This window comes from Adiantum capillus-veneris, chromosome 6 (genome assembly GCF_014529385.1).
Source record: "Adiantum capillus-veneris isolate H3 chromosome 6, ASM1452938v2, whole genome shotgun sequence".
In the NCBI taxonomy this organism is placed as follows: domain Eukaryota; kingdom Viridiplantae; phylum Streptophyta; class Polypodiopsida; order Polypodiales; family Pteridaceae; genus Adiantum; species Adiantum capillus-veneris.
This window is the reverse complement of record NC_140936.1, coordinates 24,020,967-24,093,055: the sequence shown is the minus strand read 5'-3', so window position 1 is coordinate 24,093,055 and position 72,089 is coordinate 24,020,967. Positions and strand designations below refer to the sequence as shown.

General features: G+C 44.1%; 1 protein-coding gene across 1 annotated transcript; it reads left to right on the top strand.

Annotated features, from left to right (window-relative positions):
* Window positions 1-15,579: 15,579 nt before the first annotated feature.
* Window positions 15,580-45,662, top strand: LOC147455264 (1-acyl-sn-glycerol-3-phosphate acyltransferase). Its single transcript, XM_086514087.1, has 3 exons — window positions 15,580-16,009; window positions 16,157-16,174; window positions 45,246-45,662. Exons 1-3 carry the CDS (start codon window positions 15,622-15,624, stop codon window positions 45,410-45,412), a joined length of 573 nt encoding a protein of 190 aa, XP_086370213.1. The 5' UTR covers window positions 15,580-15,621; the 3' UTR covers window positions 45,413-45,662.
* The last annotated feature ends 26,427 nt before the right edge of the window (window positions 45,663-72,089 follow it).

Here is a 72,089-nt window from a genome sequence, read left to right as displayed (position 1 = left end):
ACTCTAACAGCTGCAATCCTTGCAGCAAGACCTGCAACATCCTCAACATCTCCTACATCCTCAGAACCAGGACGTACATCAATGCCCTGCACAATGTTCCAGACACCCTTTGACACAAGAACATGTTGCATCATATAAGCCCACATAGGGTAGTTGTCCCCATCCAACTTGTCCTCAGCAGCAAACATCTTGAACACATCTAGTTGTTGTTGTCAGCCATGGTAAATGTTGCACCTGATGTGAAAACTGCCCGAAAATAGGAGAAATGGAGCGGGAACAACCTATGCTATATAGCACAAACCGTAGAAGACTATAAGGCACCTGTTATGCAGAAAATGGCACTGATAGAATTCTGCACAAAATGACGAAATAGCCTGTGCAGTACTACCTATAGTGGAAACGGAGGCCGAAATGAGCCCAAATCAAAATTCTTAGCAGACCAAGCTCTTTGAGCTATCCCAAAATATTTGTCGACCTGTGAGCGCTCGCCAAAGCTCACTGAAATCGGAGAAAGTGAGAAGGCGTGTGCTGGAGCAGCTGGTGACTAAGCCCGGTAGGACGTGACCTGCTCTGATACCAATTGTTGGGATTAGGGTTGCAGAGAAACGCAGACAGCTTGGAGAAGACGAAGGAAGCTCAAGGCACACAATAGAGAGTGTGTTACTTAGTGTGCAATGGAAAGATAGATAGCCCTAGAGTGATGGGCGTATATACAATGCTCGGGGGAAAAAACCTCCTAAAGAGGGAAAAAATGCCCCGGCGGTCCTAGTGTGTTCACACACATCACTACCACATGTATATGGTAACAATTGGCCCATGCCAGGCTTAGCCAATGAAATTTAAGCAACATAAGTAATAGCCTTCTGACATGTGTCCCCCTTTCCCCTTTTGTGAGAGGTTTAGGTAATTAATCAATGCGACTAAACTCTCATTGGACCCCTTTGTCTCCTGGCCAATAGGAATCAGGCAAGCCATAGGGCTGCTGAATGCTCATTGGACCCCTTGGGAGACTGTCCAATAGTCTTCTGGAGAGCTTAATTCTTATTGGTTCTTTTATTAAGTGTTTTTATTAATTAAACTAGATTTACTCTAGTCTAATTCTCATTGGTCCACCTCCATGGCCAGCCAATAGGATTTGAGTACACCTTGTGGGCATATGGCCTAGGGAGCTGACATGTGTCCCTCATTCCCTTTGTGTAAAGGAGGCTTGTGTGTGTGTGTGTGTGTGTGTGTGTGTGTGTGTGTGTGTGTGTGTGTGAGCTTCTCTCTCATCCCCTACTTACAAGGCTCGCCCCCTCCTTTGTAGGATTCATGAAGACTTTTGTACACACACACACAAAACATCCAATTTTCCTAAGCTTAACCATTGGACACAACCTTTGATTTTTGGAACCTTAGCATTTTGGAAGTCTCAATGGGCTGAACCTTAGGGTCTTTAAAGCCTATTGTTGCAGCTTGCTCTTTTGCAGATGGCCCCCCCTTTTGGATCCCTATTTTCCCTCCTTTGGATCCCTACTGTGGCCGATCTGCCAGCTTAACCAATAGCAGGGGACTTCCCCATATTAAATGATCAGTTTAACATGAGAAAATCATTTAGGAGAATTAGATATTAGTTATTAAGACATATCTACACCCACAACTCGAATTGGTTAATTATAGAGAGTAGTGGAGTGGGTCTAACATAGCAAAATTGCCGAGGGATAGCTCCTTTCAGACTTTTTATGGCTCAATAATGGTAAAGCCGTAGGCAAGTCTAGATAGACCCCATTATTAAGACCAAAGCTCTCGAGGTGTGCACCATATCCCATAATAGGCTACTTAAGGACCTCTCTTCTTAAGCAAGAAAAGAGAAACCAAATGCTCTAATACAATGTAATGGAAATGGCCTATGAACTTTGAATTAGGAAATTAGAAAAATCACTTTTGTGAGATTACTTTGTGAGCATAGCGGGTGAACTTAATTAATGGTAGCAACATAAACATGGTATTTAGTTAACTTGGCATGAACAATACTTTTGCAAGAGAGAGAGAGAGAGAGAGAGTTTAGAGAACTTGACAACAGTTGAGGACCGGATTTATGTGGAGCCGATCCCCCCTCCAATAGGAATTTGTATTATAGTTTCTCCCATCAAGAGAGACTTGGTATAATACAATCTTTGTGTTCCTTGTGACCTAGGTGATGCAATGAAGATGGAAAGCTTCATGCATCGAGCATAACATAAACTTTGTAGAAAGCATTAACTATGCCAAGCCTCAGTCCCAAGGCCTCAAATACCTTCGAAGGTGGAGAGAGCTAGCGGGGAATGAGGGTAGGGAAGAGGAAGAAGAAACATTCCATAGGAGAAAGAAATAGTTCCTCACTTATCATCACTCTTCTTGCTAGCATACATAATAGCATAGTAATGAAGATGGAGAAGATGGCAAGCTTAAGCATTGAAGCATGGCTCTTGGTTGGATTTGCATTCCATAGCCAAGAGTGTTGAGCTTTCACTTCTCAACAAGCTTGGAGAAGGAGATGGAGTTCCTCCACTTTCACCAAGTGAGAATGTGTGAAAAATGAGTGTGTGAGAGCGTGTATACCCCCAAGCACACCCCTTCCTTGTATCTCAAGCTTGAAGCTCATTGGACACCTCTAAGCCTAGCCAATCACATGCATAATGCATTTCAAGAAACATGGGTAGCATTAGGACAAGTGTCCTCCTTACCTCTTTGAGAGAGAGAACTTGAAAATATCTAGATATTTGTTGAATTGAACGAAAAGCTCATTGGACCCCACTTTAGCCAAGCCAATAGGATTCAAGCACACTATGTGGCTAAGCATAGGGAGAGCTTGACACTTGTCCATGTGTCCCTTGAAAAAGGGGGTGACCTTTGGGTGATTGGAAGGTTAAGTCAAAGATTCCCCTAACTTTGGGGCTTTCCCCCTCCTTTGTAGGGTCTCTTTTTGACTCAAGCACCTTACCCCCCATGCATGGGAAGCTTCTTAAGACCTTTCTTATCAAGCATGACAAGCACCTCAAGCACCTTAGTCAGCAAGCATGAAAAACACCTCAAGCACCTTACTCATCAAGCATGACAAGCACCTCAAGCACCTTAGTCACCAAGGATGACAAGCACCTCAAGCACCTTAGTCAGCAAGAACGAAAAACACCTCAAGCTTGGGTCAAGATCCCACCTCAAGCTCAACCCTAGCTTGCCTAAGGTCTAAGGACTTTTAACACTAACCTTTGGAGGTCTTTAATGAGGCTAACCCTAAGGTCTTTTAAGCTCCATGAGATGCACATTGCTCTTTGATAGACTACCTCCTTTTGGACCCCTATTAAGATGTAACCATCTCTCCTCTTGGTCCCCTGCTGAGATAAGTCTAGAAGCACTTATTGCACATTGCTCTTTCGTAGACCTTTTGAACCCGTATTGAGATGCAACCATCTCTCCTCTTGGTCCGCTACTAAGATAAGTCTAGAAGCACTTATTACACATTACTCTTTGGTAGACAATCTCCTTTTGGACCCCTATTGAGATGTAACAATCTCTCCTTTTGGTCCCCTATTGAGATAGGTCTAGAAGCACATGTTTTTATTCTAGCTCTTGTTCCCGTTTATTCTCCCACATTAAATGATCAGTTTAATATGAGAAAATCATTTGGGTTAGGTAGATATTAGATTTTATGACAGTCAGTCTACCTCTTTACCTTGATTATCTAATATCGGTTTTGAGAATCCTGCAAGGAGAGTAGGCCACTTGGCAATACCTCATTGGAGGAGATGACGCATGGTGGTAAATAAAAAAAAGGGCATGCGTGCGGCGCGCTGCTTTGCTAAAAATATGCAGAAAAGCAGGTGCAGCCACCACCTTAGAAAAGCAGCATTGCTTCTTCAGGCTTTCTACTGCATGATGTTTCCTGACCGCCACGGCTTTGACTGTGGAAATGACAGCCTCTTTGGTTGATTGATCCCCAGATAAAACTCTGGGAGCCAATGCGGAGAAACTCTTTATGTGGCAGGGATTTTCTGTCCAGCCGTGTCCATGTGCAATGCTGGTAGCCCACAGGAAACACCCAGAGTAAGGGCTCAACACACTTTCACAGAAAGTGGAAGGAGCTTCGTAGATAATGCCCTGCAGATACAGAAGAGATGTAAGTCGATCCCTATTTAACGGTGTGTGTGTGTGTGGTTGGGGGAGAGCTTCTTACCTCTGCCATTGCCTTAATCTTCAAGGCTATATCGTTTGTAAGCAATGCTAATTGCCCGCTGAAAACAGTGCTATTGAACAGCAGAGCACAATTGAGCACATCATCGCCATTAGTTGGAGAGCACATACTCTCATAGCTTCCACCATAAGTTGACGGAGCAGAAAGAGGGGAAACAGGTGGTGTCGCTGCCACAGGCAGATTTTCGGATGAACTTTGCATGTGGATCAGGATGAGGGCTTCACCATGCACGATTCAATCCAATTCAAAGCCTTGCATTGAGACCTCCCCATGCCTCTCCTGAAATCCAGATCACTAATAACTGCAACCAGCTCCCAGTCTTCAATTCCAGAAATGTAAGGAATGGGCCTTTGGAGCTTACTTATCTTTGGTATGATAAGCCGAAGAGAGAGAGAGAGAGAGAGAGAGAGAGAGAGAGAGATAGAGAGAGAGAGAGTGCTGAGTGAGGGTTCTGTTCAAAGGACGCTTGCTACCCCAATCTCTTTCGAGGGTTTTGACTTAGAGAAGGCCTGCTACTCCAATTTCTTCTGATGGTTTACAACCAGCGCTAGCCCATGTTTGGAAAAGGGTTGACATCAAGTGCTTGAGAAGCTTACTGTTCGGAGCGACATCTCTTGGAATGCACTGAATGAAGGATATGCACAAGAGGACCAGGGCTAGGAAGATGTGGTGTTTCCAGCAGATGTGAAGCGAGAGCTATCTCCATACGCGATGGCCTACGTGTATATCTTAAATCCATGTTGCTCTATGCAAGATGCTGATATGGACACATGAATTCACGATGATATTGTTTACTCAGATGCATACCGTAGCCGGGAAGAGAGAGATAATCAAGACCGCAAAGCTCTGAACTGTTTTCTACTGCAGCTTGAAAGCCTCCAGCTCCGGATGCAATCACCTACACGTGTAGCTTGTAGGCATCTTGCATGATGACCGCAAAGCTTTGGACTGTTTTCTGCTGCAGCTTGAAAGCATCCAGCTCCGGATGCAATCACCCACACGTGCAGCTTGAACGCATCTCGCATCATGCAAGATGTTGGTATGGGCAAAAGATTTTACGATGATCTTGCTAGTCAGAGCACACCGCAGCCGGGGAGAGAGAGTATATCAACAATGGTTGAACTAGCTTCCTCCCCAGAATCTTGTCTCTTCGAGTGCATTGATTGTGGAATATGCCCAACTGGGGTAGGGCCAGGAACCTCTGGACTGTTTTCAGCATATGCGAAGAGAGGGCCTCAAGCTCCGGATGCAATCACCTACACGTGTGGGTTGAAGGCATCTCGCATCATGCTCCTGTCAATGCCCAACAAGTCTTTGAGGAGCTTACTATGCGGGATGTCGTCATGTGGAATGTTGGATATGCCAAATGGGGTCCTAGCACTGGGCTGTTTTCAGCAGATGCAAAGAGAAGGCATCTCTCCTAAATGCAATCACCTACGCTTGTATCTTCAAGGCATGTGGCATTATGCAGATGCTGATATGGGCAAAAGAATTCACGATGATATTGTTAGCCAAAGGTTGTCGGAAAATAATGAGGTACTTGGCACTGTCCTGGCATGTATACCAAATGGGGTGCACTTCAAAAAGCACAAAAAGTGCTTGAGGAGCTTACTGTTCGGAGTGGCATCTCTTGGAATGCATAAGAGGACCTGTGGACTATTTTCAGCAGATGTAAAGCGAGAGCTATTTCCAAATGCAATCGCCTACGTGTATATCTAAAATGTTAAGTATGGAGCCTGATTTACCCTTGTAATTTTTTGTGGTAAAAGCGCACATTTGTAAGGCCCCCATTATGAGGAGAAGCCATCGTGCGTGAAGGAAAATCACTCACCGGAAACCAAATTTTTCACGGACAAGAATCAGGGGCAACTTTAAAGGCCCGCCCCCGAGACTTTTTTTTTGCCGGAATATTCTTTTTCGCCGGAATATTATGGCCGGACGGCGGCCGAAAAGTGGTCGAAAAACGACCGGTCGGTTGGCCGATGGCCGGTGGTCGGAAGTCAATGGCCAGTGGCCGGTGGCCGAATTCAAAAGCGGACTTGTCTTCTCAAGGGCGGCCACACATGGGCGGATTGGAGGGTCCGATTTGGACTTATTCGCACAAGGGCGGCTACACATGGCTATCTCTCATAAGAGAGGGCAGCCCTTTTGGCCTATAAAAGAAGGCCATTTCTACACACATTTCATAGTGTGAAGTTGATGCAACAAGGTGAGTGTGAGGTGGTGAGAGTGAAGCAAGGCGGGAGCTCCATTAAGGGTATAATCCCTTTGTAAACTACTTCTTGTTTTGAAGTACTAAAGCCATTGAGTGGCTACTTTCCCGTGGACGTAGCCCACATTGGGTGAACCACATATATCGTGTATACTCTCTCTCTCTCTCTCTCTCTACTCTATAATCTCGAGTATATTAAACTGTCTCTCTCCATTAAGTAATCTACTCAATTATCTATTTAGCTACGTCTTATTTTCTAACATTAAAGCCATGTAGCTCTACGCAAGATGTTGATATGGACACAGAAATTCATGATGATATTGTTACTCAGATGCTATTGAAAAGAGATTCCATGTTGACACTCCCTTGGTCGATGTGTACGCCAAATGTGGTGCACTTGAGAAAGCACAATTAGTGCTCGAGGAGCTTTTCGTTTGGAACAGCATCTCTTGGAATGCACTGATTGCGGGATACACACAACAGGAGTAGGACTAGAAAGCTCTACGATGTTTTCAGCAGATGCATAGTGAGAGCCTTTGTCCAGATGCAATCACCTACGTATTCATCTTGAAGGCATGTGGCTCTACGTAAGATGCTGATATGGGCACAAAAATTTACAATTTCTTTGTTTGTCTGAGGCTTTTGAAAATAGAGGTCGTGGTTGGCACTTCCTTGGTCGATATGTATGTCAAATGTGGTACGCTTCAGAAAGCATAAAAAAGTGCTTGAGGAGCTTCTTGTCCGGAATGTCATCTCTTGGAACGCACTGATTACGGGATATGCGCAACAGGAGCAGGGACAAAAAGCTCTAGGCTGTTTTCAACGGATGCAAAGCGAGTGTATCTCTCGCCATTCAGTCAACTAATGCAGGGGAGCCCTGGAATGGCTTGCTTGGTCAACTTTCTTTTGATATACTTCGAGGCATTCTTCTCCAAGCTGTAGCAACATCTTGTCTCTCTCTCCGTGGCTTTCTCCACCTTCATCCCATATGTATTGTCAACGAGGCTATCAAAAACCTTAAATATATTGACATGCTAGCAAGTAGTAAGCAGAAGGGAGGAGGGCCTTGCTGGAGTCGTAACATCATACTTGTTGCATACGCATGCCTATCAGATCACCCCGCTACACTAGCATTGGGCTAAAACAACATTCAACACGAGGAAGCAAAAGAGAAAACCTACATCTCATGTAATAGAGAGCCACACTTACACTTCAGAGAGCACCAGAACTTCTTGAAAAGCTTCCTAGCTTTGGTCTGTTTTCAACAGATTCAAAGTGATGGCCTCCCTCATGATTGCAAGATTTGCTCCAAAAGGGCAACGCCAGAAAGCTCTAGGCTATTTTCAACAGATGCGAAGCAAGGAATCTTGGAGAAAGATGTCATGCTTGGCCGTATTTTGATCAATATGTATGTCAAATGGGGTGCCCCAAAGACTACGAATTTGTGTATGTGTGCATGGGACCCTACCGACGAACGATACGACGGACTCAACATCAATCGACATGTTCGCAGAAGTCGCAAAATGGATGATGATGGTAGAATGTATACTCGTGGGAAGGTGGAGGAACAATGCAAGGAAGGTCTAAAAGCAGCTTCATCCAAGATTGTGCGTTGATCCGTACGACCAATAACAAAGGTACACTTATATTCTGTATTTTGGTTTCCTTTGTGTGATCTCAAAAGTACTTAGATTAAATCATATACACATTTAAGCAATAAATTTACATCATTTTTATTCAAAAGATTGTAGATGAAGGTGACAAAGGCTGAAGAATTTTTGATGTCCAACAAAGGAATATATAGACAATACGTCACGGCAAGGCAACGTGGAATAATACACGTCTTCATAAAACATCGGTAGTGAGTTCTTCCTTGTAAAGCTGTAGTATTTTTACAATAAGAAAGTCCCTCCAATGCTGGAGGAGAAGCATAAGTCCTCCTTCAACACTGAAGGGGATAAAAGTGGCGGGGGAAGGGCACGTTCCCTACGATATTATTATAAATGTGAAGAATGGTGCAAACTCCACACCATACATATGTATGGTTTTTTCTTTCTTTTATGGGCACGAGCATCGTAAATGCACAAAATGCATCTCGTTTTGTTTTTATTATCATGTGAAACTGTTTACATTCATACATCTTTTCATGCAAAATCTCATTTGTGATGCGCGGTCATAGAGCTTTTGGCGAAAGCTTCGAGGAGAGATACTATGGAGCCATCAGCATAAACCGGCGGTAAAATCCACACCACTATCGCTATTTTGCTTCTCACCATCTGCACAGTGAGTCAATCAAGGCAAACTAGTTCCTTCCCCTACCTCTATATTGCACCCTCATGCACTCTGAGCGTTGTCTCCACATGTATGACTCTCTCCCTCCCCCTTGGTTCAATTACACCGGGTTGATTCACTTACGAACGCTATCTAGTGTAGGCCCTTCAATGGCTACTGCATGCGCAACTAATGCTCTCTGACTACTTGTGCTCATCACCCCCTAGTTTCATCTCTCGACAGCTAGAAGTTCTGGTGCAACCGATGCTCTCTGGCCCACCTACTTTCGTCCGGCGACTAATGCTCGCCGGCCTCACGACCAGAGGGTGCAACTAATACTCGTCCCCCCCCCCCCACACACACACACACATACACACACACACACACAAAGAGAGAGAGAGAGAGAGAGAGAGAGAGAGAGAGAGAGAGAGAGAGAGAGAGAGAGAGAGAGAGAGAGAGAGAGAGAGAGAGAGACGACGCCTTAAGGATTGCCTCTGCCCTCCAACTTACAATTCACGCTATAGTGTTAACTGCCACTGCATGTGTGTGTGTGTGTGTGTGTGTGTGTGTGTGTGTGTGTGTGAGAGAGAGAGAGAGAGAGAGAGAGAGAGAGAGAGAGAGAGAGAGAGAGAGAGAGAGAGAGAGAGATAGATAGATAGATTTTATTATCGTCCTCGGAGGTCAAATATGACCTATGGGACCAAAGTTACATGTGATGTAGTATGTGCATGGCTGATGAGTGACTCTCTATGCTCCAAAATTGTAGTGATGAGAGTCGCAATGGAGAGCCCACACTTTGGCTGGGAGAGGGAGTGTGTAGGTCTAAGTTATGGCTGAAAATGTGAGAGAAGCAAGTTCGGATGTGATCAAAAGCTGAGCACTCTAGTAGTGTGTGGTACTCACACTCTCGAACTTGCAGTGAGCATAATGTGCACAATCGATTTGACTCTTCTCCATTGCCCCAACGCCCTATCTCGCATCGAAGGAAATGGGAGCTAAGCCGAATTGCTGCGATAGTGCGTATCGTGGACAAGGGAATAGGCTCAAGCATGTAAGTGTGAGTACGGTTTCCTCTCTCAGCGAAGAACATGGTTTTGTAGTTGGGGGCAATATAGGTGGTGTAATGTATGAAGCGTGACCCACCGGATTTCTCCCAAGCCGTAATACATTGGCGTTGTAGAAAAGATTCATTCACTTGAGAGTCAATTGAAGCATCATGTAGCAAGTGTAATGCATCCCATCTCCCAAACCACTTCTTTATGTCTTGCATCCATCCCGTGCTCAAGATCTTGCTTTTATGCGTCTTTTGAACTTTTTTGCTTGCTTCCCATGCAATTGTAGGAAGTCGATGTGAGGGGTTTTGACGCATCTTTATCATGTACTCCACAACCCTTTCCATGCCCATAACCTCAATTGGAAGAGATCCCGACTCAAGAAGTAGGAGCATATATGGTGTTTGTGTCTTAACTTGGAGAAAGTTTGTAAGAACACGCTTTTGGACATTCTCAAACTCTTTCCAAGTAGACTTTGAGATGCTCCCGCCCCACACTTCAACTCCATAAAGAAGAACCGGTGTCACCAATGCATCAAAAAGATACTTCTTGAGAACCCAACACTTGATGTTTCCCACATTACACATGTTCTCAAATGCATAATATGCTCTCTTTCCCGCTTCCAACCGACGCATAGCACATTCATGCCACTTGTGATTGGATGGAACCTCAAGGCCAAGGTACTTAAAGCTCTCAACAACTTCAAGTGTCTCGTTGTTGTACACAATGCATGGCTTCTCCTTATGGTTGGTTTTCACAAGCATAACCTTTGTTTTGGATTCATTTACAATCAGCCCACTATGCAAGCAAAAGTTCTCAAGGACAACCATAAGCTTTTGTGCATCTTCTAAAGTGTGTGCTAGAAGCACTACATCATCCGCATACAACAAAAGCATGATTACCGCATTGCAAATAGTGACCTCTTCAATGCCTTCTTCTTGCACAAAGTCAAGTACCATTTGTTCCAATTGATCGATGCATAGACCAAAGAGAGTTGGTGACAATGGACATCCTTGTTTAACCCCAATAGTGCTTACAAAAATTTCTGAAATTTCTCTTCCCATGGGCAATTGACAAATCACCTTCTCATAGATTCGAGAAACCGCAAGCATAAACTCACTTGGCACTTGGAGTTCTTCCATCCTTCTCCACAAATTGTTACGTGGAATCATATCAAAGGCTTTCTTAAAGTCCACAAAACAACAATACAATCGCTTGCCTTTCAACCGACTTTCCTCCATGAAAACACAAAGAGTGACAAGATGATCAATGGTGCTATGGCATCGACGAAAACCCGCTTGTCCCTTTGCACGCTTGTCATTCTCTTCAGCCCAATCACTCAATTTCATCTCCATTATGCACCCAAACAACTTTGCCATAAGAGACCCAATCATTATAGTCCGGTAGTTGCTTACATTCTTTACATCCCCTCATTTATGCAAAGGCTTAACCCAATTAGTAATCCAATCATAAGGCATACCATGTTGAAGTGCAAGGTTGAACATATCACACATCCACTCATGGGTAAAATCTCCTGTCCATTTGATCATCTCTGGCTTGATACCTTGAAGATCTCCCGCTTTGCGAGTGGCCAACTTTTCAAGCCCACCGCATACATCCTCAATAGTAAAAAAAGACGGCATACATGGGAGTGAACCATAAAATGGCATTTTTTTAGTATTTTCTTGCTCATATAATTGCCTACAATGTGTGTACATATCCACTAGACTCAAGTTACCAAAATTCTCAACCCACTTGCCTCTCAAGTTTCTCCAAAATCTTCCATATGCATGTGCCTTTTCTTGGACTTGAAATTCTTGTTGCTTTACTTCCCATCTTCTTCTCTTCTTTTGAATCAATGCCTTGTATGTATGCAAATGACTTTGATAGTTGTCTTTGTCCATAGTTGCATCAAGCTTTATCAAGGACTTTCGAGCATCTTGACATTCTTTATCAAACCACCTTTTGCGTGATCTATCTTTGTTGATACCATGGAGATGCTTTATGGCAAAGCATTCTTCCGCACAAGAACAAATAGCTTTCTTGAAAGCTTCCCATTTAGTTTCCAATGGTGCATCACATTGAAGCTTTGTCATCCATAATTTTTGCTCAACCATTTCAATGTACATTGGTGCCCGTTTGAAATCCATACATAGTGATAACTTCTCTTTCCTTTGGCTGAGATTATCATGCTTAGTTGCTTCTCCACATGAAAGGTCAATACATAAGGTGCGATGGTCGGATTCCGGGGTCCATTGACCAAACATAAAACCCTTTATGCGATACATGATGGCTTCAGAGAGTAGCATATAGTCAATCACACTATCCCCATTATGTCTTCTACATGTAAATCCATTGGTTCCACTCCACAAAGATACACCATTGGCAATGAGCATACCCGTGCTATTACACATGTGTAAAAGTAACTTTCCATAGTGATCCGGCTCTTTCTCATCCATTGAAGTACGATCATACAAGTGAACTTCCTCCAACTCCCTTGAAATGTATGGCATATCAAATTGTTGAGTATCATGTTGCAATGTTTTTGTGCGAGCATTCATATCCCCAAATACAATAACATCACCTTCACCTTTGAAATAAGCAATGTCCTCTTCCAAATCAGAAAATGGTTGATCTCTATCCATGCAAGCATAAAAAGGAGAATCATGATGAGGAATGTAGCAACCGGCTACAAAAATGGGTGCTCTTTTTGGTGTCATAATTTTCAGCCATACATAACGTTTGTACTTGTCATCTTTCACAATTGATACAAAATCTTCCAATCCTTTCTTAACCATACATGCTAACCCTCCTTGTCCTCTTCGTTGCTTGAGATTCTTTGACCACATCAATGAATGTACATTGTAATCCTCCAAGCCGTTAATCCTTTGTGTATCATGCTCCCAAGTTTCAACAAGAAGTACAACATCGGCTTTGCTTGTTAGTTCATCAATGCCAACCCCCGCATTCCATGGGTATCCATTACAATTCCAAAAGCATATTTTCAATTGTAACTCGGTCTTATAGGTCACGCATCCCTATTTGCTTGAGAGACTTGCCTCCTCCTTGGGCACATTTTCTTCATGAGAGATCTCCTTGTTTTTATTATTCTTTTCCTCATATGCCTTGCGATGCATATTTTGTTGCTTAATAGTGCGATCTTCATATACAAAACATTTTGTATCCCTCAAATAGATCCAACTATTATCAAGGATAATCTTTCGCTTGGTCTCATCCGGCATGGTGCATACAATTGGCCGTTCTCCCGAGCGAGGAGCTCCTTGCTTCCCCACTCTATGTGCTCCATAGACCATAACTCCGGACATGCCAAAGTGGGTTTTGAAGAAATCTTCAATAACAATGGCAAGAGAAGGAGGTGTCTCTAACTTCTCTTCGGGAATTCCACGAATAACAATGTTCTTGGAACGTCGCTCCCGTTCCTTCAACTCCTCCACATCCACATTCTCAACATTCTTTGTTTGAACCATAGCTTGCATGAGTGAGGAATTAGAAACCACATTGCTACCACATACATCAGCCCAAGACTTGTTTGTGCATACATTTTTCATGTCGCATACATCCCGGCTCATAGTGTCAAATTTCTCCTCTTTCAATACATGGTCATGCTCTACTTTGCTCATCCGCTCCTTCAAAGCATTCAAGTCCACAAGAGAGCGTTTACATTCCTTCACTTCCTCTTCAAGTTGCATCAAACGTGTTGTTTGCATCTCAAGTGTCCTCTTGAGATTCTCATTCTCAACCACAAGTACCCTTAGTGTGCCATTCTCCATTGCAAGTGCTCGTAAGTCTTCGCCTTGTTTGTTTACGGTCTCTTGCAATGATACCAAGTACGTCATGATCATGGTTTTCGATGTCGTTGGTTGGGTGGTTGTGTTGCTATCTCTACACTTAGGAGATTTTGGATCATTTTCCACAATGGTTGTGGACCTTGTTGAAGAAGAAGAACCCTTGCGAGTGCCGGAAGACATTGTATGTAAAATAGGAGATGAGAATCAATTTTGTTGAACCTGTTCACTTCGGAAATGCTGCTACAGAAATGCCTTCCATAACTCTGAAATTTTTTGTCTTTACATCAATGCGTAGAGGACTTCGTGCTCTTCGATTGAGGCTATAGATCACCCAAATCGGAGTTCGGATGAAGAAGTTATGATCAAAAGAGTGGACTGCTGTCTACTAGGTCAAAAAACGGCTGCACTGAGAGAGAGAGAGAGAGAGAGAGAGAGAGAGAGAGAGAGAGAGAGAGAGAGATGAGCATGTTAGTTCCCGACCGCCATTGAGAAAAAAGGATGTGAAGAAAGAGTAGAAGATGCCTCAAGTTCCCCCTTTTTTAAAAACGTGCCCACATACCACATACTGGTAGCTCCCAACTATTATTGCCCGGAATCTCCAGAGATGCTTTTACTTCATCCTTTGCCTTGCTAGGGGAGTAAACTCCAATACTTGCATCGCACGATTTGAACTCTCACGAGCCAGCACATGAGTCATGCGAGCATTTCCCTAACCAACTTTGCACCCAAGCAATTGGTGCTCTGAAGACGTCCTTAACTTTTAACAAAACTCCTTTCCTCAACTACATGTAGCGTTGTCGTTGCCTTCAAGGCTCGTGTTCCAACCTGGCCAACTGTCTACCCCTCCGTCATCTAACACCTGCGCATTGTCTCACCTCCTGCTCACGCCCTCTGAATCACGTCAGATTCTCGTTTTTTAAAGGATTTTTCTAGTTGGGTAATAGGGTCCTACTACTGGCACCCGTTTAAATAAAATCCCTTATCACCCCAGCATATTCCACTTCCTCTATTACCCTTGGGGAGCAATCAGTCTCGACGACCATGTCCCGACTCTCAACACTCTTTCTCTCTACCCCTTGCCTCAGAGAGGTGCCTTGCATAGCTATGGGCTTTCCTCATGCAGTTAGAGCCACCAGCAAGGCCTCACACAGACAGAGATCGAGAGGCCCCGACGGGGTTGCAGCCTTGCTTGGCGCAAATAGAACCAGCAAATAGGCCTCTCTCGATAGAGAGAGAGAGAGAGAGAGAGAGAGAGAGAGAGAGAGAGAGAGAGAGAGAGAGAGAGAGAGAGAGAATGCAACAGAGGCACATGACCTCCACGTGCCCTCCCCTGCCCTTTCCTTTAGTTCCCTTTTCCTTCTCATTTTACCCCCTTGAACTAACGGGATGTTTTGTGAATTTATCCCAGCTGGTACCCCGTACTACTGGCTACACGTTAAAGAAATTTATTAAACAAGAATATTCCCTCCCCACAGCACCCCGTCGGGATGTTCTCCCCCTCTTTGCGTGCTACCTCACCGCCCTCCTCTTGCACCTAGTACGCTTTGACGCCCTGCTCTGCACCCTCCCCACTATAGCCATGCGTCCTCCCTCATGCTATGCAACAAGGCAACCCCTGCAGAGGTCGCGTGTGCGGGAGATGCAAACAGGCTTTGCAGAGAGAGAGAGAGAGAGAGAGAGAGAGAGAGAGAGAGAGAGAGAGAGAGAGAGAGAGAGACGCGAACGACCTCTCTGATAGCAAGTTGAGAGGGGAGAGAGAGACGCGAACAACCTCTCTGATAGCAACCCCTGCACCGAGAGAGAGAGAGAGAGAGAGAGAGAGAGAGAGAGAGAGAGAGAGAGAGAGAGAGATCCCAGGCAGACAACCAAATTCACGAAGAGAGAGAGAGAGAGAGAGAGAGAGAGAGAGAGAGAGAGTGCTTTCATGCAGACTGGTTAAAATCTTCGACGTTGTTCAAAGAGATCTACCAAGATTCTCCTCCTCATTTCCTTTCCAAAATGTGTATCACCTACTTGTGGGTTGCCATATTCCCTACATTCAAGTCCCTGTACACCGTTGCGACCAATATGAGTCTTTGTGTCCCCAAACTGTGGGTAGCCATATCCCCATACCGCTCCTCGTTCTCTTGTGTTCGTTCACCCCAACTTTGTAACAATAGCTGCTTCCGAAGGCAGAAGAAGCCACCACGAGTAGCAGTAGCAGTCGCAGTTACTGGGGCGGAGCTCGTTGAAGATGGCAAAGCTGTCGTGGGTTTGCTGCTTCAGATTGTAGACCCTTGGGCGCCCACAGTAGGCAGTGGCATCAATATAAACTCACAGAGCCTCGCCTCCCAGCTCTTTGCAGCGTCACTCTTCCCCTATTTGGGCTTCCTCTACCACATTACTCGCTCCAACTCCTCTCCCAAGCTCACTCTCTTCGGCTTCTATTTCCTGCTTGCCTTCGTCGCAGCCACCAGTGAGTAGTCCTTGTGCCCTTTTATGGCACGCTTTGTTTTTGGGATTGTGCTCACCACTGTCAGGTTTGGCTTCATTCCACATGTTGCAACTGTCCTGTGATTGTGATGGTTTTTGCTGCCAACAATTGCTGCTTTGCCTTGCACAGTTCCTGCGGGTATTTACGGTACGTCTCCAGTTTTTTCTTTCCTTTTTCTCAACTCTTAAGTATCTTGCCGGCTTCCAGCTTAAACATGGCTGACCACCAGTCCGTGTTATAATACAGAAACTTGAAGGACACCATTAGTATGATCACTTAGAGGTCTGAAGTTTTCATGATGATATAATGGAAGGGAAAAAGCACACTTTATCACGAGAAAAGTTGCTGTTGAAAATGTCTTGGGGCTAAGAGATTGACTAAACCGAAGAGACATTGAAAGAATTTTGAGTAGCGGACCTTTTTGTCAATCGAAATAGGTTGTTGGTTTGTTAGGGCAATCTTCACAATCAAATCTACGAAAAAGCTTTAGAGAGAATGTAGATATGCTTGAGGGATGCTTGGTTGAAGGTCAATACGGGCCTTTTTCATGGTGTTTGAAGTAATATAGGAATGGAGCAATAAACTGTGCTGCACATTTGAAGAAGGGTATGTCTGGGAGTGCGTCTATGTGCAACAACACTGTAACCTGTGTAATTTTGATAATTGGGCAATGGTGGCTTGTGACAGACATAGAGACCAAGTGAATGGAGTTCCTTGAGAGGTGAGAGTGAAAGCGTTGGTGACTTAGATTTTGAAAATACTTTAGAAGAGAGAATGTAGATATGAGTGCAAGCCACTTCAACAAAGTTCAATATTTGCCTTTTTGGGGCGTTTTCTCATTTATTTATTTGGTTTATTGGCAGGGTCTTCTTTTCGGATGTTTATCTTGTTTGCTTGCCTATCTACTTTTGTATGCTGGCGGCTTTATTTCATTGTCTGTGGTTGCTTGTGCTGCTAGGTTGTGTGTGGCTGGCTGGTTTTCTTGCAGGTGGTGTTTGATCTTCTTCCTCGTCTCTTTTGGTTGAAGGCTTACGTGTTTTCAGCTTGTTGATTATTTCGTGTGAGCTCTTGTTTGTGACAATGGTATCGGGAGTTCGAATTCCTCTCTTTCTCTGCAAAGGAGGACGATTTCGGGAAGGAACGGGAAGAATCATTACGAGCCATAGAAGAATCGCTAAAGATGAACTTCAGCAAGTACAAGTTCAACTCGCGGAATTGCAGCAGCTTCTCATGCTGCCGGGTGTTCAAATTTTTTTAGAAGGAATCAAGAAGTCGCAAGAAACAGATGGATACAGGCATCAGGAAAATCTTGCCGGGGGTAACAACCCGTAGGAGAAAAGCGTGGAAGAAGGTGCCGAAGCGCATGAGGATCTCAGATTGGAACAATCAGCCTTCCAAGAGCAAGGGCTAGGAAAAAGAACTCTCTTTGCTGAACGAAAGCAAGGATGTCTCTATCTCTTCTCCATCATACTCTCCAAATTATACTACTACTTCTACTTCTCATACAGTATCTAAGCCTTCTTCAAAGAAGAAAACTCCTACTACTTCTCTCTGTAATATCAAAGAGAAGCTCAAGTTCAAGAAGGATAACAACAAGCGTCACCGCAAGATGCGGGTTTTCAAATCCGGTGACAAGGATGTCAAGTAGGTCTCTCATGTTGGGTTGTGTCTAGCCATGTTTAGCTCGGGTTTTGGCTTGGTTCCATGGCAATGTAGGCTTCTGTTCCCCCTAGGCATCTCTCCGCTTTCCCAAGACGCTATGGACCACTCCCTGTATTTTTTCCTATTTATGGGATAATTACAAGGTCGTGGGGCTGGAGGTGTGGGTTGGGCAGGCTGAGCATAGGCTTATATAGGGAGCTAGGGGGGATCACCTTTTGTAGTGCATTCAGCCCCACTTCAGGGGCGCCCTCTCTGGGCACCCCAAGGGGCAGCATGAGGAGCTCACCAGCAGGTAGTCAGTCCTAGCTTTTTTACCACCAGCAGCTCTAACGTTTTCCTCAACAACCCCAATGTTTTCCCTAGCAGCCCCCAATGTTTTTGGTGGGCGACTAGTCACCATAGTCACAAGGGACGCGTCCCGAGGAGTGGGGACAAGGCTCAAATGGATTTTTAGTGTAAAAAAGAGGGCGGGACAGCAAGTGGGGACAGAAAAGGCGGGACGAGAAGCCGAAAAATGGGCGTCCTCTGTGACTATGGCAGCCAAGTGGAGGTTTTCAGATGATGGCAGTATCCTCGTGGTGGCGATCCCTTGCTAGGACAGACATGGGCAACAAATCTTTCCCTCCTTGGGATCCTCTTAGGGCAGCCGTCCCGTGGGCATCTCAGTGAGAGGCGTAGCACCATCCTTTCGTCCTGGCCTAGGAGAGCAGAGATTGAGCTCTCTCGCTCTCTCTCTCTCTCTCTCTCTCTCTCGTTCTTCCTTTGCCAGGAGATGGATCAATGCTAGGTGTGGCCATGTCAGTGATCTCGTGTGCAGGACCAGTTGGCAGTGTTAGTAGCTGTCGCAGTTGTGTGCATCTCGTGTCTATCCATTAGGCATGTCAGGCCACCCTTCGTCACTTGTATGAGTAGATTGTTATCAGCATAGAGAGCCTTTCCCACCTCTCTCTCTCTCTCATTCTCAAATGTCCTATCTCTTTCTACCTCAGTGCTCTCTTCTCCAGAGGTGTGCCTTGTTCATGTGTCTGGCATTGCAGGTGTTCTAGATTGGAGTCGAAGTACCCACCGGATCACGAGCCAATTCTTGTCTTCATTGCATCTTTTGTAGCCACATTTGACATGGTATCAGAGCCCTATGGTGATACGACCACTTGGATGCTCGTATGTGGCTCATCCGGTGCGGCTTTGGACATAATTGAGAGGGAAGAAGCTTGCTGTTGTTTTCTGGTTTTCTCCAAGTCTAGAGCAGATTTGGGTATGTGGAGGCCTTGGATCCTTGTCTACGACTTCCCCGTCTTTACCCTTGATTACCCCGACCTCTCTCACTGAGGGGAACCCGATGGAGGCTTCAAGATGTGTAGCAATGCTGGACTGCCAAATGGAGTCATGCTACTGTGCCTTCCCGTAGGGGGAGCATGCATGCGGTTGTTGGATCCAGAGGAGGAGCTATCCAGCTTCCTCTTCAGGAAGAAGTGTTTGGAAAACAGTAGGATCTTCTTCTGGTTGACACGGAGGATTGGAGGCACGAGATACAGACAAGATGGCGCAAATAGATTGGTCTGGCTTTTCCTCTTCTGAGAGGTTCTTCACAACGCAGACTGTTGAGTTTGACTTCCCTGCTTCATACAGGATGATTATGTGCAGAAAGCTTGGTCTGACCACACCTCTTCTCATAGGCCCTTCACAGCGCAGACTGTTGAGTCTGGCTTTCCCCTCATCTTGGATTACCCTACCTACTGATAAGACACCATCTGATGGTGGTCCGTGCGGTCTATCGGTGATTGTTGTAGCTTAGGTAGCTTCTACAATGCAGATTGTTTAGTTTGGCTTTCCTTGTTTCGGAGGACGTTTACGGCGCAGATTGCTACATCTGGTCTTCCTGGAGTTTTATACAGCTTAGCCACGTGGCCACACTTGGTTACAGGTTCATGCATTGACAGGCTTCCGGTCATTCTCATGACGGTTCCTGGGCTTTCTTATTTTCTCTAAACTGGTTTGACTACAGACACCACATATCCTATTCGGCACGACACATGCATGTCTATTGGCACTTCTTTCAGGACAAGGAGTTGTTTTATACACTCAGCTCGAGATCTTCACGTAGTATCAATTTGCTACACTGCTTGTAACGGCACTTTACCATGGACTCTGGAGATCTCTCGGAGGTTGGGACCACCCAGACTGCTGCTACACTCGCGGAGTTCACCGGAGTATTGTCCTTCAGTGGACATCGCAGCAGACATCTTCATCATTTGCCTCACATCTTCGGCTTCATGCGGTTTGTTCAGCATCAAGTGTTGAGGCCCAGTGTAATCTTGGAATTTATTCGTGTCTGGATAGTATGATAAGTAGAGCAATAGCCGGACACAGTGTAGAATAGATCAAAAGAAGCGTATGAATAAGATGGTGTCCCTAGTAGGATCATAAATTTATAATTAAATATTTTCACTGTGGTCGCCTACACAAGTGGCCGGCCGGACAATGTAAGTACGTACCGGCAAGTGTTGGCAGAATTGAGTCGGAAGGGATACAAAATTGACCGGGTTGATAATGTCCTAGAATGGCCAAAAAAGTGGGAATTTATGCCCCTTTTTATGTGCAAAGGTTAAAAAGCCTTATAAATTAAATGGCCAGCTAGTTTGAACGTGGCCAAATTAATGAACCTTAAAAAAAACTTAGCTTCAACGTAAAACAAACTGTAGATCAGTGTGGAATTTTTTTAACGAACTCTCTCTCCCTCCCTCATGCAACGCTTGGTGTCTAGAGCAGTCGCCCAAGCATACAATAGTACTAGCGCTTCCTCTGGGGGGTTTTATGCAGAAGCAAACAAGTAGAGAGAGCCTCCTCTCTTTCAGCATCTAGTTCAGCCTGTTCTCTCTCCCAGTAGCAAACTCGTGCGTAGAGCTCTTGTGAGAGCCGTGCGAGGTTCCCACAGCTCCCGGCTAAGGTCGCAGATGATCCACGAATCTCGAGTGCGTCTCTCCGGGGTAAGGCCGCACTTAGGTAAGCAAGAATACCGGCTCTTCGCTCAGTTTTCCGCGTTGAAGCAAGCTCCAAAGGCATTTCCCCGCCCAGAAGATCACAGTGCAAGACAGATTAGTCATTCCTGGCTACATGTACGACAAATTTCAGCAATTTAGCTTATGAATCCATGCATTCTAATGCATTAGAACAAATTCGGGATATGAACGGTGAATTCCGTTTCAAGTTCATGTGCTTGTCAAAGTCTAAGAATTAATAAGAAATCTCCTACAAGGGCGGGTGGAGGGGACAAGCCCATCTTCTCGTCCCTAGTGTTGTGTCCGTCTTCTGCGTTACTTCTTTATCTTTGTCTTGTATTCTCATGTGAAAAAGCTTGATTAATTTGAAAAGTATTAAGTGCACTCTTCTGTTTCTGTGACTCTCTCTCTCTCACACGCGCACTTTCACAGAGATGTGGCAGACATTTGGTTTGATCTCAAGGAGTTTGAGTAGCTAGGTCTTTGGGGATCCCGTTGGCTGCTTTGGCAGACATGATCCTCAGGTGACGACCTTTCAGGTCTTCCTATTCTTGGCAATCCGAGCTTATGGATGGTGTGATTCTCTGAGTCTCCAGTTCCATGAGATTCAGGTCTTGCTATTCAGTTACAGAGGAAGCAGTTTTACTCCAGGTTGTCTCAAATTTATTTCTGGTGGTACTTAATTCTCTTTTCCCAGGATTGAGTTGGAGGGGGACCTCCTATCTTTGGGGGAATTCTCAGCTTTAGCTTTGGAGCTTTCAATGACAGTGTTTGCTCTGTTCCGACGTGGGGTTGAGATAATTGTTATCTCAGAGTATACTTTTGAGTTTAGTTCAGTGTTATTTGAAGTGCTTAAAGTTGTTCAGTCTGTTCTTGTGGTGCCCGTCCCTATGATAACTTCCAGGTTATCTTCTAAAGTCGACTTCTAGTGCTCCATTCAGCGGGTACCATGCACGGTGTTTCTTTACCCATTTCTTGTGGTTTTGGATGGTGTGCTTGTGCCCACGATGCAGTTAGTATCTTGGCAAATGTTCTTCCTTAGCCATTTCGGTGGTGGCCTTGTCTTTCGGATTTGTGGTGTGACAGTTGCTCTTCCTAGTGTATCCGAGCAAAAATCCTATGCCTCGTCTTCGAGATTGATCCCTGGAGACTATACCACTAAGCACACACCTACTTCCCTTATCCTTAGACTGATATGTTATCTTTCGTACAGGTGGATAGCGGTTCTTCTCGGACTAGGAACCAGTTACACTTAGCCGGCATTTTACAGTGGGGAGACATTCTTTTTGGTTCTCCAGATCTGGTTCCAGATTCCACAAGTACATTATTTTTCTTTCGGACTCACCTACCGTTGGTGATCCGGGTTACACATGCAGAGACTGTTGGAGAGTTATGATAGTTATCCATGGTTCTAGTGTTCTCCCTTCAGAGGGGGATATGGAGCCAGCTTAGTACCAGTGGTTCCATGTGCAGCGGACAGGATTGATAGTTGATTTGGTTGCTTTCTACATCACCTGTTAGGGTTTGTGCCTGACTCACACCATGGGAACCTCTCCAGACCTACCTACACTAGATGCCACCTACTTCTATGCTTTAGTCATCTATGATGTCACAAGAAGATTCCACTTGGTGCCTATATATACAGGCCTTTGTAGTCTTTGCATCATGAGTAGCAACTAGCCATCTCTGCTTTGATATCCTAGATTCTATTTTACTCTTGATTAGTGTTTTCATTAAGCATGTCATAATCATGAATGGAACTTGTATTTACCCTTAATAGCACCTTTCAAGTGGTATCAGAGCGCTCGGCTTAGATCCTAGGTCATTTACTTCTATGCTAGATCAAGTAGATCTTCTCCCTAATGTACTTGGTTGAATCAAACTTCTCTGCATTTTTATTTAGGCAACAGAGATTCCTAATTGTAAATAGCACATGGGCATATACTTTGCTCGAGAGTTATCAGGCAACGCCCCCCTGTGGGCTGGGAACGCCAGAACGGTGTTCCGGAGGGTTTTCATAGCCCGGAACGGCTGGCCGCTCCGCAGGGGGATTTGGTACCGGAACGGCCAGCCTGAAACGGCTGGGAATGGCAGATTTTCAGATTTTTGAGCTTTATCTTGTGAGGCTCCCCCTTCTTAAATGCCCTTCCCCCCACCCCTTACCTTCACTGTGCACACAAGCTTCAAAGCTCAAGCTCTACCCTCTCGAGTCTCGAGTCCTGACTCTCAAGCTCTAGCCTTGTTAGTCTAGCCTCTAGACTCTAGAGTCGACAAGGCTCTCTCCCTCTCCCCCTCTCTCTCAAGCTCTCTCAAGAGTCGAGTCTCCCACTTTCTCTCTCTCTCTCTCTCTCTCTCTCTCTCTCTCTCTCTCTCTCTCTCTCTCTTTGCGTCCCTCCCCCCTCAAGCTCTCAAGTCTATACGACACACGTTGGCCATAGTAAGGTTGAATGGTCTTCAAATCAAGTTTTTTGTGAGTATTAGAGTCAAAGGACTCTGACACCACTATTATTCAATCACACAGAGCTTAAAATTGCATTATTTGGGTGTTTTTATGCCCCCCATTCCGTGTCGTTCCCGTTCCGAACCCCTCACCGTTCCCCCGTTCCGCGGGGGATTCCGTCGCCGTTCCCGTTCCGCGTTCCGGGTAACTATGCTTTGCTCTCATGCAATGTGCCACTACCCTATGCTAATTCCGTTAGGAGGACTTCTTGATTTTCTTTTTCTTTAACCTTTCTAGTCCAAGCTCAAAAGATTCTCGACCAACCTTTGCACATGAACTCTCATTAAATGCCCAAGGCCATTTCTTAAATTGGGTCGATCCTTAACCAAAATAGCCAAAGTATTTTCATGCTTCCCCACTGCCTTCAAGTTGGCACAACCTTTTGCTATAGGGAGCATTGAAAGCCTAGCACGACCCTCGCTCGTGAATCTTTTGCAGTCTGTCGTGTTGGAGCCCCACCGTAAGCTAAACCATAGCTTTCGGCCCTTGTCCCACCATTTGATTGAATGCTACACTGTACTTGCTGCGCGACTTTTTGGAGTCATTGTTTAGCACTCGCGAAAGGCATTTGGAGCACAAAGCCACACTACTGCTTGACGATAAGCCACGCTACTGCTCAACTATCGTCACACCATAGCTGAAGCTCTGGTTGTTGAAGTCATTGGTGCCCAAAAGCCATCAAAGCTTGTTGCCCACTGACGACAAGCAGTCCAAGGGTCATACTGCCTAGTTCAAGCTCTGCCTGTTGGCTACTCTCATCCTTTGCTCCGCATCCACCTGCTCCAAAACTTTCCATTAATGTCACGTGACACATCCAACCCTATGTGTTCGTGGACAAGCTACAACATGACCAGTCTTCAATTCAGTCAAGTCAGTCTAGAATAGGAAGTGATCTGGCACTTTTGTGAGTCTGTTCGCAGACCGTGCATGTCCAGACACTTAGATTAGATGCATATCCTCCAGTTGCACACAGCATGATCATCAGCATTACCATCAGAATCCATCAGGGGAATTTTTCAGTGCATTAAACCTATTTTCCCTATTTTTGATATTTTTCACTTATTATTTATAAGTGACTTTTGTTGGAAACTAGGTAGGGCAATTTTGATAAGATAATATATAAGCAAACTAGAGCTAGCACTTTTTGGCAGAAGAGGCAACAGGAGCACTCGCTCAACAGGCAACTTCTCAGCAGAACCCCAGATGCCCTAGTGTTTTTGCTTCACAGCATAAAGCTAGCGTTTTTGGACCAGATCAGCCAGCGTTTTTGCTCTTGCAAATCCCTCGCGATAGCAGACCAAGCAGAAGCCCCAACGTTAGCAGATTCTCATCAGCAAAACCATTTTTAGCCCTATCGTTTTTGCATCTGCAAGACACTTCATCGTTTTTGCAGATCTTCGCGACGGAATCCCCACAAGCATCAACGTTTTCAGTTTTCAGTAGTTAGCACCCGCAGTAGAAGTTCCAAACCTTGCAGATCTCACCTTCCCACAACAGATCCTCGCCGCACGGTCAGATCCATCGAAGTTTGCAGATTCAGCCCGGAAAACGCAGACTTCAACATCTTCGTTTACAGCGCGTCGTCGTCGCATCGTCGCCATCGATATCGTCATTGGCATAGAGTCAGAATTCAGTAGATAAAGATTTGCAGATTTCAGTCCCTTAGCATTTTCAGATTTCAGCCCGTCTCGTCATCGTCCTCATCGTCGTCGACATCGTCGGCAAGTCCAAGCATTCTAGAGATTTGTGCAATCAGAAGTAGATCTCTCTCGCCATAGAGAGTGGGGCCTTCGAAGGAGGGTTTGACAACATTCTGGTGTCGTATTCTCTTCTCTCTCTAGCTCTCAGTCTCATGCACTTCCATTCACAGTGTCCATTCACTTTGTTTGTGTCCATTGCACTCTCTCATTAAAGAACGGAAGGCTCTTCCTTCCCTAAGTAAAAGGAACCTTGAGCACAGTTCGGAGCACTCATCTTGAGCTTTCCGCTGCACCTAACATTGGTATTAGAGCTTTGATAGTGTTCTGTATAATTGAAGGAAAGAACCACAAGAACCACATAATTTTTTTTTGCTTGTTGCAGTTACACGTAACCCAAGTTCGCTTGGGCGTGTTGGTTCCTAATCGTGTTTTTGAAGAGTGACAGGAATCCCAAGAAAGAAGGGCTTGTCCAGCCTCCCCTTGTGCCTCTTTTTACTCATTGAGAGCGGACCGTGCACTTAGTGGCCGGCCAATCGACGTGAGGTGGGAAAAAGCAACCTTGGTGTGAGCGCAAGGTCGCCAAGGGTTGCACCCACGGAAAAGAGCAGAACTCGGATAACGAGAAGATCCTTCTCTAACACAGATTGCAAGCGAAACAAGAATCTCAAGAACCTCAAGACCCGCAAGAACCTCAAGAACTCAAGAGCCCCAAGAACCAAGACCCCCAAGAACCCAAGTTCCTTGTGAACTTAAGAACCCAAGACCACAAGAACCCAAGACTTCAGTGGATGGTCATCACTCGAAGCGGAATGGATACTTCGCATGGAGGTGATGAGTATGAGAGAGGCGAAGAAGAATTTTCCCCACCAGGAGGTTTTTCCGACCCTCCCTCTTCCCCATCTACGACAAGGATTGCACTAACTCCTATGGAGGCTTTTGACAAGAGGATGATGGACAGGGAGTTAGAACGCAAAGCAAGAAAAGCAGAAAGAATGGCAACCATGGATCGTGAATCCGTAGAAAGAAGGGCAGCCATAGATCGTGAATACGAAGACAGAATGGCAGCCATAGAGCGTGAGCACGCGCAAGCACGCTTGGAAAGACAAGCTAAATTTGATCGTGAGAACAAAGCAAGACAAGCAGAATTTGATCGTGAGAACAAAGCACGAAAAGAAAAGGGCGACCAACACATGAAAGAGTTCTTGCGACTCTTTTGTATTGTGCAGGCGCAGTTTGAATAGATTCAGGAGAAGGAGGCTCTCTCCGTCTCTTCTTCTCCCAAGCATGACACACATGATTTGAATGACAATGATAAGCATGATGATTTGAATGATAATGACAAGCATGATGAGTTGCATGAAGATGATGGGATTGTTCACAAGGATGATGTGTTAGTTGATACTTTCCTTAATGAAGCTAACCTCATTGCAGATTCGATCAATCACGAAGAACCGATCTTGGCTCTCGAGTTGAGGGCCACAGAACCCCCACAGGAAGATTCGATCAAACACGAAGAACCGATCTTGGCTCTCGAGCCTAGGTCCAAGGAACCCCACTGGAAGTACTATGTGTTCGAATGATTAGTCAGCACGCATTGATCGAGTGTTCCATTCGTGATCATTTCCTGTATTTTAGTCAGTATCTTTATGTGATTTCTTTTCATAGGCATGCCATATTGTACGTTGAGCACGATTCGCTCGTGAATGAGCACGGATGTATGCGGATTATTCATGAAAAGCGGAAAAGTATGCATTCAAGGAAGTCACATTCCATGTCTCTTCCTTGGCACGACACAGTTGTAGAAAGAGCACAAGAAAGTATGAGCACGAAGCATGGGCATTTCCGTTGTGAATTGCCACAGTTGATTGATTTAGATCAGCAAGACAAGATTCGATCTCATTGTTTGCGTGTGTGTGGTGAACGGTTTGGCACTTCGTCTATTCGTTCATTTACATTGCATGCACAGTTTTTAGGATGACAAGATTTTTTCCAGTCACCTTACGTGGAATAGGTATGTTCATGTTTTTGTGTTGGAAGTGGTTTTAGGAATTTTCAGCCTTGGAGATTCTTGAAGAAGATGGCCCTACGTCCATAGACAAAGTTGAAGCATAGAGGGAGATACATATGATTTTGTCGCTTTTGGCGCGGCCCAAAGAAGCAAGCGTTGCAGACCTTTATGAAGTTCAAGTATCGCACGACCCACGCATCCGAGTGGGCCGGCAAAGCGTCCTTTCCAGGATTCCGAATGTTGTTGGCGACCTCTCTCGACGCCATACGGTTCGGTACCAGTACCTCACTTTGAAAAGGAGGGGATGTCACGTGACACATCCAACCCTATGTGTTCGTGGACAAGCTACAGCATGACCAGTGTTCAATTCAGTCAAGTCAGTCTAGAATAGGAAGTGATCTGGCACTTTTGTGAGATTGTTCGCAGACCGTGCATGTCCAGACACTTAGATTAGATGCATATCCTCCGGTTGCACACAGCATGATCATCAGCATTACCATCAGAATTCATCAGGGAAATTTTCCAGTGCATTAAACCTATTTACCCTACTTTTTGACATTTTTCACTTATTATTTATAAGTGACTTTTGTTGGAAACTAGGTAGGGCAATTTTGATAAGATAATATATAAGCAAACTAGAGCTAGCACTCTTGGGCAGAAGAGGCAGCAAGAGCACTCACTCAACAAGCAACTTCTCAGCAGAATCCCAGATGCCCTAGCATTTTTGCTTCGCAGCATAAAGCTAGCGTTTTTGGACCAGATCAGCCAGCGTTTTTGCTCTTGCAGATCCTTGGCGATATCAGACCAAGCAGAAGCCCCAGCGTTAGGAGATTCTCCACAACAAGACCATTTTCAGCCCTAGCGTTTTTGCATCTGCAAGACACTTCAGCTTTTGCAGATCTTTGCGAGGGAATCCCCCACAAGCATCAGCGTTTTCAGTTTTCAGCGGTTAGCACCCGCTGTAGAAGTCCCAAACCTCGCAGATCTCACCTTCCCGCAGCAGATCCTCACCGCACGGTTAGATCCATCGAAGTTTGCAGATTCAGCCCGGAAAACGCAGATTTCAGCATCTGAGGTTTCAGCACGTCGTCGTCGCATCGTCGCCATCGACATCGTCATCGGCATAGAGTCATAATTCAGCAGATAAAGATTTGCAGATTTCAGTCCCTTAGCATTTTCAAATTTCAGCCTGTCTCGTTGTCGTCCTCATCGTCGCTCGGCAAGTCCAAGCATTGTAGAGATTTGTGCAATAATAAGTAGACCGCTCTCGCCATAGAGAGTGGGGCCTTCGGAGGAGGGTTTGACAACATTCTGGTGTCGTATTCTCTTTTCTCTCTAGCTCTGAGTCTCATGCACTTCCATTTACAGTGTCCATTCACTTTGTTTGTGTCCAGTGCACTCTCTCATTAAAGAACGGAAGGCTCTCCCTTCCCTAAGTAAACGGAACCTTGAGCACAGTTCGGAGCACTCATCTTGAGCAAAGTTCAACATTCGTTCCGCTGCACCTTACAATTAACCTCTGCTACCGACGCCATTTATCTTTGTTGCTTGCTACCTTTTGCTGAAAGCTCAACAAGCCTCACCAGCCTGCTACCCGGCAGCCGGCGCTCTACAGTTATCACTCTACCTGGTGAATATAGTTCGTGTGCACCGTTTGCTGGCTCCTACATCCCTCGCATACACGACATACTAGGATTGCTACATGCACCAGCTATATGACCTTGCACACCCATCTACAGTCACACTCTGCTTTGTAACCAGCTCTATTGTCACTGCTGACGTCAACAATTACAACTGCCGGCCGTGCTTCACACGGCCTTTGAGACCTTGCAATTTTTTAAAGCCCTTGGACTTAACATAAGTGGCTTTCTCACGAAGCATCGAGGCAATCGTGGCGAAGGCCACCTTCAGCTTGTCACAAGATAATCTGATTTCACAAATTAGCTACTCTGTACTTTGCATCCACTTCGCACAAGCAATTTTGCATTTTCATGATCATTGTCATCAATTAGCATCATCTGTATCATCGATGGGCATAGACACTACCATAGAGGATCATTTTCCTATTGGGAAGACCCCCATTTTGCTTTTGCATCACTTGTTCAAAGGGCGGCACAATTTTGATCACCATGGACTTTGAGCAAAAAGAAATATCACTAGATCTCGACACCAACGAAGTAGGAGAAAATAACTTGGACGAGGCAATCATTGCCTATGAGTGCCAGGAACTCAACTGGACACCTATGGACATCTACACATGAGCTACAAAGATTTAACACAAGCACTATCAACCTTTGATGCTCCGGCACCGGAGTCACACCTTTGAAATTTGGAGACACCAATTTTGAATCTGTTCCTACACCCTAGTTGCTTACAACTCTCTAGGGGAGGCACTTATGCCCTACACCCTTGTTGACTACCATTCTCAAGGGGAGGGATTTTGGCCTACACCTGTAAAGTGCAGCAGAATGAATGTTGAACTTTGCTCAAGATGAGTGCTCCGAACTGTGCTGAAGGTTCCTTTTACTTACGGAAGGGAGAGCCTTCCGTTCTTTAATGAGATAGTGCAATGGACACAAACAAAGTGAATGGACACTGTGCGTGAAGGTGCATGAGACTGAGAGAGAGTGTAAGGATTCTAGTCGCTAATCCTTAATTAAGTACTTAAACTCATGATTAAGACTTAAGAAACTGAAACTGAACTCAGAACAAGACTTAGAAGACTCTGTAATTGATTGACTTGTTAAAATCTTAGTACAATAGGCTCCTTATATAGGAGACAAAGAGACACAAATGAAAAGACACGTCTCCTGGTGAAGAGACATGACTTTAGACGTAAAGACACATCCTTTCGGCGAAGAGCTGCAACCATTAGGCGAAGAGTCGCATCTGTAGGGTGAAGGGTGTGACCAGTCGTCGAAGGAGTGTGGCTTTTGGCGAAGAGGTATGTCTTTTGAGCGAAGGGTCGTGACCATCCAAGCGCAGGGGTTCTGCTTGGCATGGCACTTCGCATATCTGCAACTAGGAGTAGATGTATTGCTGTTAACATAGTCACAATCGTGACATTCCCTCCCTCTTTAAGTAAAACCCAGGGTAGTTGTAGAAACTCCGAGAGAAAGAAATGTATTGTTGTTGTGCTTTTGCATCAAAAGCTCTTTCTGTAAAGTCCCACGTCATGGCACTGTTATTGACCATGACTATTTTGCCAAACAGAAAACAGATCATATCTGCAACTTGATAAGTGTCTTTATCAAAGTCATTTGTAACTTCGAGCTTTGTCCAAGAAAAGATTGAATCTGTATCTGCTTCGGGTGAAATTATTGGTAAACTGACTTGAGTTTTCTGTTGAGTGATGACCACTGGTTGGAAATCTATAAGGTATTCTAGTGGTTTGTCTGGAACAGTAAAATCCTCCTGAAGGGATGTCGTAGACTGAGACAGAGTAGTTTTTGAATGTATATCCATCTGTAAAGGTTTATCTGTGGAACAAGTTGTGTCCAAGGATTCATTTGCAGCGACTAAAGTCGGGCCGCAAGAGTCTGTATCTGCTTTATCCTTTGCACCGCTGAAGGTAAGGATTGGAGTCTTCAAGTTTGAAGAATTATCATTCACTGTAGCATCTGGTATCTTTTTAGAGACAAAGACTGTATTCTGTAAGGGCGGTGACGAGGCCAATTTTCTTGCCTGGATCACGGCCAAAGAAGGTTTTATGTGCTTGTTGGTTGTCACATAAGAACTGGAATCTTCTGAATCTTCAGCTTTCTCAGCGGGTATTAAGGCTTCCAGCTGGGAAGGGGGAGGTCGAGGGAGTTGTCGCCTCTTAGACCTCTGAAGGGTCCTCTTGCACAAGGAAAGGATCAATAAATCTTCAACTTTACCACCATCAGACAAGAAAGACTTAAATGTAGGGCTTGGCTCGCGAGGGGGAACTTGTCTAGCGTCGCGGCGTTCACGACCGAGTACTTGACTAGGGTCGGATGTATGTGCCACTAAGTAAGCCCATTTTGATATTGTTGATGATCTGTTGGAAGCTTCATATTGCTACTTTTGTTGCTGATGATTCCAATAAGAAGTTGGTTGCTTAGAGCTGTAACTTTTCCAAGAATACTCATGCTGAGACTTTTGCTGCTCGCACGAAGGTACTTTGTGTCTAGTTGTCTCTGAGAAACCATGCTTTGGGTGAGAGAATTTGATTTCCGGAGCCTTTAGTTTGAGTGGTTCTTCTCGGTCGACCACTAAAGCTTCAAAAGATGGCGGAGAAAAAGCATTTGTAGTCTGAGAAGTGGTAATATGACTCCGGGAAGAGGTCTGCGTCTGCATCTACTCCAAGCGAGTGTGAATTGATGCGAGGCTTGTTGAAATTGCTGCCATCTGCTTTTTGAGAACTGCTATCGGATCCTCGAACATAATATTGTTGTCGCCATCTTGTGATCCAGTCATGCTGACTCCTTATAGCAAGTAATTGATAACTTGGAACAAGCTCATGAATTGATACTTCGAGAGCAGGAATTGTTTTTGGAGCGGCATGACGGTGGGTTACATAGACCAAGTAATCCTGGAAGCCGGGAACTGGAACCCGTGTGAGAGTAGGTACTGCTGTAGGAACAGGTTCTAGAACGGGTACTCCGAGAACAGGAACGCTATCTCGATTGGGTTTCGGCTCCGGGATATCGGGAATCACAATACTTAGAGTTTGGGAGTATCGAGTATAATGCTTACATCGTGTGTTAGGATAGAACTTCAAGATCTCATCTATAAACGAGAGAAATGGGACGGGTGCAATGAATTCTCCGTCAACCATGTGGCACGTGCGCAGAGAAGGCCCATAAATCCAGCGTTGGGAGGAAGAGCAGCGTGCAAATTTTGATATTGCTTGGTGTGGTGTTTTTTTTTTTTTTTTTTTTCAAGTTTAATGAATTCGCACCTTATTAAATTGGTCCGACCCACTTTGAAAGTGGCCGGCCAATATTTTAAACTTGAGGTAAAGGACTTGACGGCCATTCCGTATGCAGACAGAGTAAGGCATACTTGAGCTTGACAGGGTTCCTTAAGAGAGAACTTAATGGTCAAGCCGTGTGCATCATTAACTGGAGCACTTGAGTCTGGCGGGGTTCACTAAGCAAGTTATCCATGATTGAATGCTTTGAAGATACGGCAGATACAGTTCAGAGATTTCTAATGGAAATCTACCTAATGATTAAGCTAAAACATTGATGATAGGGTATAAGCCTTATTTTGTTTTTCATAGGTTTACCAGTAATGTGAGTCTGATGATGGAAAGAACTTAAGGTACCTGTAGCAGATGCAGATTGAAGTGCTATTGGCACAGACCGGAGGCTGTGCAGGTTCAGAGGGGGTGAATGTCGTGCAGCTCTGCTGTCATGATGAGAAAAAGAGCAGAGAAATGTAAGCTAGGCTTCAAAGAAGCAGCCAAAACTCTATTGTAGCGTGAATTTCATTGAAACGCTGCCGTAAGGAGTGATTGCACAATCCAGAAGCTTACGCTACTTGAAAGGGTGCGCTGGGAAGAGAAATCGCTGCCAGAGAAGGGTTCCGCCCTTTGATCCTGTACGCCAGGGAGAGGGTGTGTCTGAGTGAGAAGGCACATATGAAGGGCTGCCCACTCAAAGGGTGAGCACGTGAGGGGTAAGCTCCAAGAGGCACACTGCTTCATCTGCCAAAGGGTGGAGTGTTTCACTTCCAAGAGATGCAAGCTCAGTGATGAAAAGGTGCAATCACCGGCAAAGGGTATGTGCTGAATTTTTGTTTTATTTGCTGAATTTTCCTCTGCTGAATTTTCTTCCTCTGCTGAGTTTTCTCTGCTGAATTTCAGCAGTGGTGCGAAAGGGTGCCTGCCAGCGAAGGGTTTCCACCTTTTGGCACGAAGGGACACCTTTCGATGAAGAGGCATCCAACTGGTATGTCGTACACACCCATCTTTGTCTCTTTATGTTTTTATTTAAAAGAGAAAGTGTTCAGGTTACCTCATATATTCTGGTAGATAATCCATATTTCTGCTGCTTCCATACAACTCCGGGAAGGGGGAGAGTAGCAATGAGGGTAAGAGGCTCACAACCTTCGGGTCCTGGGAAAAAGTTGCTCTGATACCACTGTAAGGATTCTAGTCGCTAATCCTTAATTAAGTACTTAAACTCATGATTAAGACTTAAGAAACTGAAACTGAACTCAGAACAAGACTTAGAAGACTTTGTAATTGATTGATTGACTTGTTAAAAACTGAGTACAATAGGCTCCTTATATAGGAGACGAAGAGACACAAATGAAAAGACACATCTCTTGGTGAAGAGACATGACTTTAGACGTAAAGACACATCCTTTCGGCGAAGGGCTGCAACCATTAGGCGAAGAGTCGCATCTGTAGGGTGAAGGGTGTGACCAGTCGTCGAAGGAGTGTGGCTTTTGGCGAAGAGGTATGTCTTTTGAGCGAAGGGTCGTGACCATCCAAGCGCAGGGGTTCTACTTGGCATGGCACTTCGCATATCTGTAACTAGGAGTAGATGTATTGCTGTTAACATAGTCACAATCGTGACATAGAGAGAGAAGAGAATACGACACCAGGGAGTTGTAAACCCCTCCACCAAGGGCCCCACTCGATGGCGAGAGTAGTCTACTATTGATTGCACAATCTGATACAAGATATCGATGCAAATCTAATGGCTATGTCGAGGCCGACGGTGGTGCCGACCATGGTGGGACTATGGCTGAAAACTGAATGCTTGGGAGGCTTCTTTTCGGGCTGTCCTTTCTTGCTTGGAATCGTTGGATCTGCTGGGCTTCTATCTGCTGAATTTGTTGATGCAAAACGCTGGCATGCTGAGGTGGAATCGTTGCTGAAAAACGCTATGTGGCTGGCTGTTTTGCTGCTACAAAAACGCTGGTCTGGGGGTGCTAAAAAATGCTAAGTTGTTGGTGTTAAATCACTGATCTTGCTCACCAAAAACGCTGTCCAAAAATGCCAATAGGCTGGCTGTTGTAAACGCTATCTTGAAGGCTTAGAAAACGCTGAAATCTTAGGCTGAAAAACGCTACCTGCTGAGGCTTCTTCTTGCTGAAATTTGCTGGTTGGAAAACGCCAATGCAAGGGGCTGAAAACGCCAATGAAGGGGGCTGAAAATGCTGAGGCTGTTGGAGAGAAAACACTGGCGTGTTTGGCTCAAAAAACGCCAGGTTGAAGGGGTCTTGTTCTTGCTGAGAAGTGACCCGTTGAGCAATGCTCCTGCTGCCTCTTCTACTAGAAAGTGCGAACTCTGGTTTGCTTATATATTATCTTAGTAAAATTGCACTACCTAGTTCCCAACAAAAGTCACTTAATAAATAAGTGAAAAATGTCAAAAATAGGTTTTAATGCACTGGAAAATTTCCCTGATGGGTTCTGATGGATTCTGATGAGAATGTTGATGATCATGCAATGAGGTTAGCTTCACTAGAAAAAGTATCAACTAAGACATCATCCTTGGGAACAATCCCGTCTTGAACACACAAATCATCATGCTTGTGAGAAATCACATCTTGATCATGCAAATCATCATGCTCGTCATTGTCATACAAATCATCATGCTTATCATCATGCAAATCTCGTGTGACATGCTTTGGAGAAGAAGAGACTGAGAGAGTCTCCTTCTCCTGATTCTGTGCAAATTGCGCCTGCACAATAGAAAAGAGTGGCAAGAACTCTTTAATGTGTTGGTCACTCTTTTCTTTTCTTGCTTTGTTCTCGCGATCATATTCTGCTTGTCTTTCTTTGGCTTCCAATCGTGCTTCACGCTCAATGACTGCCACTCTGTCTTCGTATTCACGATCTATGGCTGCCCTTCGTTCTTCGTAGGCCTTTCTTTCTACTTCTCTTTCTGCTTTTCTTTCTTCGCGCTCTAACTTCCTTTCCATAAACATTTGCTTCAACTCCTCCGTAGGAGTTAGTGCAATCCTTGTCGTAGATGGGGAAAGGGGAGGGTCGGAAAAACGTCCTGGTGGGGAAATGTCTTCGTCGCCTCTCTCATGCTCATGACCTCCAAGCGAAGTGTTATGTCCCGCTCACAAGAGAGGGGATCTAGCCCAGATGCCGTCGAGATGGGCGTCCAGTGTCCGGGCGGACGTAGTGTGAACATGGCCAGTGTGGCCGCCCATTATTATAAAAGGGAGGCCAAGGCCTCATTTACAGTTATCGATCCCACTGGCAGAGTGCCAGTGGTGAGCCCGTGAGGCTAGGAGTGCGCGAGGTCACCTCGAGGAGGTGAGGCCTGGTGGTATGGGACGCTCTGTCTTATAGGTGCACGCCTATGTCCTCGGACGTTGGCCCTAGCACGGGGGAGCCACCGGATGGTGGCTATGGTCGGGTGGTTCGTCCGACGTGTATCTGTAGGCGGTCTGTGTAGTCGGGAGATCCTCTCCCCTCGTTCGTTTCATGGTATCAGAGCCGGCTTGGCTACGGAATGGACCGTGTGCACACTTGCGGATCCGTCTGAGTCGGGTAACCTCAATTTCATGTAATTGTTAGTGATTAATTTGCTGAAATTACTTACTTTTCTTCTTGAAAGTATGTTTGTAGGTAAGAAAATAATGTTCGGTTGAAAATCAGCAAATTGGCAGGTGAAAGTGTTGAGAATTGATGGACTTTTATTGCTTTTACTGATTTTCGATGAAAATCAGTGGTTTATTTATTTATCTGTTGACTTCAGACTAAATTCAGCACATAAAAGTTCTAATCTTTCTCTAATCCTTCTCTGTGCTCCTCTTTTGTGTGTTGTAGAGAGAGAGAGAGAGAGAGAGAGAGAGAGAGAGAGAGAGAGAGAGAGAGAGAGAGAGAGACCTCTCTGTGTGTTTATTCGCATCTGCAGGAGACAATGGAAGAGAGACAGGCTTCTAGCGTTGGCTTCCAGCATGCGTTGTTTTTTTTGTCCAGCGTGGTGCTCGACTGGCAGCCCATCGTGTGTGTGGCACATGCGAGCGTAAGCTCCCCAAACTCATGCGCATGTGCTCTCTCCCTCACTCCACGCGGCATCCGTACGGCAGAGCAGCCGAACGATTTTTTTTTTTAGTTCTGCGTTGGAGTTTTTTTTACGATATCACTTAAGCTTGGTTTATTTAAATCAAGTGATCCCTTTTATTTTAATTGGCGAGGATATTTTGGGTTTTTTTTAAAAGTATGGTCTGAAACTTGAGTTTTATTAAAACTCACTTACAGAGACTTGTAAGTTGCAGAGAATTGAGTTTTTTGACTCTCCTGCTCCTCTCCCGAGCCTGCTCTCTCTCACCTGCTCGTGCTCTCGCGCTCCCGCCATCACTTGTCCGCCTTCAGACGCTCACGCCGATGCGAAGAGCTCCTCGAAGTTCAACTTTTCGTGACCGAAAAGTGTAGAAAAGACCCAGATTTGCATGAAATTTCCAGTTTTTCACGCGCTCTGCCATGGATTCCTCCAGCTCAGATGTGCAGCGTGACAACGCGCCAAGTAATATCCAAATTCCATTCACGCATGCTCTCTACACATGGATTACAAGTACTTTCCAGAGTTTCGACCAGCGTGTTACCGCTCTGGAAAACGCGAACGTTCAGACGAACCTTCGCTTGGCCTCTCTCGAAGGGGTCATGCAAGGGCTTAGTTCCCGGCTTACTGCTTTAGAAAATCGAGGGCGAAACCCATCTTCAACAATTGTGGACGCAAATTGCTGCTTTTGGGCGTTCACAGGGTGGGCTGACTGCCACAATTCTGTACAAAACTACAAATTTCTCAGGTGAAGAGGAGTGTATGGAACTGGTCGTAAATAACTGGCTGCATCAGTGGACCACGTATTTTGATCTCCATGGGGAGCATGATGAATGGAGGATTCAGACGATTCCTCTCTATCTGCACAGTAAGGCGCTTACCTGGTGGCGCGACATGATAGAGAAGCCTACGACATGGGCTGATTTTGTGTGAAATTCAAGAGGGATTTTGCCAAAATGGACCCTTTGAAAGCTTATGCCAAACTGCAGAGTCTTTCAATGAAAACTCTATCTTTTGATAAGTATACGACAGCTTTCAAAGAGGCGCTCACCTTCTGCAAGGTGGATTCTACACACGCGGTGCACATGTACCTGTTGGGATTGCATGAGGATTACCGTTGGGCCTTAATCAAGGACAAAGCCCCGACTGACGTCTAGGATGCAGTGGCAAAGGCCAGGAGGTTCCATTTAATAAATGGAGCGAATTATGAGAAGAAAAGAAATGCAGACCATCAATCCGATGAGGGTGCTTCGAGGAAGCGACCCCGATCCCAACATAAGTCCAAATCACCGCCGAGATCTTCTCAGGAGAAGAAGAAAACCAGAAATGCTTGAGTTGCTGATGCAGTGAAGAAGGGGGCTTGCTTTGGATGTGGCCAGACGGGTCACCAAATCAAGGGTTGCCCCAAAAAGAAGACAAAGAAACGGCAAGGCCGCCCTTCGGTTCAGATTCACGAGATCTCAGGTAACTCTGATGTCATTCAAGTTGAAATCCATCATTTAGCGCACAGTTCATGCACTAATTGTACTTTTATCACCAAAGTGTTTGATAAGCACGACCTTCTCCGTTTCCTTGGGAAGATCAATGGTCACGACATGACCGTACTCCTTGATAATGGAAGCTCACACACGAGATAGCGACAATATTCCATTAGAGGTGGACTATTGTTCAAAAATGGTAAAGTCTGCGTGCCAGAAATCGATGAGGTTCGACAAAGGATTTTGTGCGAATGCCACGATGTTCCTAGCGCTGGGCACCCAGGCATCCAGAGAACTTTGGCTTTGGTCAAACGATATTTCTATTGGCCAAGAATGCGCTTTTACATAGAGAGCTATGTGAAGAGATGCGCTCAGTGTCATGTCAATAAGGCAGAGCGTCCTAGGAAAGCTGGCCTGCTACATCCATTGGAAATCCCCGATGCCAAGTGACAGAGTATTTCCATGGACTTCATCGTTGGTTTGCCAAATACTAGTCGGGGCAATGACGCTATTTGGGTTGTGGTCGATAGACTCACAAAAATGACGAAGTTTATACCAACGAAGTCGACAGTAAAAAGCCATGAGTTGGCGGTTTTATTTGTCGATCAGCTTCATAAGCTGTATGGTTTGCCAGAGGATATTGTCAGTGATCGAGATACTAAGTTCACTGGCCGATTTTGGCAAGATGTGTTTGCTCATCTTCAGACGAAGTTGAGTATGTCGTCTTCTGACCATCCTGAGTCCGACGGACAAACTGAGAGGATGAATCAGACATTAGAGGACATGTTGAGAGCTTATGTCTCTCACAGGCAGTCTGATTGGGAAAGATATCTTTCACAGTTAAAGTTTTCCTATAATAGTAGCAAGCATTCTGCTTCTGGATTTAGCCCGTTTATGCTGATGTATGGATTTGAGCCTAAATCCCCAATTGCTATTGGCTTAGAGAATGGCAAGGAACGCCAAGCTCGTGATTTCCTGTATGACACGCAAGAAATGCTCGAATTGGCTAAGGATAGTATAAGAACGACCCGTGATCGAGTCACTACTTATGGTAATCAAAAGAGGTCTCCAAGGACTCTAGATGTGGGACAATGGGTTTATCTGAAGATACCCAAGGATTCCAAGACTATGTGAACAGGAAAGCATTATAAGCTTTTAGCTAGATATGCAAGATATGCAAATTGAGTATATTCCTCAAGAACCAGAAGCAGTTTTAGATCATCATACCCGTCATTCACGTCAGAAGGCTTATGACGAGTACTTAATTAAATGGAAGGGTCAATCTGAAAGGTTTGCTACTTGGGAACCTGTTAGAGCTTTGAAGGCTCAGTATCCCCACTTCATTGATGAGGACATCAACGGTTCTTAAGCGGGGAAGTATGTTATGTCCCGCTCACAAAAGAGGAGATCTAGCCTAGATGCCGTTAGGATGGGCGTCTAGTGTCCGGGCGGACGTAGTGTGAACATGGCCAGTGTGGCCGGCCATTATTATAAAAGGGAGGCCAAGGCCTCATTTGTAGTTATCGACCCTACTGGTAGAGTGCCAGTGGTTAGCCCGCACCCGGCCTCACCTCGAGGAGGTGAGGCCGGGTGGTATGAGACGCTCGGTCTTACAGGTGCACGCCTACGTCCTCGGACGCCGGCCCCAGCATGGGGGAGCTGCCGGATGGTGGCTATGGTCGGGTGGTTCGTCCGACGTGTATCTGTAGGCGGTCTGTGGTCTTGGGTTCTTAAGTTTTCGAGGAACTTGGGTTCTTGGGGGTCTTGGTTCTTGGGGTTCTTGAGGGTCTTGAGGTTCTTGTGGGTCTTGAGGTTCTTCTTTCGCTTGCAATCTGTGTTAGAGAAGGATCTTCTCTTCACCCGAGTTCTGCTCTTTTTTGCGGGCGCACCCCTTGGCGGTCTTGCGCTCACACCAAGGTTGCTTTTTCCCACCTCATGTCGATTGGCCGGCCGCTAAGTGCACGGTCTGTTCTCAATGAGTGAAAAGAGGCACAAGGGGAGGCTGGACAAGCCCTTCTTTCTTGGGTTTCTTGTCACTCTTCAAAAACACGATTAGGAATCGACACGCCCAAGAGGTCTTGGGTTACGTGCGACCGCAACAAGCAAAAATTAAATGAATTTTGTGGTTCTTGTGGTTCTTTCCTTGAGTGATACAGAACACTACCTCTGATACCAATGTAAAGGGCAATGGAATGAATGTTGAACTTTGCTCAAGATGAGTGCTCCGAACTGTGCTCAAGGTTCCTTTTACTTACAGAAGGGAGAGCCTTCCGTTCTTTAATGAGATAGTGCAATGGACACAAACAAAGTGAATGGACACTGTGCGTGAAGGTGCATGAGACTGAGAGATAGAGAGAGAAGAGAATACAACACCAGGGAGTTGTAAACCCCTCCTCCAAGGGCCCCACTCTCGATGGCGAGAGTGGTCTACTATTGATTGCACAATCTGATACAAGATGTCGATGCAAATGTAATGGCTATGTCGAGGCCGACGGTGGTGCCGACGATGATGGGACTATGGCTGAAAACTGAATGCTTGGGAGGCTTCTTGTCGGGCTGTCCTTTCTTGCTTGGAATCGCTGGATCCGTTGGCTTCTATCTGCTGAATTTGCTGATGCACAACGCTGGCATGCTGAGGTGGAATCGTTGCTGAAAAACGCTATGTGGCTGGCTGTTTTGCTGCCACAAAAACGCTGGTCTGGGGCTGCTAAAAAACGCTAAGCTGTTGGTGTTAAATCACTGATCTTGCTCACCAAAAACGCTAATAGGCTGGCTGCTGTAAACGTTGTCTTGAAGGCTTAGAAAATGCTTAAATCTTAGGCTGAAAAACGCTATCTGCTGAGGCTTCTTCTTGCTGAAATTGCTGGTTGGAAAACGCCAATGCAAGGGGCTGTAGCTGAAAACGTTGAGGCTGTTCGAGAGAAACCACCGGTGTGTTTGGCTCCAAAAATGCCAGGTTGAAGGGGTCTTGTTCTTGCTGAGAAGTGACCTGTTGAGCAATGCTCTTGCTGTCTCTTCTGCCACAAAGTGTAACTCTGGGGGGTTTGCTTATATATTATCTTAGCAAAATTGCCCTACCTAGTTCCCAAAAGTCACTTAATAAATAAGTGAAAAATCTTAAAAATAGGGAAAATAGGTTTTAATGCACTGGAAAATTCCCTGATGGGTTCTGATGAGAATGTTGATGATCATGCTGTGTGCAATCGGAGGATATGCATCTACTCTACGTGACTCGTCATGCACGGTCTGCGAACAGACTCACAAAAGTGCCAGATCACTTCCTATCCTAGACTGACTGACTGAACTAAACCCTTGTCGTGCTATAGCTTGTCCACGGACAGATTGGGTTGGATGTGTCACGTGACAACACCCTACTACCTCTACTCTCTAGGGGAGGCACTCTTTTGTATACCTATCTAGATGGGAGACTTAGACCCCACTAGAAGGTACCTTCGACATTTTTTGGTGCTCTCAAACCCAGAAGGAGAGGATTGTTAGGGTTTGTGCCAGACTCATACGAGAATCCACTTTGGTGCCTATATATACAGGCCTTTGTACTCTTTGCATCGTGAATAACAACTAGCCATCTCTACTTTGATATCCCACGTTCTAATTTCCTCTTGATTAGTGTTTTCATTAAGCATGTCATAATCATGAATGGAACTTGTATTTACCCGCCATAGCAACTTACAACACCTTGTTCTTCTCTTGAAGAGCTTGGGTGTAGGGTCTCTTGATCTTCCCGTCAGTGTAACAGGGAACGGGTGGAACGTAGCCCAAATGTTCTGAAACAGCGTTTCGGACGAGTCTTGTTCCGAAAACGAAGCTGGGAACAGAACGCCGTTCCGGAACGGGGTGTAACTGGAATAGTGTTCCGAACGGGGAGAACGGGGAGGAATGTGGGCGGAACGGGCAAAAGTAGGCATTTGGGGGTAGATTTGGGCTTGTTTGGGGGACATATTTGGGGCAGTTTGAGGGTAGGTTTGGGGTTGTTTAGGAGTTGATTTGGGATTAAGGTGAATGGAAGTAATTCAAGCCTTAATTTAGTTGACCGTTCCGGCTCCCCTCCTCCTCCCCATTCCCTTTCCATTCTGGACCCTCCAGTTCCTGTGTTTTGGGTAACTATGCTTCCCGTGTTAGCTACAGTCTTAGTATTGATGTGTGTTTTCGTTCTGCTGGATGTTTGTTCCCGATTCACTCTAAAAGTGGGGTGAAGTGTTCTAGACAATTGAAGATCGTTTCACTCTAAGTTCCGATAAAGTTCCTTCAGATACAATTTAGATTAGGAAGTGATTTGGCACTTTCGTGAGTCTGTTCGCAGACCGTGCATGCCCAGACACTTAGATTAGATGCATATCCGTCAGTTGCACACAACATGATCATCAACATTACCATCAGAATCCATCACAAGCATTTTTCAATGCACAAAACCTATTTTCCCTATTTTTGACATTTTTTACTTATTATTTAAGTGACTTTTGTTGGAAATTGGGTAGGGCAATTTGACTAAGTGAGTATATAAGCAAACCTAGCGCTAGCATTCCACAACAGAAGAGGCAACAGAAGGGCTTGCTCACATACAACTTCTGAGGAGGACCCCAAGATTCTCTAGCGTTTTTGCATCACTGCAGATGAGCTAGCGTTTTTGGACAAGAACCCAGATCAGCCAGCGTTTTTGCATCTGCATCAGCCTGGCGACAACAAAGGACAAATCAGCACTAGCGTTAGTGGTTTGCACCAGCAGATCTACAGCGTGTTTGCAGCAGGACCCATTTTCAGCCCTAGCGTTTTTGGTTTGTAGATCAACCTCAGCGTTTTTGCAGATCTTCGCGACGGAATCAGCAGTTTTCAGCAGTCAGTTTCCACAGTAGAACCCTCGAACCTTGCAGATCTCACCTTGCTGTAGCAGATCCTCGCCGCACGGTCCGATCCAGCGTCGTTCACAGTTTCAGCCCGGAAAACGCAGATTTCAGCATCTGTGTTTTCAGCACGTCATCGTGGCATCGTCGCCATCGACATCGTCACCGACATGGAGTCAGAATTCAGCAGATAAAGGTTTGCAGATTTCAGCCATTAGCACTTTCAGATTTCAGTTCGTCTTGTCGTCGTCCTCATCGTCGTCGACAAGTCCCCAAAGCGTTGTAGAGATTTGTGCAATTATAAATAGACGGCTCTCGCCATAGAGAGTGGAGCCTTTGGAGAGGGTTTGACAACATTCTGGTGTCGTATTCTTCTCTCTCTATCTCTCAGTCTCATGCACCTTCATTCACAGTGTTCATCACTTTGTTTGTGTCCATTGCACTCTCTTACTAAAGGAACGGAAGGCTCTCCCTTTCGTAAGTAAAAGGAACCCTTGAGCACAGTTCTGAGCACTCATCTTGAGCAAAGTTCAACATTCACTTCCGCTGCACCTGAGAGAGAGAGAGAGAGAGAGAGAGAGAGAGAGAGAGAGAGAGAGAGAGAGAGGACCGACATCAGATGGGGTTTGGGCAAGGGCCCCCTCGAGGTATTTGCTTTAGATTGCACAAATGGTGATACAATGGTCCTAGATGGTGAGATGTTATGGGATCTTGTTGTAGGTACTTGGATTTGCGAGGCTAAGGGCTGGAAACTGAAAACGCTAGGGCTGATCTGACTTAGTATTGCAAACTGACGATGAGGATAGGACCGAAACCTGAAAACGCTGGCTGATCTGAGGCCTTTGAAATTGCTGGAACTATGGCTGAAATCTGCAACTTCTGAAAAACGCTAGGGCTGAAAACTGATGGAGATGCAATTTTCTACGGGTGGCTGAAAACGCTGATCTATCTGCTGGTCATGGCTGAAAATGCTGATACAAAACCGCCATGGGTGCTAATGGTAGTGCGGGTACTGGGTATTGGTACTGAAGGTACCGACTTATGCTTGAGAAGTGACTCCTTGGATCACTTATATAGGGAATTAAAGCTTGGTCGAGTAGTGCAAGATTGAACCCCACGACCTTTAAAAATGCATCTCGCAACCCAAGAATCTGATTGTTGCGGGAATTGGCCGATAGGTTCCTCTAGCCTAAATTTACATGCTTGTAATGCTAGATGCCCACCGAAGTGTAATATTATCTGTCAAAACGTATGTACAAACCATTTGTATAAGAGGGTTTCAAAATTGGAAAACCTAATCTAATGGACTTGTCTGGGCATGGAGATCCTACAAATAGGCTCACAAAATTGTCGGAACCAAGTCCCTTGGACTCCGTAGACAAACCTTGGCTTCGAAGACATATGAGTAGCATGTCGAGGTGGTGCATAAAGACATATGCATGTGACAGAGGGCTCCTTGAAATTTAAGGTCAGACAGATGTTGCATAGTAGTGGCAATGTTCCTATATTCTCGTAGATCGTGAACACTTAAAGAACAGCAGTAGTAGCGACTCGGTTGACTTCAGCATCAATTCTAGCTAGTTGAAGTATGAGACTTGGCATATGATTGATGTGTGAGTAGCAAGTGTGGTACCTTTTTTCATGGTAAGTGAGAACACTGGACCTTGATAACGATCTTGGCATTTTTCATTTGAGCTCCGAAAATTTTGTCAGGTTTTTGCTATGGAAGAGTAGACGAGGTCATACCAAAACAATGATGAATAAAAATCATCATTAAGAGCAAGTGGAATGATGGCAAATGCGCGATTATTGTGCTTCAGCGTCTCGATTGAATGGGCGTTGCTCCGTCTGGGTTACAAGATCCCATAAGTTATGCCGCATGAGATGTTACTAGAGCTTTACCGACCATGTATGAAAGTTTGTGTTGTTGAACTGATCATCAGTAACTCAATGACACTGTACAAGTTGTCAAAGAAGCCGAAATACCGGAAATAATTGACTGTTGAAAGAAAATAACCTTTCTGAAGTTGAATCATAAAATTTCGGGAATTCAAGAACTCCGGAACACCATAAGAGCTTGTCAATAGAGTCAAAATGCCGAAAGGCTTGGAAATTTGTGTGAAAGAACCTCTTAAGAGATAAAATCGTCAAACGCTGAAAATAGCTTCAGTAGTATGAAGACAACCAAGAATTAGTGGAATTCTTCACAGGCAAGCGAGGTTGTTTTGCTCCTAGTAGCAAGTAGAGACTGATTTGGAGTTTCCCGGTGTCAAAATCCCTTCCACATCCTAGGGCGATCACTGTGATGCCAGTTGTAAGTACTTTTGAGCAGGTTGATTTCTTGTCTTTGCTCTCTACAGGTGGGCTATCACATAAGGACGATTTGGCTATGGCATAAGGTGGGCTTTGAAACCATGTTGAATTTCACCATTGCCGAGCAGAGAGATGGAGGAGAGGACGATCTTCAGTCCTTTTCAGTCTGGACTGTGGGCACATCACATGGCATTGTGCACCTCCCTAGTGGTTTATTTTGTGTTCTTCATACATGCCACCTTGATGTATACATAGCACTCATGTCGTTCTCCCCATCTTTGCACTCCTCTGAGTGATAAGCCCTTGAGCATCCCCAGAGGTCTCTTTGTAAAAAGTACACAGCCGCTTTTTCTGCCCAAAAAGGAAAGAGAGGAGGATCAGCAGAGAAAGAAGAAGGAAGTAGCTGCGCATGTAGGAATCGACCCACAATTCTTCCATACTTCATAATAAAAATCACCTTGCTACATGGTTAATACACACACACACACACACACACACACATATATATCTATATATCTATATCTATATATATATATATATATATATATATATATATATATATATATATATATATATATATATATATATAGAGAGAGAGAGAGAGAGAGAGAGAGAGAGAGCATTTGTGACGAGGACCATACTGACGTCCAGTTGTTAACCACACTTAGGCATGTGCTGATGATGTAAATTTGTGCAGCAAAACTGAAGTATGGTACTTCCCTTGCCAATGTGGATTGGCTTCATGGAGGTGCAGAGTCTCTTTTGACTTTAACAAACCTTTTCATAGTCTTGGGCTTGAGAAAAGCTGTGCGCGAGAATAACGAGGAGACATCTGTAGCAGAGAACGAGGACACCAACACATAGCGAATATCCATTGTGAGGTTTTCAATTAAAGGGTTGAAGATGATCTAGAGCAAATATAATTGTTTTATATGATTGTTATTTTATCACACGGACTAGATGCTTACTAAGTGGGATGCTTACTAAGCCCCCTACAGATTGTATTTTGACTGATCATTCAAGATTTTTTTACTACCCTCTGGGATCCTGCCTATTTTATGGTTGCAACCTTTTTGTAAAGTCTAATTGAAAGATTCTCTGGAGGTTACTTGAAGCATGGAGCCTGTCAAAAGTTTGTTTGAGTCTTATTTGGTAGTGAATACTTCAGGTGGAATTTAGCCCGTGTATTTGCAAGAGCAAAGCCTAGAAGAGGCGTAGAGAGATCTTTGTCAAAAGGTGGGAAATGGTGAGGCTAAGTGTACAGTGTCATTTTAAAGCAAATAGGCACACTCTTAGGCTATGAAGAAATCTTCTGAACAATGAGGAATTGAAAGTCCGTATTTTTGAGCTTGCCTTGGGACTCTTGCACATGTATGTCCTCTCTCTCTCTCTCTCTCTTTAAGATGTCACCTCTTGGAGATTAATGTATTCATCACAGCCATAACATTTGCTGCAAAGGTTGCTTTAGAAGGACTTAACAATGTGGTTGGGACATTTGGCATTGCCACAAAGTACTCCAAATTGAAGATCTAAAGCAGCTCTATAGTACCCGTGTTTAATCGGAAGGATGCAACCACATGCCATGCCAATCGTCAAGATGTAATCACAAGCCATCCCAATCGAAAGGATGTAATCACAAGCCATTCCAATCGATGTAATAGCGCTAAGCAAAAAGTGGCAATTCTTAATGGCATTACATTGTAAGGTGAACCTAGAGTACTTAACCTGTTTGTCAAGGTTATCCACTCTAACACAAGAATAGGGAAACTTATTATCTCAAAATGTTCCTTGAGAGATTCCACAAAGAGTTTGTGGACACAAAGAGCATTCTGGACTACAAATGGCATTACGATGTCAATATATTGCTTGAAGATTCTCATATCTTGGGTTCCAAACATGATGTTGCAAGCTCTACGCATTGCTATGTAGACGCCTTATTCTAGCAATTACATGGGGCTTGACTTCTCATGTATAAAGTGCCCGCAAGTTTACAAGTTCAACAATCTTCTCATTGTTCTTGCTAATTCATAGTCTCTCTCATGGAAGTGGATGCAGGCAAGCTAGAGTCTAAAATTAGTATTTGGAGTCAATAAGTGCACACGCTTGGAAGCACTCGTCCTCCAAAAACCTATTATAGGCTCAAACATTGCTTTGGGATCTCTAAATGGATCTTGCCACATCGTCAAGCATTGCTTGGTTACAGACTCCAAGGGGCATGTTTGACCCTCTCGTGAACACTAAAGGCAAACTCTACAGCCCCTTCAAATCCTTCAACATCATGCTGTAAAATTCAAACATCCCATGGATTGTATAATGGCAATGCCAGCTCTAGATCACATCTGTAGACTATAAATCTCGCTCTTCAACCGTTGAAATCACATCAAACACCATTTAGGGACACCGCTTAGCATGACATTTACAATGATTTTCTTCACCTTTTCAGCAACGAGAATTCAAATAGATTGATTATCATCTGGAAGGATTTGTGAATTACACTAGTCATCTTCAGTGGCCATCTTTTCTGTTTTCTCAAATTCTGCACAAAATTGTTATCCAACATGTCTCTAACTAATCAGTATAACACACAACATAATAACTTAAACCAAACAAGTAGAACCTCATATGATGATTTAAGCGAGACTGCTTAACTGAAGCAAAGCTTCCCATTAAGAGTAAAAGAAGCTAAAATTGTAAAATGGCAAGCAATTGATACAAAAAAAATATCTCATTTGCTCCATAACATCTTAAAATTTTCAAGTTCTGTCTAGAAATAATATTGTGCATGCTGTTAACCACTTTGATAAATCCCGACTTTTTTTTAGTTAGACCTCACAAAGAAACTGTTTGTTTTGTAGCAAGGCATGCTAAACCTAAAAACTCCACTTAGAACTTGAGGAGGGGGAGATGTGGCATGGTACATCTAAAGACTCAAGTCTATCTTCCTTTTGCAGTAAAATTAAGCTAATTTCTATTGTTGAGACCATGGGCCATTAGCAAGATGATAAAAGACGATACAATAAGAGAACTTAAAGCTAGAACAAAAGGTAGCCACGGGGGAAAAACTTCTCCTAAAGAGAGTAAGTAGTGCCCTGGCATGAGACAGAGGTTTCCATGCAACTATAGGCATCTCAAACCACATGTACACCGCTGGGGATGAAGCTGAACATCTATCGGTGAGGACTATTATAAGTGGAAGAGCATCCGACCAAGTAGAGCGCCACTGAAGACGAGGATAATTACTCTGTTGAGATGCAGAATGGATCAGGGACTCTGCAAAGACAAACAAGGTGAAACCTCCACATAAGGATGTCAAAATATAATTTGAAGGAAATCAATGTGGCCTTTTAATGAAGGGATGGATTCACTAATTTAACCAAATAAACGCATTAAATTTGTACCCCTTTCTCGCTCCTCTTCCTCCACATCCTCAAGGGCATGTTTTTCTCATGAATGAATGAATGTAGATGCAGGCGGACCAGAAATTGAGTAGAGGTTGATGTCCAGCACCACGTCTGGGCGCGGTTGTTCGAAGAGGGGATCGTCAGCAAGCGCAGGCGCGGGCAGCCCTCTTGAACTGCAAGCAAGCTGTCCCCGCGAAAATGTATGCAGTGGCAGATGTCTAGCTCTTCAAGCTGCGGCGAGGCGGCTGCCGGAGCCTGCCAGCTGGCCGCTTCTATGAAGCTGCAATAGGTGACGTGCAGCACTCTGAGGCGCGGCAGTTCCTGCACGATAGCGGCCATGGCAGCGGTGTCCAAGCCCTCGTGGAAATCCAGACAGAGCTCCTCTAGCATGGAAAGGCAGGTAGCACTTGTGGGCTCCGGCTGGATAGCCCATGCTAAACCTCCTCAAGCCGGTTGCGTTACGCAGGCCCTCTTGTAGCTGCCCTGCATCGCTGGGAAGCTCGGTCATGTCGGCCGTAAGCGTAGGTCGATATTTAACCATAGCTCGTCGTGAGAGCTTGGCTGATGTGGCGGAAGCCCCAGCCCTGCATCACCAGGTAGCCCACATGAAGCTCCTGCAGGGAGGCGCCATAGCTGTGCAGCAAAGCACCTGTTGGTGCAAGATGAGGCCACATGCCCCTGTCGAAAGAGCATCAAATGTTCAAAGAGCCGCCAAGTAGTGAAGGCCCTGGTTGGTGATGCCCAGGCTGGAGTTGTGCACAGAGAGCCGGGTGCGACGGTGCTGGCCTGCAAAGCGGCCGCGAAGAGGTGGAGCAGCCTACGATACGGAGGGAGTCGAGGTGAGATGCTGAAAGTGGGCGACGCAGAAACGCCACGTTGTTGGGGCGAGGGGTCCTAGAGTTCTCGTCATGCAAATTCCTCACTGCCTGCTCTACACAGCTTTGCAGCTATGCATGGCCGGCGCCGCTCTCGTGCGCAAAAAAGATTAATCTATATATATATCCATATTTATCTATCTATATTATATATTAAAAGGACAGGGGTGTAGTATGAGATGAAAAGATCTACTTTCAATAGCATCGTGAGAGATATTTGATTGGAGATGGCGAGCCTAATTTTATGGAGAGCCTTTCACTACCTAAATGATAGCTTAATCCTTTCCTTTTCAAAGTGCTAGTAGACCCTTTGGAAAGCTTTAGCCTTTTTATTATCTATATCTATATCTTTAGTACGGCCAGCCACCTTCGACGGCCTCTTTCTCTTTCTCTCTCCTCTTTGTCGCGTGCACAAGGGCTTCTTTCAATTTTACCTTTCACTTTGCAGATTTCAACACGTGTAAAGGGCTCCCCTTTTCGTCATATTATGTTAGTTTAGATATCTATATCTATATCTATATTATCTATTAAAAGGATAGGGGTGGCCTTTTAGCTCTACCTTCCTTCTCAGAGTGAGGCCTTCGAACCTCTTCTTCAGCTCGAGGTTCCTTTGATATTGATAATGAAACTTCTGCAGCTGTGAGTTCGGAGCCATCATTGTTGCTCATATTAGAGAAAGGATTACAAGCAACACTAATCCTCTTGCTCGCCAATCATTGAAGCTCCCTATTTGTGCCTCTCTCCGAGAGAGAGTAGTGGTTGGTAGGGGTTGAAGACAAAAAGAGGAGAAGAGAAGAGCGTTGAATTTCAGTTCTAAAAAGAAATAGTACTTTGACTATATTAAATTAAATTACACTAAAGTTTTCTAAATTTTGTAATATGTACCAACGATTTTGGAAAATAAAAAGAGAAAGAGAATCAACACAGATTCTCTTGGAGTCTGCATGGGTCAAAGCGATCTCTTCACTAATACATCCGTGGCCTCTGGAGCGCTTGAGCAAAGTTGAGAGTGATCATGTATTGAAAGAGGAAACAATAGATACAATACGACATGATGTATGTGAGATGAGAAATGCATCCAAATCATGGGCTGATATATGTAAGGATAATGTGGTTTCTACATCTCCTATTACGCAAGCCGTTGTCCAAGCAAAGAATGTAGAGAATGTGGACACTCAAGAATTGCACGAACGACAAAAACGCTCAAAGAACATCGTCATTCGTGGAATCAAGGAGGAAAGCATGGAAACACCCCAATCTCTTGCAGTTGCTATTGAAGAGTTTTTTGCTACACACTTTGGCATGTCAGGAATCATGGCTTATGGTGCACATGGAGTTGGAAAACAAGGAGTCCCTCGCTCGGGAGAAAGACCTATTGTATGTACCATGGCTGATGAGGTAAAGAGAAAGATCATCCTTGACAATGGTTGGATCTACCTCAAAGGAACAGGTTGTAATGTATATGAGAATCGCACTATTATGCAACAAAATGTACGTCACAAAGCATATGAGGAAAGAAGCAAGAAGGTTAAGGTATCACCTCAAGAAGAAAAGCCACTTAAGGAGGATGCAAGTCCACCCAACAAATAGGGACACATGATCTATGAGACCAACTCACGCTTGCGAATAAGCTTTTGGAATTGTAACGGGTATCCATGGAATGCGGGAATTGGCATTGATGAGCTTACCAATGACTCCGATGTGATACTTCTTGTCGAAACATGGGAGCATGATGCGCAACGAATTCTTGGATTTGACAAATACGATGTGCATTCTTTGATGTGGGCCAAAAATGCAAAGCAACGAAGAGGCCAAGGAGGCGTAGCATGTATGACCAAAAAGGGTTTGAAAGATGTTTCCATTGTCAAAGAAGATAAGTATAAACGCTACTTATGGCTGAAAATCAGCCCACCAAATGGTCAAGTCATGTTTGTGGCCGGTTGCTACATTCCTCACTATGAATCCAACTTTTATGCTTGCTTGAATATGGATAGAGATCAGCCCTTTGTTGAACTAGAGGAAGACATTGCTCATTACAAGGATCAAGGTGAAGTCATTGTTTTTGGAGACATGAATGCTCGCACAAATATGCTACAACACGACACACAACAAGTAGACATGCCGCATGTCTCAAGAAGAATGGATGACTCATACATGTATAATCGAAGTTCTAATGATGCAAAAGAAGTGGATCACTATGGAAAGTCACTTCTACATATGTGCAATAGTACCGGAATGCTCATTGCAAATGGTGTATCTCTATGGCAAGGCACCAATGACTTTACATGTAGAAAGCACAACGGTGCTAGCGTGATTGACTATATGTTGTTCTCGAAAGCCACTCTAGAATGCATACAAAGCTTTACACTTGGTGAATGGAATCCGGAATCGGATCATAGGATGTTATGTATTGACCTCAAGTGTAGTAAACGGCCCGAGCATGTAGCTCCAATCATGATGTGAATCATTTGTACTTACGTCTAGACTTCAAACGAGCACTTATATATGCTGATATGGTGGACCAAATGTTAAGCATCATGATAGAGCATCAAGAGAGCCCAACATTAGAATGCAAGTGGAAAGTTTTCAAAGAAGTAATTTTCTCTTGTGCGAAGGAATGCTTTTCGGTGAAACACATGTCTTGCAAAAGGTCTAAGAAGGGTAGCACCAAGAAGAAATGATTTGACATGGAATGTAGTCAAGCCCGAAAACACTTGCTAAGATTGGATGCAATCAAAGACAAGGAAGTTTACTTGGAATGTTCACACACATACAAAGCACTTGTTCAAAAGAAGAGGAGAAGGTGGGAAGTCGAAAAATAACTTCTTTTAGCACAAGAGAAAGCACATGCATGTGGCAAGTTTTGGCAAAATCTAAAAGGCAAGCGCGTTGAGAGCTTTGGTGACTTGACTCTTGAGGATATGTATATGCATTGTAAGAATCTCTATGAGCAACCCAATGTTGATAAGATGGAGTGTTGTAGCTCCCTTCCGTTTATGTCTCCCTTCTTTACCATTGAAGATGTATGTCGCGCGCTTGAGAAACTTGCTACTCGTAAGGTAGGTGACCTTCAAGGTGTCAAGGCTGAAATGATTAAATGGACAAGCAAGAAAACACGATATTGGATATGCGATATGTTTAACCTTGCACTTCAGTATGACATGCCTCATGATTGGAGTGCAAATTGGATCAAACCTTTGCACAAAGGAGGAGATGTAAACAATGTGAACAACTATTGCACTATAATGGTTGGTTCTTTAATGGCAAAGTTATTTGGATGTATCATGGAGATGAAGATAAATGAATGGGCTGAAAAGAATGGCAAACGTGCACTTGGCCAAGAAGGTTTTCGAAAGCATCATAGCACTATTGATCACCTTGTCACTCTTCGAGTTCTTATGGAAGCGTCTCGATTGAAAGGAAAAAAGTTGTATTGTTGCTTTGTGGATTTCAAGAAAGCTTTTGACATGGTACCGCAAGGAAATCTTTGGAGATGTATGCAAAGCCTTCAAGTGCTGAGAGAATTTATGCATGCAGTCTTGTTACCATATACATGTGGTAGTGATGTGTGTGAACACACTAGGACCGCCGGGGCATTTTTTCCCTCTTTAGGAGGTTTTTTCCCCCGTGCATTGTATATACGCCCATCACTCTAGGGCTATCTATCTTTCCATTGCACACTAAGGAATACACTCTCTATTGTGTACCTTGAGCTTCCTTCGTCTTCTCCAAGCTGTGTGTGTTTCTCTGCAACCCTAATTCCAACAATTGGTATCAGAGCAGGTCACGTCCTCCCGGGCTTAGTCGCCAGCTGCTCCAGCACACGCCTGCTCACTTTCTCCGATTTCAGTGAGCTTTGGCAAGCGTTCGCAGGTCGACAAATATTTTGGGTGAGCTCGAAGAGCTCGGTCTGCTCAGAATTTTGATTTGGGCTCATTTCGGCCTCCGTTTCCACTACGGGCAGTACTGCACAGGTTATTTCGTCATTTTGTGCAGATTTTCTGTCAGTGCCGTTTTCTGCATAACAGGTGCCTTATAGTCTTCTACGGTTTGTGCTATATAGCACAAGTTGTTCCCGCTCCATTTCTCCTATTTTCGGGCAGTTTTCACATCAGGTGCAGCATTTACCATGGCTGACAACAACAACACAGATGTGTTCAAGATGTTTGCTGCTGAGGACAGGTTGGATGGGGACAACTACCCTATGTGGGCTTATATGATGCAACACGTTCTTGTGTCAAAAGGTGTCTGGAACATTGTGCAGGGCATTGATGTACGTCCTGGTTCTGAAGATGTAGGCGATATTGAGGATGTTGCAGGTCTTGCTGCAAGGATTGCAGCTGTTAGAGTTGTTTTGCCTACAACAGAACAAGCTCGTTGGGATGTTAAGGATGCGCAGGCTCATGCATTGATTGCGTTGTCTGTGAAGCGCACCATTATTCCTCACATCCGTTCAGCAAAATCTGCAAAACAGGCTTGGGATATTCTAGCAGGTCTTTATGCAAGCCGCAATGAGGCTAAAATTGCTTTGCTGCGTAAAGAGCTAGAGTCGAAGATTATGCATGAGGAAGATGATATGGACACTTTCCTTGCTAGTGTCAAGGATATCAATGAGCAACTCATTTCTGCAGGTGAAGTCATTTCTGACAGTTCCCTTGTGCAGACTGTTCTTGATGCCTTACCAGATTCCTACCAGACTTTTGCTAGTACTTGGAGACTGATGACCCAAGGAAATCCTGAAGTTGTCAAGTTTGATGCATTATGCACATTGCTGTTGCAAGAGTCACTTTCTAGAAAAAACAGGACTAGGCAGCGTGCAGTTGAACAGGCTTTTATTGCTTCTCAAAGAAAGGGTGGTAACAGTAATGCAGCCACTTCTTATGGTTCTGCTGCGAGTGGCAAAAATTCTGTTCCTAATGCTTCTGCTGGCAGCACTTCGTCTGGCAATTCTGGTGATAAGGGCAAAAAGAAGATGCGTTGCCATTATTGTAAAGCCAATGATCACTTGATCAAGTCGTGTCCTAAGTTGAAGGCCAAAGAGGCTAAGAAGAAAGAGGGTGGTTCCACTGCAAATGCTGGTTCCACTACAAATGCAGCCATTGTTGAGTCTTCTGTGAAAGGAGATTGTGATGCTGATGTTGATGCAGAATGGGCTTTTAGCGCAGAGTGCACTTACAATCCTGCTGTCCATGATGCATGCTTGTCAGTTGCTGCAGATTCACATGTGTGGTATTTCGACAGTGGTGCTACAAAGCACATTACCTCACATCGTGAATTGTTTACCTCTCTCGAGTCTGTCCCTCATGGGAATTCAATCACTTGTGCCAACAACGCCTCTTATCCAGTTCAGGGAGTTGGAAAGATTGTGCTCACTGTTGCTAATGGCAGTTCCTTCACACTTGTTGATGCACTTTATGTACCTGGGATCAAGAAGAATCTCTTGTCTGTATCCGCACTTGCTAGACTTGGACTTGTAGTCAAATTTGTGGATGACAGATGTACAGTTCATGATCTCAGTTTTGGTGATGAAATTGTTGCATCTGGGCTTTTGTGCCGTGGGCTGTATAAGCTCACTTTGTATGACAAGTGTGGACAAAATTTTGCAAATGCTGTTGTAGATTCAAGGGCTATTTCAGATGCAAAACTTTGGCATGCACATTTTGGTCATCTGAATTTTGCCAGTTTGCTGCGTTTGCAGAAATCTGATATGGTTGCTTCTTTGCCGCCTCTTGAAGCACCTATCAAACATGTTTGTGAAGGCTGTATTCTGGGTAAAATGCAGCGTTCTAAGTTTCCAAAGGATGGTTCAGTTAGGGCCACATGCAGGTTGCAGCTTGTGCATAGTGACGTTTGTGGGCCCATGCAAACTCCGTCCTTGGGCAATTACCTGTACTTCGTGACTTTCATTGATGATTACTCCAGGCATGCGTGGGTATTTCCGCTTAAAGCGAAGTCCGAAGTTTTTATGTGCTTCAAACAATTTTTGGCTATGGCTGAAAATGTCTCAAAATGTACTATGGGCACCCTCCGTTCCGATCGAGGGGGGGAGTATATGTCTCATGAATTTAATGCATTTCTGGCTAGTCGTGGGATAAAATACCAATGTACAGTGCCTTATACACCTCAGCAAAATGGTGTTGCTGAGAGGAAAAACAGGTCACTAACGGAAATGGCACGATGTATGGTCAAAAGTCAAGCTTTGCCGCATTCTTTTTGGCTTGAGGCCATCATGTGTGCCACTTATGTACTTAACAGGTGTCCTACGAAAGCTTTGCAGTCTATTACTCCATATGAAGCATGGCATGATAGAAAACCTTCTATTGAGCACATGCGTGTTTTTGGCTGTTTGGCATATGCTTTGGTGCCACAAGTGCAGCGCAGAAAATTGGATGATAAGGCTGTCAAATGTATTTTTGTTGGTTATAGTGCTGAAAGCAAAGGTTACAGGTTGTATCATCCGCAAAAAAAACGTATTTTGGTTTCACGGGACGTAGTGTTTGTGGAAGATTCTGTTCAACCCTTGCTGTCATGTACTAGAGACAGTAATGTAAGCTCACAGGACATTTATGACACTTTGTTGCCTCTTTTCAGTGGTGGAAATATGAATGTAAGTTCCAATGAGGCAAATGTACAGCCTATGGGGGTTTCTGAAAATGTTTTAGAACAGCCTATTACTGATGCAGATGTACATGATGTACTTGATGAGGAAAGGGCTGAAAATGAGCAGGCTAGAGGTATGCCAAAATGGCTGGTGCACACTTTGCGTGACAGTAAATTGGATGCACCTTTATCTAGTCGTACTCGTTCAAGCTCTCGCCATGCATCTTATGCATCAGATTGTTATGCTTTGGCTGTGTCTAGTTTACATGATGTTGAGGAGCCTCTGTCTTTTGATGAAGCACAGAATTCAGAAAATTGGATTGCTGCCATGAAATCAGAATATGATGCACTTATAGAGAATGACACATGGACTTTATGTGATTTGCCTCCTGGAAAAAAGGCCATTGGTACCAAGTGGGTTTACAAGTTGAAACGCAAGCCGGATGGTGAGATCGATCGCCATAAGGCTCGACTTGTTGCAAAGGGTTATGCACAACAAAAAGGCATAGATTATGAAGAGACTTTTGCTCCCACTTGTCGTATGACTACTGTGCGTTTTCTATGTGCATTGGCAGCTCATTTTGGTTGGGATGTACATCAATCAGACATTGTTACTGCTTTCTTGAATGGTGACATATTTGAGGAAGTTTATGTAACGCAGCCTCGCGGTTTTGTCATAAAAGGACAAGAGGACAAAGTGTGCAAATGTAAGAAGGCTTTGTATGGGTTGAAGCAATCTCCTCGTGCTTGGTATGAGAAAGCTGACACTCATTTGGTTAAACGAGGCTTTCGTAACAGTCCAACAGAAAGCACATTGTATGTAAAGCGTGAGGATGATGTATTTCTCATTGTGGTTCTTTATGTTGATGATTTGCTGATCACTGGACCAAATGAGAGACATATTGCTGAATTTAAGGCTGATTTGAATGCTACTTTCAAGATGAAAGATTTGGGGCTGTTGCATCATTACTTGGGTATACAGTTTAAGCAGTGTGATGGTGGTATTGCCTTGTGTCAGAAAAGTTACATAGAGACATTGCTATGTAAGTTTGGACTTGAGGATTGCAAACCTATTGCCACTCCCATGGAAACAGGTTTGAAGTTGAGTCTACATGATGCTGGCGATCCTGCTGATGTCACTCTTTACCAAACTGCTGTTGGCTGCCTCATTTATGTATGCAACACGAGGCCAGATATTCAGTTTGCAGTCTCGCAGGTCAGCAGATTTATGCATAGCCCAGGGTCTAAGCATTGGCAGGCTGTCAAGAGAATTTTCCGCTACCTTAGTGGCACTTTACATCTTGGCTTGTTTTATCCCAAGGGGGGATCATTGCCGCCAGACTTACATGCTTTTTCGGACTCAGATTGGGCTGGTTGTTTTGACACGCGAGTGTCCACAAGTGGTTTTTGTTTCATGCTTGGCAGTTCATGTATATCATGGTTGAGCAAGAAGCAACCTACTGTGGCCACTTCGAGTTGTGAGGCTGAGTACAGGGCAGTCTTCACAGCTACAGTTGAGTGTGTATGGCTCAGACGCCTTATGGCTGACTTGGGTGTTGGACAGGACACTGCCAACACTATCTACACTGACAGTCAGAGCGCATTGGCAGTTGCGAGGAACCCAGTTTTTCATGCTCGCACAAAGCACATTGAGGTGCATTACCACTATGTCAGGGAGAGGCTCTCAGCAGGAGAGATCAGCTTGGCTTATGTGCCAACACAGGACAACCTTGCAGATCTTTTCACAAAGGCAGTGTCTCGTGAGAAGCTTGAAGCTTTCCGCAAAGCTTTGGGCTTACTCCCCTTTGTGGACTGATCCTGTCCTCAGGGCATGGCACTTCCCTTTACTCATGTGCCAGCTCTCGTTCACCGCATCACTCCAGGGGGGATTTGTTACCATATACATGTGGTAGTGATGTGTGTGAACACACTAGGACCGCCGGGGCATTTTTTCCCTCTTTAGGAGGTTTTTTCCCCCGTGCATTGTATATACGCCCATCACTCTAGGGCTATCTATCTTTCCATTGCACACTAAGGAATACACTCTCTATTGTGTACCTTGAGCTTCCTTCGTCTTCTCCAAGCTGTGTGTGTTTCTCTGCAACCCTAATTCCAACAAGTCTTTCGCATCTATAAAAAAGTGATATGTCGATCACGTATGGGAGATGGAATTTCAGAATTTTTTGCAAGCACTATTGGTGTCAAACAAGGATGCCCACTTTTCCCAACCCTCTTTGGGCTACTCATTGATGAATTGGAATGCATGGTTCTTGACTTTATGTAGCAAGAAGGCATAGAAGAGGTTAAGATTGGAAATGCGGTGATCATGCTTTTGCTTTATGCCGATGATGTAGTGCTCTTGGCACATACCTTAGAAGATGCACAAAAGCTTATGAGTGTCTTGGAACGCTTTTGTCTACATAGCGGGCTGATCGTGAATGGATCCAAAACCAAGGTTATGCTTGTAAAGACCCTCAATGATGAAAATCCATGCATTGTATATAACAATGAGAAACTTGAAGTGGTAGATCACTTCAAGTACCTTGGCCTTGAGGTTCCATCCAATCATAAATGGAAGGATTGTGCAATGCGTCGCTTGGAAGCCGGAAAGAGGGCCTATTATGCATTTGAGAACATGTGCAATGCAAGAGAGATCAAGTGTTGGGCTCTCAAAAAGTACCTCTTTGACACATTGGTGACACCGGTGCTTCTTTATGGAGTGGAGGTGTGGGGTGGAAGCATCGGGAAGTCTACTTGGAAAGAGTTTGAGAATGTCCAAAAGCGTTTTCTCACCAACTTTCTCCAAGTCAAGACACAAACACCCTACATGCTCTTACTTCTTGAGTCCGGATTGCTTCCCATTGAGGTCTTGGGCATGCAAAGGGTTGTGGAGTACATGCGTAAGACACAACGTAGCCCTTTGCATCGACTTCCTAGAATCGCATATGAAGCAAGTCAAATGGTTCAAAAGACATGCAAGAGCAAAATACTAAGTTCGGGGTGGATGCTTGATATCAAGAAATGGTTTGGAAGATGGGATGCATGTCACTTGGTCAAGGATGCGTCGATCGACTCCCAAGTTAATGAGACCTTCTTACAACGCCAATGTATCACGGCTTGGGAGAAATCCGAAGGTTCTCGCTTCAGCCATTACACCACACACGTTGCCCCAAACTACAAATCTCTCTTCTTCTTGGAACGAGGTAACCGAACCCATTCCTACATCCTTGAGCCCATCCCGTTGAGTGCGATCCGCACCATTGCCTCCACTCGTCTTAGCTCCCATTCTCTACGCTACAAGACAGGACGTTGGGGCACTGGCGAGGAGTGTCATCGACTTTGCACCTTATGCCCTCGTCAAGTGCGAGAGAGTGAGTACCACACACTACTTGAGTGCTCAGCTTTTGACCACATTAGGTCCTCTTTTCCCCATATATTCAGCCATGATCTCTCCCTACATACCTTCCTCTCCCAACCACGATGTGGACTCTCTATTGCGACGCTCATTTCAGCCATTTTTGAGCATCGAGAGTCACTTATGAACTCCACTCACACCACGTGACATGTTCATTTGGTCCCATAGGTCATATTTGACCTCCCAGGATGATAATAGAACTATCTATCTATCTCTCTCTCTCTCTCTCTCTCTCTCTCTCTCTCTCTCTCTCTCTCTCTCTCTCTCTCTCTCTCTCTCTGCATAGAGCAGGTGGACGGGGATATCGCCACTCGGGGCCTACTATAAAGAACACAGAGCTCTCTCTCTCTCTCTCTCTCTCTCTCTCTCTCTCTCTCTCTCTCTCTCTCTCTCTCTCTCTATTTGTGCGTGTGTGTGTGTGTGTGTACGCACGCGCATGCGCAAGTCAAGAGCTGGCTTGGCCTACAGAGACCTCTCTCTCTCTCTCTCTCTCTCTCTCTCTCTCTCTCTCTCTCTCTCTCTCTCTCTCTCTCTCTCTCTCTCCGTCAGATTTGTAGGGCCAAGGGATGCGTCTGTGTTGGCCATGGACTCAGAGAGAGAAAGGAAGGAATCAGGGATTGCTGGAGGTTGGTACTAAGGATCGAGGAGACGGGCGTAGAGGAGGTGGATGGGGAGGATTAGGGTGGGGGGACCATGGGAATGTGGAGGACGATTCTATAGAATCTTCCAATAAATGAATTTCTTTTGGACTTACCAGTATGTACAATTTTGTAGGTTTTCTCACCTTCTAATTTAAAACAATTTGTAAGATGTGATTACACTAAACCTAGGTTTTTTCAAGTATTGGCACGGATGCTTTTGTGAGTTTTTGTTAGAAACGACTGATTGGGAGGACTCAGGGAGTGATGGGAGAGGGAGCTTGGAGGTTTCTATGGTGATGAAAGACGTTGGTGATGAAGCTTGCAGGTGAGGCAAAATGAGCTGATGAGGAGATGGGTGGGGGCAATAATGGAAAGGGCAAAAGCAAATGCCAGATTACTATGGCTACTAAGGATCGATTAAAAGCAGGGATTGATGGGTCCCGAAGCGAGCTTGGGGAGACAAGAGGACCTTTCCCGTGCTAAAAAATTGTATGCTATATGTATAGGTATTAAAGTAACTGTACCTGATGGGTTATGTATCTATCTATATATCTATATCTATATCTGTACTATAAATAAAGGGGGGAGGGATTCTGGCCTCCCCTCCGAACACGTTGGAAAGGGGGAAGTGGGAACAAACCCAGCACACAAGTAATCTGCCTCTCTATAGCCCAGGGATTAACTCGCACCCCTAACCACACAGAAACTCATACACACGCACACTTTCTACCAACCTTCACACCACAGACTCACCTACGAGCAATCACGGCTACACACACGACCATAACCGCAAACACTTGTCAACAAACCACCATCTAAGTTGCATTATTCGTTATTCGGGAGACGGATAATACGCGAATAATGGGCGTATTATTCATTTATTTAAATTATACGGCCGTATTATACGGTGCCACATCAGCATACACGGTCAAACGTATAACTTCTTAGTTTTTCGATCGAAAAACTTTTCGAACGAAATTATTTTCGATCTAAAATAATAACGATCAGAAAAAATATTGGCCGAAAAAAAAACGATCGAACATATTAGTATATAAAGCAACACGTGACAGCCAATTTTCACACCATCATTCACAAAGTTAGTGTTTTCCATGTGAGTATTCTCACCAAACAAATAAAAGAATAATGTGTAAAAAAATAAAACAATTTGAATTAGATAAAAATTAAAATTCAATGGATTTTAAGTTTTGTGTTTCAAATTTATAAATTTGTTTTGAATAAATTAGTAAATAGTTGAAAGTCTGTATTTTGTGAAGAGTTTAATTTCTCACCTGATACAAAATGTAATTATAAGAATCACTTGTCAATGTCTTCAATTAATTGATACTTGAACGTGATTAATTAAAAAAATTAGGATATTATCGTTGTGTGTAGAGTGTACTCTCACATGAGATAATTAATTTAAAAATACAATTACATAAAAATTAATTTTATGTAATTTAAAGTTCGATTTTGATGTGTAGAGATTTTCTCTCACTTCAAATGAATATAATGAAACAAAATTATATTTTTACGTCTTGTGTAGAGCTATTCACATTGCTATCCTCTCACTAGAGTAAAAATTTAGGAAAAACATGTCCAAAAATACTGATATTCTCTTATCTTTATTTGGACTGTAAAATCTATCGTATTGTGTGAGAGCATGCACATGCTCGCATTGTAGATAGATAATCGCTTAAAAATCTATGGTAAAGTGTAAGAACTTTTTGTTTGCACATAGATACGATAATTATCAAGTATTTTAAGTGATTATCGTTTTGACATTTAAAAATGTCACTTATAGCTCTTGTGGCTATAACAATTCATAATGATAATCATTTTAATACTTGATTTAATTGTAATTATTGATTATCGTAATGTGTTAAAGCTACAAGCTTGCACTTTAGATAAATCGATGCAATTTATATGTGATCCAATGGTATTGTTTTTTATTATTTTATTTTTGTTTAATCATTGTTTTTTATTATTTGAATTTCGTTCAATCATTGTTAGTTAAATTAATTTAATGTTTAAATTGATTTTGATTATGAAAATGATCCTTGAATTTGTTTTCAATAGCAGATTACTTTTGTGCATCATGGTGAAAGGACAAAAGTGGAGTTATGTGCACGAGTTAGTTGCTGGGAGAAATACATCTCGACTTAAATGTAAATCTTGTGGCCACCAGTTCAGTGGTAATGCAACCATAAATAAAGAGCATTTATTTAAAGTCCCTGGCAATGTTGAAAAGTGCGGGGCACCATCAAGAGACATTCATGAAAAATTTTCCATGTATTCTCGCAAAGTAAAGTTGATTCTTGCAGCTAAACATAAAGGGGATGTTTCTAAAGATATTCATGCGAATATTGAAGCATCTGTATGCAATGAGGCAACAGAACAGGTGTTTACCACTCAAGTAAACGATCAGAGTTCTCAATTGAACCCTCTTCATGGACATGCTTCTACATCAGGAGGAGTTCCTAGCACAAGCAAATCCGGCAGAGCGTCATCCAATGGATATACGTTCCCTGAAGCATTAGATAAACAATGGTTGCTTGAGTTGTATTTAAAATGGACACAAGTATTTTTTGCGTGTGGCATATCGTTCAATGCTATGCGCAATCCAATATTTCAAGATGCTTTGATGAGTACAGCCCAAAAAGGATTTGTGCTTCCTGACTATAACAAGATGCGAACTGAATATCTTGATAAAGTCAAAGACAGTACTGAAGCCATTCTCAAACGCACAGTGCTAGAGTTTCTTCTAGCATATGGATGCACCATAGCATTGGATGGATGGACTAATTGTCAAAAAAAATCTTTAATTAATGTAATGCTTATTAACCCTAGAGGGGCTATGTTCGTGGAAGCAATTGACAGCTCATTGAAAGAGAAGACTATCATCTACCTAGCAGGGGTGTATGAGCGTGCAATTGCAAAGGCAGGTGGACCAAAGAATGTGACTGCTATTGTCATAGATAATGCGGCCAACTACAAAGGAGCAGGAAGAGCTATTCAAGTCAAGTATCCGGAGATTTCTTGGGTACCATGTACAACTCACACTCTAAATTTGCTTTTAAAAGATATTGGTAAAATGGCATGTGTGAAGCAAACTTTATTGGATGCAAATCATGTGGTGAAATTCATTAGAGAGCATCAATTTTTGTATGCTCTTTTTCGAACGAAGTCACCAAATAAAGCTTTGCAAATATTGCGCGAGAAGGTTTGCTATGGCATACTATGTTCTTGCTGCTTTGCAAGAGTTAAAGCCTGCATTGATGGAAACCTTAGCAGACAGAAGATGGGATGGATGGCTCAGCAAGTATCCAAGTTATCAGGAAGCAGCTGGTCGATGTGCGCAAATAGTAAACTCGCCAGTCTTTTGGCGTAATGTAGAAAGAATAGTAACTGTGTCAAAGCCATTTGTAGATCTTTTGAGAGCAGTTGACACCGATTCTTTTATTTTTGGTCGGGTCTACTAGTATATGTCAGAGGCTATACCCAAGCTAAGAGAAAATGTCAGTTTTGGTACAAAGGATAAAGCTACCATGATTACAATTGTTAACAAGCTTTGGGTGCAGTTGCATACGCCATGGCATGGTGTGGCTTTTGTATTGGATCCTAAGTTTTAAATGCATCAGCAATCTGCCAACAAAGAAGTTATGTCTGACTTCAAAACAATGTGCTCCCAACTCTTAGGGCACGAAGATGGAAAAGTAGCTTTTCATCAGCGAGTAGATTATGCCAACAGAACTGGTATGTTTCAGGATCCGTGGCATATAGATTCCATTAGCAAAACAAGTACACCTTTATGGTGGAAGGAGTATGGTGGAGAGAAAGTGGAGTTGCAACACATTGCAGTTAGAGTTTTATCAGTAGCTGCATCAAGTGGAAGTTGTGAGCGAAACTGGTTAGCATTTGACTTTGTGCACACTAAAAAGCGAAACAGACTTCATACTAAATGTGCTGTGGATTTGGTGTATGTTTTTTGCAATATGAGACTTATTCGTAAGCCTCAAAACATTGCAACTAGAGCCACTCAAAAGCAGTATGGAGTCTTCCAAATGCATGAAGCTATTTTTGCAGAAGTTGATGATGATGATGATATGGAATGGGAGATAGTTTCAGAATGCTCAGATATGGACGAAGTAGATGATATGGTTGCAGTTTTTGAAGATGGAGATGATTTGTGAGAGTACCATTGTAATACTTACTCAACAAGTTTTTGTATATGATGAAAGAAAGTGTTATCTCATTGTCATTCACATCAAAACCTCTCTCTCTCTTTCTGTCTCTCTCTCTCTCTCTCTCTCTCTCTCTCTCTCTCTCTCTCTCTCTCTCTCTCTCTCTCTCAGACACACATATTCACTCACACTCAAATATATACACAATTAAGAGATGTGGTCTTTTCAGTTGAAAATAATAAACTACCGATAATATCTGGTCGAATAAAAATTACATAAAGTCGATGTAGGTTTGAAATTACAACAAGGTTCTGGGAAATCACTCAATCGAAAAGAGTTTGATATAATTTTGAGATTACAAAAAGATTTTGAGTGACTTATGAGTTTGATAGATCTGCTATAAGTTCGTCTATGGTAAAATTTGTAATTCCTAGCTCAGGGGATGGTTCAACAACATCTTGATATGAAGTGGTAGTATCATCTGGCAAAGGTCCATACAATGATTCATATTGTTGAAGCTTTGCTTGTGCATCACTTATCTCTATTTCAAGCTCAAGAATCCGGCCACGAAGCATGTCCGGTGTTTCTCCTTGGCTGGCAAGGTCTTGTCCTTGGCTGGCAATTCAGTCAGTGTTTCTGACTCTTCAGGAAGTAAAACAATAGGACGCTTGCAAGGAGGCATTGGATTATTTGCATTGCGTGCTGCCACCTTTTCTGCTATGCGTCCACGTCTAACGCCAGTGGTGCCTGGACGATCTGACCAATCCACTCTCTTCAGCAAAACATATCGAACATAGCATTGCTGGATAAAGTAAATTGCTACTTGGTTGTTGTTTGGTAGGCATCTCTCTTGTCGTATAAACCTTTGTAGCAATACACGTGCCAATCCTTTATGTTGCAAATCAGAGAGCTTTAACGGAGCTGTATCTTTTGCATTGCCACTTATTTGAAATAGTTGATGGCGTACAAAGTGATTAAGGCAAAGCTTTTTGCACTCTTTAAGGGTTAATGGCTCGCCCTGCAGCTTAGATTCATCTTCTTCAATGTTGGCAATAGTAGAAAGATCTGCTTGTCCACATCTAACTTGTTCTTCTTTAAAAATTGCCTGAGCTTCAGCGTGGGTGAGTTCTTCTTCCATATCTGCATATCAGGTGAACATGTCATTACTTTTAAATACCCATTCAATTAATTTGACAGTATATCGAATGACAAACATAGAATTTTTTCTCAATTAAACATACAATTAAATATGACACCAAAAGAAACAATGATGAAATCATGAGACTGCGTTTTCATTAATCATCAAACTGGTCGTAAGCCAGATGTCATTACAATGTTGTAACCCACTCTATGGGCACCATTTAAACATAAGGAGAGATCAAAAGCATTAGGCCAGGTTTTGGGGTGAACGCGCTTGCCGCTTTCAAGATGGGCAAGTACATTACTCAAAAAATGTTTCTTGCTTTGTTCTTGGGGGTCTGGTAAGCACTTCAAAATGCGTTTACATGTATGACACATGGAATAAATATCCATAGCTTTGGTCCAGGAGGGAGGATTACTAGATATACATTCGGGGGCTGCCCATGGATAATCTCTCTCATATTGTTTTCTAGTTTCTATCTGCATATCGTGTAGAGGAGGAAAACCGGCTGTCGTATTTGTTTTGGTGCATGAACCCCAATCCACAATGCCGGCGTAAACACCTTTTTCGCCAAAATGCAGCATCATTGCGAGAGTGTAGATCATTGTGGAGGTAGTTATGCGTATGTGTATACTTTAGAGTTTGGAGGAGAGCATTGATGATTTGCAAAATATTCTCCTGGAATAGCTCTACTCATCCTCCAGTGAGTACGTAATCGTGAATGACAGGCTGGCTGCCGTCTGCAGTGCATTCTTTTATCCATTGCTCCACATGGCCGCCATTCCAAAATCGTGAAACGAGCATAGGTCGCTCCACGTGGCGCACCATGGCAAGAGGGTAGATAATACCACGATGTGAAATATCCAAAATTGTTGCTTCGTCTTTGACCTGTTGCTCCATGGTGGACCCATGTAAGTGTACTTTGAACACTTTTGCAGCATACACTTGATCTTTGAAAGCGGGATGTGTGACATCCGCACGCTTCACATGTGCCCATCTTCCCTCTCCTTGCTGTGGAGCTTGGATATTGAAGACGGCTGTGTCGGGTAAAAGGTGTAAAATAGGTGGTAGCTGAGAGAGGTCTAATGCAGCAACGGATGACGCTGCGGCTCTGTTCTAAGAAGGATTTCTTGTTCAACAGTAGCTTCGGAAGAGTTGGCTTCCACTCTTGCACGCTTTGCTGCTCTTTCTAACTTTTCCTTGCTCTTGAACTCTGTATAAAGCTGTTGCACAAGATGTATGCGCTCAGCTATGTTTGGCAAGGAAGTAATTGCAGGATTTTTCAGTTCCTGAGAGGTCCTCATGATCTGCCCAATGGTTTGTTTGACCATGTTTACTAAAGCACTTGATGTCATGAGGGCTATGTCAAAAATAGCTGTGCAAACTCTGCCTGGAGCTGCTCAAACACAGACTTGGTCAGAGTCTCTGTAAGCTGATAAAAATGCTCCAGAGCTACAGGGTTTAAACAACGCCTAATCTCTGCCTCTGACATGTAATGAAAGTGTCTCACAATCACTTCGGAGACGAACTTTTGTTGAGGTTTCGCTAGCTTCGTGTCTGTCATATCTGTATGACAAAATTATAAATTAAGAATCTTACGATAAGATTGTACACCATAGTTATTATATAATGAGTGTTAACCCTATATATATTAAATGATGATACAAATTTATTAAACAATATGAAATTATTGCAAATTAAAGAGAAAATCTTATTATTACAAACCACATTGTGCGAATCGACCATGAAAATTAAATTAGAGAGAGAGAGAGAGAGAGAGAGAGAGAGAGAGAGAGAGAGAGAGAGAGAGAGAAACATGCCAGGAGTGTGAGATTCTCTCAGCACAAGAACTGGACCCTGCTATGTGCAGAAGTGTGAGATGATGAAAGAAATCACATCTAAAGGATTGGAAAATCGTACATGTGAACAGCCCAGCTAGTGTGAGATATTCTCAGCACAAGTCCTGGATGCTGTTGTAAAATAGATTGATAGTTTTTATCAATCTAATCCCTGAAAAAGTGTGTGAAACTCACAACACAACTATCAGCGGGATAAATTAACAATTGTAGATGTAAGTTACCTATCGTATGTGTTTACGTCCAAAACAACACCAAGTCATTTAATGATGAAAAATGACGTTCCTTTGGAATACGAAACACAAGAGTAACCAGTATGTCACATTAAGATGAAGAGGACATGAAAATATGTATCTCTTCACTCTTAATATAACGAGTGGTAACGCTTGTGTTTCTATGTAACACATATGATAGAAAGACTTAATCTAAAATTGTAAATTTTATAAGCTATTTCTAATGGAGTGTGTGGAACGCACAACACAACCATCAGCAAACAGCTCAACAATCTCAAATGTAAATCAATTGTTGTATATATCTACGTTCAAAGTAACACCAAGTCATCTGCCGATGAACAATGATGTTACTATAGACATAGAAGCACAAAAATAACGAAAGTCGCATTAAGATGAAGAGGGCATAAAGTATGCATCTCTGCACTCTTAAAATGACGAACGTTAATCTTTGTGATTCTATGTAGAATAATCAACAATGAATTAATTTAAGATTGTAAATTTTATAGGCCACTCTGAAGTGAGAGGTGTAGCATCATGCCTACTACACTCCACGAGTCGATCTCTAATCCTAACTCATCTCTATGGTGAGAGGTATACTACTACACCATACGAGTGAGAATCTAAATTTACCCTAAGCCTTCCTTGGAGTGAGTCATATGACTACACACCACGGGAAAGGAGACTATATTCTATACACTTCTGGAGTGAGCCATATGGCTACACACCACGAAGTGGCCTACGACCTACAAGCCAACTTTGTGGTGAGAGTCAAAACTATTGCACCACACAAGTCTGGCACAACACAAAAAAAAAGTTAGTATTTATTGAAAATTAAAAAATATACCTGAAAACTGCTATAAACTTAAGGGGTTGTCGCTATCTGCTAATCTCTCAAAAGCTCCAAGCTCTGCTAACTCCCAAAAGCTCCAGAATGGTTTTTGATCGAATACGGCGACATTTGTATATATATAGGCATTTTCGATCGAGATATTTTTCGTTCGAAAAAGTTTTTGATCGAAAAATATCTTGATTGAAAACTGTTTTATACGGGTATTTGGGTATTATTTGGAAATACGACATATAATGACGTTTTATACGTATAATTTTTGTTATATGGGCGTATAAATGCAACCCAGACCACCATCCCACACTTGTACCTACCGATGTATACATTCATCCCAATACTGTAAACACACTCACACAAGGAGGCGACACACGCTTCGACCACACGTACAATTTGCCCACACAATCTCTCTCCCTCTCTCTTTGCACACACACACACAAACCCAGAACCAACGCTACCATGGGCGAGATGCACAAGACGAGATGGAAGAATAGATCAAAGACAAACACTCAAATAAAATCAGAAGTAATAACTCCATCACAACAACTTCGGGGCATGATGGCGGCATAGGTAATACATTTGTGCATGCTTTAGAGCACCTCTGCTTCTAATCAATTTAGATGGACGGCTTCCTATCAACCCATGGTCACAAATCAGCCACCCTCTTGCAATCACTCGGCCACCAATACAATGGAGCCCCGCAAAAACCCCTTCTCCTTCAATCACTTGGTGGCTACCCGTTGGCCAAAAAAACCGGTCCTTCTGAATGGCATCTCCTCTATGGAAGCCCTTGACTCCTCTGTCCATGGTCCTCCTTACTTCAACCTTGGTCCCTTTTGCTGTTTTACGTGCCCATGGTGGCCTCCTCTGCTCTGTAGCGCTCTTCAAGGCCACTCCAAGGCAGCCCGAAACTTTCTCACCCAAGCATGGCCCTTGGCGGCTTTGCCCTGCCCTGCTCACCCAAGCAATAGCGCCCCTTTTCTTGTATGGAGCCCGCCACCCTGTGCCCCCCCCCCTTGATCACTAGAGGATGCTTCTCAGCAGTGCTCACGCCCTTCTCAAACCTTGGCAGCCATCCCCCCGGCTCCTTCTTGGCCCTCCCTCTCGGCCTGATCCACATCACCTGTAGTGCCGCCCTTATGGTAGTGCTACCTTCCTTTGTCCTTCTGCAGCCACCCCCGTGCATCAACTCCGCCTTGCCTGCAGCTCGTGTTCGAGCCCCCTCTACCACCCCTTCATGCACGCCCCTCCAATTCCTCCTGTGACGCCCCAACTGCAGCCCCGCTTCCTGTTCTACAGTCTTGGCGGCCCTGCACCCTTCCTCTCTTGGCCTGCCCTTCAATATGGTTGCCCTCTCTCTCTCTCTTCTTCAGGCCTTACATTGATGGCCCCCTTTACATGATGGGCTGCCCACTCTATCATGAAATCCTTTCCCAAGAGTATATCTCCGACTCTTGGTGTCTTGCTCCTGCCAAGGGAACCCGCATGTAATTGTCAGGACAAGGGTCCTACGGGGCAAGGCCCAACCTAGGGGGTCAGGGACCTAGGCCAAGGGCCGGCTGGACTAATGCAGACTGGGGATCCGCTTAGGGCAAGTGCTTGGAGCTAGCCTATATAAGGGGCGGTAGGGAGGAGGATCCTATGTCCAGTTACCCTAGGCCTTATATTGGTATCAGAGCAAGGTGGAGAGGAAGGGGGAAGGTGGAGCCATGGCGGAGGAGAAGGCATGGAGCTCTCTCTCTCTCAAGCGTGTATCTCTCTCTTTCTCCCCCTCTTTTCAAAATCTCTCTCTCGATCTACTTCAGCCGAGGCCTTGCCTTCCTTTCAACAGGGTTTGCTCTCTCCCTCTCTCGGAATCCCTCTCCCTCATTTTTCAGTAGACAGCAAGCCGTGCCATGCATGGTCTTGTATAAGCATGTAGGTTGTGGTGTTCAAGGTCGGGGATGACGATGTGGGACTTCTCTCTTGACTGGCGGGGAAGGAACAATCGGGTGTGGGCATGGCCTCTTGAGGCGAAGGGGGGAGAGCAGCCGACCTGCACAGTTTTGCTTCGGACTTACTCCAAAGAGGAGCACCATGGCGGGCTCACTAATTCCTGTCTCTTGATCGTGGCCATCCAGGCAAAGGAGCGCCTGCCAGCAACACCTTCTTCATCTCTGCGCTGCCGCGCCATCACTGCATGCATTGAAGATTTCTAATTATAGCATAAGGGGTGCCCTAAATTGGGCACCCTCCCCAAATAAGGGCGGTAGCCCATGTCGACTTATGACCGCAAAGTATCCACAATCTGCAAGTCAGGTAAGGCTACATACGAGCTCGAGGACATCCGGCAAATTGAGGACATTTGGCAGAGTAACTTGACGGAACATGCTCGTCAGGCAAGGCCTGTTGTTCGGCTTGGAGAAGGGGCAAAGCTCCTAGGCAAAGACGATATTGTTGATCGAGTGGCGGATATGTTTGCCGTGTACATGGACAAACGCCATGCTCATCAGGTTGGTCTTTTCGTACTTCCAAGGATTTTCTTCATCCCTATGTGATGCTAATTTTCAGAATTATACATATCGAATTTTCAAGCTTCATCTTTGATGCAACGGCAAGGCCGGTGGCTAATTGGGCTTATGCGTGCAATGTTGTTTTGCATGGTTGGATCGCTGATCGGCATGGCCGATTTCAAGGCGACTGGCAAGAGCCCTGAGCTGGGCTTGCAGAGAAGCAAGGCTTCTCTACCTATACAATATTTAACCACACTATGTGGTGATGCAGATACTAATGCTAGGGGTGGTGATTGTCATGAACAATGGCAATCAAACCTAGCAGGTAAGAGCATTACAGTTCTCACATGATACCACATTGGTTGTGAAATAGGCAAGGCCCTTGACAGCATGAAGTGGAGTACTTATTGCGCATGTGCTTCGTAAATCTCGTATGCAATGGAATGAATGATCACGGCTATCATTCATAATGCCAAGCAGGTCGACTCTTTTTGCTATGTCATCGATTGCTAATAGCATTTATTGGCAATGAGGCCAGACATACTTATATGAAGCATGACTTCTACTGAGTACCTTAATGGAGCACGCTCGTCACAAGTTACTTTTTGCTTCAAAGGCAGGGTTAAGGGCCAGTTTTTCCGTATCTCAAGGTGACACGCATGGCCTATTATTGGATTTGTTGAGGGCAGCAAGTTGCTCGGCATGGCCGACTCCTTGTCACTGTTTCTACAAGCCGACATAAGATGCTTGCCACACAATACTGGTTAATTTCACTTGAAATTGCTCGACAAGGTCGATTATTTTTGTCATGCTATTGGCAGCCACATCAGTTGGCTATTAGCACTACCCGATTTAGGTAACGCAAGGCTTCTATTTATGCATCTTGCATAGTGACTCACCACGTTTGGCATATGCTATGAGCATACAAACTTGGGAAGGCTTTAGCAAACTGTTTACATATTATTTCATTTTGTATACGACAGATGTATATGATACAAGTGGGCGTACATCCATATGCGACAAGTTTCTCTCGCACGGAAAATTTGGCTATGAGCCATCTTTATGCGAGCTTTCCCTTTGGAATCTCATGACAACAGGTTGCAGCAACAACTACCAGGTTAGCCAAGTTTAAGTTTTTCTTATTTTTTCCATGTTTACACTTTGCTTGGCAATGAATGTCATTGTGCAAAGCAAAGTGCTTCGGCAATTTTACATGAAGCAAGACTTCTCCCTTGTGCCAAGGTACTGCCCAATGACTTGGAGTCAAAGGCATTGGCACACAAGTTTGGGAAACAAGCAAATTAGGAAATATTCGCTCACACAATCCCTACCAGTTTGGGTTGCTGTCAACATACAACAACACTTATTTCACAGGCAACGTGCCAATGCTAAGTCATTTTCATACAATCACGACCCCTACAAGGAAGGTAGGTCAAGATGTGATACCTCTCTCAATGAGTGAGTCATACCGGACAATTGTGGAATGCTTATACGATAAACTGCAAGTCAGGCATCAGATGCGTAAGAGCACACAGCTTGGGTGCCCACTCTAAAACTTAAGCAAAGTTCCTCAGCCGAGCATGCTCTTCTTCTCTCTCTCTTTAAGGAAAAAATGAAAATCTTCTAAGAAGCTATTGACACATGTTTTTTTCGTGAGTCAGCCTGAGCTAAGGTGCTCCAACTCTCAGGCTGACTCACGTGGCTAAGATGCTACTCAAATTAGTCTTCATCGGTTCGTTGATTGAACACTATTTTGCATAAGGGCTATAAGCCAAACAGGCTAAGAGCCGATGCCAGGATAAGGGTAAGACCCAACTATTGGCATTCTTTGGGTGATTGTTGTCAAGATATACCCAAGGAAG

Coding starts and splice junctions, on each gene's coding strand:
- LOC147455264 (XM_086514087.1), top strand. CDS start 15,622: ATGAGTCTTTGTGTCCCCAAACTGTGGGTAGCCATATCCCCATACCGC.